The sequence below is a fragment of the Felis catus genome, chromosome C1 (genome assembly GCF_018350175.1).
Source record: "Felis catus isolate Fca126 chromosome C1, F.catus_Fca126_mat1.0, whole genome shotgun sequence".
NCBI classification, from domain to species: Eukaryota; Metazoa; Chordata; class Mammalia; order Carnivora; family Felidae; genus Felis; species Felis catus.
In genome coordinates, this window is record NC_058375.1 from 170972499 (window position 1) to 171044587 (window position 72089).

At 36.9% G+C, this 72089-nt stretch overlaps 1 long non-coding RNA gene across 1 annotated transcript; it reads left to right on the plus strand.

The window, feature by feature from the left end:
• Positions 1-2389: 2389 nt before the first annotated feature.
• Positions 2390-45014, plus strand: LOC123379198. Its single transcript, XR_006583398.1, has 3 exons — positions 2390-2490; positions 29914-30063; positions 44605-45014. It is a non-coding gene; the product is annotated as an uncharacterized LOC123379198 (long non-coding RNA).
• The last annotated feature ends 27075 nt before the right edge of the window (positions 45015-72089 follow it).

Here is a 72089-nt window from a genome sequence, read left to right on the forward strand (position 1 = left end):
ATTTTTCTCTCCTGTATTGTATACCTATATCTGCACATCTATATCTATATTTATATAAATACACACAATAGGAATGTAATGATTGAGTTGTGGTAAATTCATATGATCAGATATGTAGGAAAATGCTAAAATGTTTTCCCACTGATGGCACAAATTTTACTTGTACCTGTTATTTATGAATTCCTCTTGCTCCAATGCTTTTATACTATCAGATTTTTAAAGTTTTTGCCAATATAGTAAGCATAATATTAATTTTACCATAATGGAATTTTTGAGAATATTTTCATATTTTTATTGGCCTGTTTTGTTTCCTCTGTGAAATGCCTATTCATATAGTTTTATTATTGATTATAGAAATCCTTGTATATTCTGTAAATTACTCTTTTCTCATTATGTATTCTGTAAAATTGTCTCCTGGTTTGTGGTTTGTCCCTTTTAGTTTTCCTAAAAAAATTCTATTTTCATGAACAAACATTTTTAATTTTAATGTTTTCAAATTTTTCTTTAAAAAAAATGGATACTTTTAACGTTTTGTTTGGTAACCTTTCCCTTTCCTGACGGCATGAAGATAACCTACTAGATTTTATTCTAAAATTCTGTAAATTCTATCTCTTTATATTTAAATCTTTAGTCCAGCTGTGATAGATTTTTGTTTGTGGTGTGAGATAGGGATTCAGTATTTTTCCCTAAAGGATAACTAATTTTTCCAGTTCCATTTACTGACTGGCTTCTGATTGATCTCCAATGTCATGTCTCTCATATAACAAGTTTCCTTATTTGTATAAGAATAAAAATAGTCTAATATCATTTAACATTCCCTTGAGTTTGAACTCTTGGAAGGCCAGACAGTGTTTTGGCAAAGTGTCTATGGTAAGATAAGAGAAGAAAAATCAATAAAAGGTGATCTTTATTAAGATCATTAAATGATAAATGACAGCATAATACTTTTGCTAAAAAGGTTTTTTTATTATAACCTGTTGTTTACCAAAGTTGATAAATAGTCCCTTAGAGAAAGTTATAAAAAAAGGTTTAGAATGTCATATTATCATTTGCCTGAACATATAGACTATTAAGTTCTGAATCTTTGGAGAATTTAACTCCTGCTAGCACAGATTATTGAAACAAACAGAAAAGCTTGATATTTCTAGAGGATGGAAAACTTGAATAAAATTCAAATTGATTTCACATGAATCTCATAAGTTCAAATAAACATTTATGGTTTTATTTATTTTTTATTATTTTTTAAATGTTTTATTTTTGACACAGAGAGAGACAGAGTACAAGTGGGGGGGGGGAGGGGCAGAGAGAGGGAGACACAGAATCCTGAAACAGGCTTCCGGCTCTGAACTGTGAGCACAGAGCCCGATTTGGGGCTCAAACCCATGGACCTCACAGACCGCGAGATCATGACCTAAGCTGAAGTCGGAGGCCCACCTGACTGAGCCACCCAGGTGCCTCAGAACATTTATGGTTTTAAAAAACAAAAGGTACATCTCTAGGGCACTGTTCATCTCAGCTCAGGTCTCGATCTCTTGGTCATGAGTTCAAGCCCCTCATTGGGCTCTGCACTGGGAGTTAAGCCTACTTAAAAAAAAAGTCTTAATTCTGCAAATTAAAAAAATAAAATAAGCCATCTGGGTGGCTCAGTAGGTTAAACATCCAACTTCGGCTCAGGTTATGATCTCACAGTTGGTGGGTTCAAGCCCTGAGTCGGTCTCTGTGCTGACAGAGCTGTGCTGTCTCCCTTTCTCTCTGCCCATCCCCAACTTGCACTCTGTTTCTTTGTCTCTCAGAAATGAATAAATGTTAAAAAAAATAAGTAAAATAGTACATTTCTCTATAGCAGATTTCTCCTGGTACTGGATAGGAAGAACTGGGGTGGGTGGGGGTGGGAAGGTAGCTGCATAAGATGGAAAGCTTTCATGAAGCTTGTTCCTGAGAGATATTTCACCTGACTACTCAGCCAGAACCTTGGCAAGCTTCGGAGAAGCAGTCAAACTTAATTATACTTTTCTTAGAATGGATTTGTTATTATAAAGTATGTTCCAAATTGACAGTGTATAGAGAAACTACAAATTCTGGGGCAATTCTGCCCTTAGTAGGCAGCAGCTTTGGATTGGGCCTCTTTAGTCTGAAATATCTTAATGCCTCTGGATCAATCATTTCTCTCCCAAACCAAATGAATTTATTTGCTGAGTGATGAAATGCCAGGTTTTGTCTTCCTCCTATTTTGATGAGGTGGGATAGACTTCTGGAAGGTATTTTGTCCTGTTGTTTCTTTTCTGTGTCCCTAGAACCAGCACCTCGTCTGCTAACTCTTTTTTGGGCCCTTCTCTATAGTTCTTTCATTCCAAGGCTCACACAGGCTCCATTGTCTTCTGTCTTGTCTTCCAGAGAGCATTTGGAGGCTTGAGATCTCTCAGACCTGGAAGGACTCTTCCTATAGAAATAATACAGGATGCTCAGTTAAACTAGAACTCTGGATAAACAGTGAGTACTATTTCAGTTTGAGTGTGACCCCAATATTGCAAGGAACATACTTACACTAAAAAAAGTTTTCAGGGGCGCCTGGGTGGCGCAGTCAGTTAAGCGTCCGACTTCAGCCAGGTCACGATCTCGCGGTCCGTGAGTTCGAGCCCCGCATGGGGCTCTGGGCTGATGGCTCAGAGCCTGGAGCCTGTTTCCGATTCTGTGTCTCCCTCTCTCTCTGCCCCTCGCCCGTTCATGCTCTGTCTCTCTCTGTCCCAAAAATAAATAAACGTTGAAAAAAAAATTAAAAAATAAATAAATAAACGTTAAAAAAAAGTTTTCATAGTTTTAAATACTAAATTAAAATTTAGCTGGTATCTTGAATTTTTATTTCCTAAATCTGCCAGTTCTCCCCTTCCCTTCAACCAGAATATCCAAACAAAGACAAAAACGAAAACAAAACCCAAAACACACCACTTAAATCATCTGACCTAGGCATATGCTACTTTCAGCTTTTCTAGTTTTAGAGTCCCTGCACAACCTTTACAAAAGTATCCTGATGGTATCTGTTCATAAATATGGGAATAGGAGGAGAGGGACAACCTCCTTTCTATCTTCTGACTGAAGTGATTGAATCCTAGTAAGGTATAATCCTTTACTGCTCTTTTGCCTGTTGTAGATTTCTCTCATGCATTTGCTCCTTTCCTTGTACTGTGCTTAATTATGTGTCCTTGACCCTCCTGACCTATTGGAAACCTCTTTGGGAAGAAGGCTGAGAGTAAAGCATTGAGTAGGATAGGACAGTAAGCCTATAGAGGGACTGGGTATGAACTGTGAGTATGGAAGTTACGGAGACAGTACCACGCTTTCTTCCTAAAGTCATTTTATTTGGGTGGTGGGCTGGGTTTATATATCTCTTGTAATACAAGAAGTGATAAAATGAAGTAGTGTATTAAGCAGATCTATCTGTAAAATACAGGTGAATTTGAATCTATGTCTGGATTCAAAACAAACACTAGTATTTGGGTAGTAAAAACAGGGTTTTCAGTGGCTGTGAGTCGTTTCTTCATTGGCAAGGGAAATAAATTTGGAGTTTTAAAATACCCAGCTTTGAATAAATGACCATAATAGAGATGTACACAACACAACATCTTTTAAAAAATGTTTAAAGGACAGGAACTTGTGCTTAATAGTGTATCATGAGATTTATACTTCAATCTGTGGAAGCACCCTTCCTTTTTATTTTTCAATACACTCCAATGAAAGATTTCAATAAAAAATCCAGTGGGACTACATGATAGGGTCATTTTGATGTCATTATGTTCTGACATTATCTGGGAAAGTAATTTAAAGTATTTCATTAGACAAATGCCTTGATGAGATTACAAATAGTTTGAAAGGGCGATACATTACATTAAAAAAAATCAGTACAAGGATATTGAGATAGAATTATGATAATGCAAGTTACCTTCACTTGAAAAAAAGTGCTCCTTTCAAGAAAATGCAGTTCTTATTTCACAATTAAATTTATGATAATTGGAATTATAGTATTAAAAGTGATAATATATTTACTTGGCACCAGTCAGCCAACTCTTCAGCATTAAAGTCAAGCAGAAAATGGAATAATTGTCAATGGCCATTTAGACCAAAAAGCTGCCTTTATTTGAGTTAATTATTCAGATCAAATAAAAGAACCAAAGTCAGTCATCACTGGATAGTTTTACAGGAATGCTGTCTGCCCTTTGCAGACCTTCCACAAAAGCCAATGGCTCAATCAGATGCCTAATAAGCTTCAGATAACATCTCAACTTCAGGACCTTATCTAAAGTAGCTGCATTTTTGTCATTTGTCTACCAAGTACCAGCAATTGAACTTGAGTCAACTGAAGAGATACAAAAATAAATAATTTATGAGTGATTTGGCACCCTCAGAACAAGTAGTGCACATTGTTTTATTGTCTCTGGCTCTAACATGAGGCCTAAAGCAGCGTTTTTCAAACTTGAATGTGCTGAACCATCTCCAGGATGCCTGCAGACATCCTTGGGAGATTTCCTCCGAGATCTGCGTTCCTGTTCTAGAATTTTAACTTTTAACAAATATCCTAGATGATTCTGATGCTTATGGTCTAAAGATCTTACTTTGAGAAACACTGACATACTTTCAGTTGTTTGCTACATTTGCCATTCTTCCTTGCCTCTACTTAAGCCCTGAAGAGTATAAGACAGACATAACCTGGGTGTAGGATGTGGGGTCAGAACACATTGCATTTCATTATGATCTCTCCCATTCCATCCAATTCCAAAACTTCAGCAAATATTCATTAGGCCATGGAGTGGGGATAGGGAATATCCTAAGGGGAGAGACCATGTACTTGAACATAAAAATGTGTTTGGCTATTAAGGAATTGGTAAACCTTGCAATTTCTGTATAATAAGGTAACATAAAGAAAGGGAATCTATTTTGTTCTCTCATGTGTCCCAGGCACTTAGCATACTGCCTATCACCTCACACATGCTCAATAAATATTTGCTGAATGTTTAATGAATGAATAACAAAGCAAAGTGAAATTAGATGATGTAAATATGTAAGCAACATTATAGAGGTATATGGAGCAGGGTAAGAGATTAATTATGGGGTTACTGATATTTTCTACAATAGTTTTATCCCTATAATATGCTTCCCTCCAAATGCCACCCCTCATGCCTCTCATGTTACTCATGGAATATGATCTTATCAGCTTATAGAATTTTTAGTGAGAATATTCTGATCTAGGCCTTCAAAACGGGCAGTGTAGAAGAATGGATTGGTCATTAGAGCTGTGGCCTAATCTCAGATTCACCAGCGAGTAACCATGTGGCAAGGAGTCCTAATTTCCCTGGTTGGTGGATTTGGATGGATGATACAACCTGCCTGATTCACAGAAATGGTATATGGTTGTTGAGAACATAGTGAGGGAAGTACTTCAATGCTTGAGAGAAAAATGAGATATAAAATTAGGAGTTCCTAGGTTACCTTCATTATTCAGTACATGCACTTTCCTTAGAGCAAGACTACACAAAGGTTTTTCTAAGGTGAACATGTCGCTCATTTCCCTCCATGATGTTTTCTAGCTGCTCAAGGCCTTCCCATTATGCTACTTCCTCTTTCTTGGGAGTAACTTCCAAATTCCACCCTTTTTAAAAACTCTTAGAACCCATTCTGTTGAAGCAATGTTTTTATCTAGGGTTAAAAAACAAACTATATGAAAATTTTAGTGAGTAATTACACTTTTATAGATCATTCTACTTACCTGCTTTCAATTTTAATAGATATTTTCAATTAGAATTTAATAGAAATGACTCTAATTATAGAAATTTCTGGTACTGTGGAAGATGAAAGGAATACGTTTTTGTAGGTAGACCTCTTTAGTGTTCTCAAATTATCTAATTTATTTATTTATTCATTTAAAAATGTATGTGAGTAACTGTGCCAGGCTCTACTTTAGGAGCTGGCATGTGTCTATGAATAATACAAGTAAATTCTGGCTTTCATGGAGCTTACATTCAATAAATAAGGAAGAAGGTAAGCAAAATATTGGCCAACAACAAGTACTCTGCAGAATTTAAGCAGACTGGTGTAATAGAGAATGATAGGGTGCTTATTTTATGCTCTGTGGTCACAAAATCTCTCAGAAAAGCTGACATTTATACTGAGGAGATACCAGCCAGGTAAAGATCCAACTGTGTGCTTGATGGGCAGGTTGGGGAAATAGTGAAGTTGAAGGGGAGAGTGATATGAGACCAGACTGGATAGGTAATCTTAGTCTAGGTTGTGTAGGGGTTTGTAAACTGCTTGAAATTGTTTGGGTCTTATTTATTTATTTTTAAAAGTTTTTAAAATTTATTTTGAGAGAGAGCACAATCATGGGAGGGGCAGAGAGAGTGGGAGAGAGAGAATCCTAAGCAGGCTCCACACCACCAGCTCAGAGCCAGATGTGGGGCTTGAACTTACGAACTGTGAGATCATGACCTGTGCCGAAACCAAGAGTCAGGAGCTTAACTGACTGAGCCATCCAGGAGCTCTTGTTTGGGTTTTATTTTAAGTGCAATGAAAAGATGTTGGAGTTTTTAAACAGGAGAGTGTGTTATATTTTTAAAAGATCAATCTGGCTTCTGTGAGGAGAATGGCTTGTGAGAGGCCAAGAGAGGAAGCTGGGACATATGCTGGGAGGCTACTACACCATCTGGATAAACGGTGGCTTTAGTGGAATGGAAAAAAGTGGTCAGATTTATTATATATCTATTTGGTGATAGAGTTAATGGAGCTTGTTTATGAGTTAAATGTGGTACTCAAGGAAAAGAGATAACATATACCGTGCCTTCATATGATACTGTTTCTGTCTAGGAACAATTAAGGTAACTTTGGGAAATAATTTAAATTATTTTTGGTGATTTTGGTTACTTTTTGGTTAAGCAAGTTATTTTACCACCTGGGCACTTTATTAGTCTGGGTGGGTTGCTATACACTGGGTGGCTTAACATTTATTTCTTACAGCTCTGGAGGCTGAGAAGTCCAAGATCAAGGTGCTAGCTGATTTGGTTCTTGGTGAGAGCCTTGTCCTTGGCTTGCAGACGCTGCCTTCTATCTCTTTCTCTTCCTTTAAGGGTACTAATCCCACATGAGGGCCCCACTCTTATGACCTCTAATCCTAATTACCTCCCAAAGGCCCCATTTCACAATGCCATCACACTGCCGGTTAGGGCTTCAACATAAGAACTTTCGGGGAATACAATTCACACAGTGGGAACATAAAGATGATCAAAACTGGGTATGTCCTGCTCAAATCAGAACTCCTGGCCAATTATTCTTGGTAGATTGCTAGCAAAGATTATATTAGAATACACGCACAAGATTGTTGTTTATTGTTTTCTGTTGTATGTCTTCTTATCTGATGTTATTTAAATTGGATAGATTATTTCTGAGAACTCTCCAATCTGAGATTCATGATTTCATGAAATTTCTGTCATCACTAGAAATATAAATTATTTTTATAGACTGTTGACAGTCAGATTTAACACCATAAACCTTTTGAACAATTAGAGAAAGAGGAGAAAATGGTCACAGGACACCATTTATGAATTCTGCCTTCACAATTTTGCATACCTCTCCCGGAATTTATGATATGCTGCATGAAATAGCCCTAACTTCTAAAACCTTTTCTAACCTAAAATAGATAGAAACAGTGAAGGTCAGATAAAGACCCTGCAGTCTGATTTCCCCTTCTGTATCTGCCACATCTTCAGCTGATAATAGATGGCTGCACAGAGGCACAGGCTTCTAATGCTTTCCTCTCCTCTGCCATCAGGGAAAAAAAGATTAGCTGAGATCAGTTACCCAGAGCTGAAAGTCAGAGAGAGTGATGAAAAAGATGGGCAGAAAGAAGGGATCAGATTTCAATTGGATATATTCAAAATAGCAGTCAGCTGACAAGCACCCTCTTCTACTTAAGGGCTTTGTAGAAACTGGTAATGATGCCATTAGTAATTTTTAGAACAGAAATCTTAACTTCAACATACTGTATTTATTTATTGAGCTGGATAGTTGAGACTATGTTTAGCGATTCATCAAAAATTCACACATTAGTCATGAATGTCAGTTTCCTACTTCTCTGTTTCTTCAGTAATCAGCTGTTTTCACATATCTCTTCCTTCTCCTGCTCCATCAGGCTTAGCATCCTGCCTGTGAGCCCTGCCCCAGCTCTGTCTGCAGTGGCAAGAAATGGTGCAGAGCGATTCAGAGATCTTCTGTTGGCAATGGTCCCACTTTACCTCTGACCTTATATTGAAGGAGAAAATGACATTTTCTTGTCGCAGCACCTGGAATTGCAATGTACAAATGTTTCATAGAGCTGGGTGTGATGGGAAGACTGGCGGGGAAGAAACCGTTCAGAGGTTTGGTTGGAAAGCTAGGAAAAGGAAATAATCAAAATAGGAAATGGGTCTGGCAGGAAAAACAAAAAGCATGGGGAATGAAGGTAAACACAGAAAAACAAGAAAGTAAGATTCTCCCGTTCCTCTTCCCAGTCTTCCAACTGGAATGGACTGTGTGTGATATACTCAGTGAACACAGTGGCTTAGATACAGCTGATAGAAATGCAAAACCCATGAGGCAGTTGTAGTGGCAAAAAATAGCATGTAAAAGACCCACTCATCTTGTCTTCAGCCACCTCAAGTAGGGCCAAGGAGGGAGAAGAGAGGGATTTGTCAGTTTATGGTACCAAATAGTGATAAAATGTTACATTTTGTGTTTGTTTCAGTTAACCTTATTAAAGTTTTTTAGTCTCAAAAGTACTTAAAAGGTATTTCTGTGGAACATGAATATGATTTGTTTTAATGTAATAGGTATTCCTGGCTATAGTACATGTTAAATGCAGTATTCCCTAAGATTCTTTCTTCAGCCATTTGCTCTATGCATGTTCCCTGGGTGGCAACATTTGCCAGTGATTTCGGTTATTACCTTTTTTTTCCCGTAAAAGTCAAAGATCTTTACTTATTTCTTCAGCTTTATTGAGATGTAACTGACATAAAATTGTAATAAATTGAAAAATATACAATGTGATATATGACAGTGTGAAAGGATTCTACCCATTGAGTTAATTAACACACTAGTCACTTCACCTTTTTTGCAGGGGAGGGAGCATTTAAATTCTTTTCTCTTAGCAAATTTCAATCACATCTTAGAATGTTATCAACTATAGTGACCATGTTATGCATTACATGCTCAGCACTAATTCATCTTATAACTGAAAGTTTTACCAGCCTGTCTCTACTTTCTCTACCCTCTAGACCCAGGCAACCAGCATACCAGCATTCTACTCTGTTTCTATGAGTTTGACCTTTTTTTTTTTTTTTTTGATTCCACGTATATGATACCATGCAGTATGTGTTATTTCTCTGTCTGGCTTTCTTTACTTAGCAAAATATCCTCCAGTTTTCTCCATGTTGTTGCAAATGACAGGATTTCCTTTTTTAAATAGCTAAATAATATTTCATTGTGTATATATATATATCACATTTTCTTGACCCATTCATCCATTGATGGACACTTAGATTGTTTCCATTCCTTGGATATTGTTAACATACAGCAATGAACAGAAGAGAGCAGATACCTTTTCCAGATCCTGATTTCATTCATTTGAATATATACCCAGAAGTGGAATTGCTGGATCATATAGTAGTTTCATTTTTAACTTGTTGAGGAATCTCTTACTGTTTTCCATTTTGAACATTCCCATTTACATTGCCACCAACAGTTAGCATATTATCTCCTGCCTTTTTTGCTAATATTCTTTTTTTTTTAATGTTTATTTATTCTTGAGAGACAGAGAGACAGAGCATGAGTAGGGGAGGAGCAGAGAGAGAGGGAGACACAGAATCTGAAGCAGGCTCCAGGCTCTGAGCTGTCAGCACATAACCAGATTGGGGGGCTTGAACTCATAAACTGAGATCATGACCTGAGCTGAAGTCAGATATTTAAGTGACTGAGCCACCCAGGCGCCCCAGCTAATAGAGATTCTGACAGGTCTGAGGTGGTAGCTCATTGTGGTTTTGATTTGCATTTTCCTAATACTTTGTGATATTGAGGACCTTTGTTTGTGCTTGCTGGCTATTTGCATGTCTTCTTGGAAGATATCTGTCATGTCCTTTGCCTGTTTTTCAACTGGAATTTTTTTTTTTTGCTATTAAGTTGTGTAAGTTCCTTGTATATTTTCATTATTAACCTCTTATCAGATATACAGTTTGCAAATATTCTCTCCCACACAGTAGGTTGTCTTTTTATTTTGTTTATGTTTTCTTTGCTGTGCAGAAGCTGTTTAGTTGGATGCAGTCCCACCTATTTATTTTTCCATTTGTTACCTTTGCTTTAGGTGTCAAATCCAAAAAAAGTCATGGGCAAGACCAAAGTCAAGGAGCTTACCCACGATGTTTCCTTGGAGTTTTATGTTTCAAGCCTGGCATCCAAGTCTTTTATCTGTTTTGAGTTGACTTTTTGTATGGTGTGAGATAGTGGTACAGTTTCATTCTTTTGCATGTGGCTGCCCAGTTTTCCCAACACCACTTATTGAAGAGACTGTTCTTTTCCCATTGTATATTCTTGGCTCCTTTGTCAAAAATTAATTGGGTATATCTGCATGCGATTATTTCTGGGCTTTCTATTCTGTTTTATTGATATATGTATCTGTTTTTATGCCAATATCAGACTGTTTTGATTGCTCGAATTTTGTAATATAGTTTGAAATTAGGAAGTGTGATATCTGTCACTTTGTTCTTCTTTCTAAGATTGCTTTGATTATTTAGATTCTTTTACAGTTACACACAAATTTTAGGATTGTTTTCTATTTATGTGAAAAGTGCCATTGTGATCTTGATTGGAATTGCATTGAATATGTGTATTACTTTGGTAGTATGAGCATTTGAAAAATACAAATTATTCTGATCTATGAAAATGAGATATCTTACCATATATTTGTGTTTTCTTCAGTTCTTTTATCAATGTCTTATAGTTTTCAGATCTTTCACCTCCTTGGTTAAATTTATTCCTAAATTTTTTTATTCTCTTTGATGCTAATATAAGTGGATTGTTTTCTTAATTTCTATTTCTGATGGTTCATTGTTAGTGTATAGAAACACAACTGGTTTTTTTTTTAATTTTATTTTTTAAAATTTACATCCAAATTAGTTAGCATATAGTGCAACAATGATTTCAGGAGTAGATTCCTTAATACCCTTACCCATTTAGCCATTTCCCCCTCCCACAACCCCTCCAGTAACCCTCTGTTTGTTCTCCATATTTAAGAGTCTCTTATGTTTTGTTCCCCTCCCTGTTTTTATCTTATTTTTGTTTCCCTTCCCTTATGTTCATCTGTTTTGTCTCTTAAAGTCCTCATATGAGTGAAGTCATATGATTTTTGTCTTTCTCTGACTAATTTCACTTACCATAATACTCTCTAGTTTCATCCATGTAGTTGCAAATGACAAGATTTCATTCTTTTTGATTACCGAGTAATACTCCATTGTATATATATACCATATATTCTTTATCCATTCATCCATCGATGGACATTTGGGCTCTTTCCATACTTTGGCTATTGTTGATAGTGCTGCTGTAAACATTGGGGTGCATGTGTCCCTTTGAAACAGCACACCTGTATCCCTTGGATAAATACCTAGTAGTGCAATTGCTGAGTCGTAGGGTAGTTCTATTTTTAGTTTTTCGAGGAACCTCCATATTATTTTCCAGAGTGGCTACACCAGCTTGCATTCCCTACAACGATGCAAAAGAGATCCTCTTTCTCCGCATCCTCGCCAACATCTCTTGTTGCCTGAGTTGTTAATGTTAGCCATTCTGACAGGTGTCAGGTGGTATCTCATTGTGGTTTTGATTTGTATTTCCCTGATGATGAGTGATGTTGAGCATTTTGTCATGTGTTGGTTGGCCATCTGGATGTCTTCTTTGGAGAAGTGTCTATTCATGTCTTTTGCCCATTTCTTCACTGGATGATTTGTTTTTTTGGGTGTTGAGTTTGATAAGTTCTTTATAGATTTTGGAAACTAACCCTTTATCTGATATGTCGGTTGCAAATGTCTTCTTCCATTCTGTGGGTTGCCTTTTAGTTTTACTGATTGTTTCCTTCACTGTGCAGAAGCTTTTTATTTTGATGAGGTCCCAGTAGTTCATTTTTGCTTTTGTTTCCCTTGCCTCTGGAGACATGTTGAGTAAGAAGCTGCTGTGGCCAAGATCAAAGAGGTTTTTGCCTGCTTTCTCCTTGTGGATTTTGATGGCTTCCTGTCTTACATTGAGGTCTTTCATCCATTTTTGAGTTTATTTTCGTGTATAGTGTAAGAAAGTGGTCCAGGTTCATTCTTCTGCATGTCACTGTCCAGTTTTCCCAGCTCCACTTGCTGAAGAGACTGTCTTTATTCCATTGGATATTCTTTCCTGCTTTGTCAAAGATTAGTTGGCCATACGTTTGTGGGTCCATTTTTGTGCTCTCTATTCTCTTTCATTGATCTGTCTGTTCTTATGCCAGTACCATACTGTCTTGATGATTGCAGCTTTGTAGTATAGCTTGAAGTCTGGGATTGTGATGCCTCCTGCATTGTTTTTCCTTTTCAAGATTGCTTTGGCTATTCAGGGTCTTTTCTGGTTCCATACAAATTTTAGGATTGTTTGTTCTAGCTGTGTGAAGAATGCTGGTGTTATTTTGACAGGGATTGCATTGAATATGTAGATTGCTTTGGGTAGTATTGACATTTTAACAATGTTTGTTTTTCCTATCAGGAGCATGGAATCTTTTTCCATTTTTTTTGTGTCTTCAATTTCTTTCATAAGCATTCTATAGTTTTCAGTGTATAGATTTTTCACCTCTTTGGTTAGATTTATTGCTAGGTATTTTATGGTTTTTGGTGTAATTGTAAATAGGATCGACTTTTTGATTTCTCTTTCTGTTGCTTCATTGTTGGTGAATAGGAATACAACCAATTTCCGTGCATTGATTTTATATCGTGCAACTTTGCTGAATTCATGAATCAGTTCTAGCACTTTTTTTGTGGAATTTTTTGGGTTTTCCATATAGAGTATCATGTTCTGCGAAGAGTGAAAGTTTGACCTCCTCCTGGCCAATTTGGATGTCTTTTATTTTTTTGCGTTGTCTGATTGCAGAGGCTAAGACTTCCAATACTATGTTGAATAACACTGGCGAGAGTGGACATCCTGTCTTATTCCTGACCTTAGGAGGAAGGCTGTCAGTTTTTCCCCATTGAGGATGATATTAGTGTTGGGTTGTTCGTATATGGCTTTTATGATCTCGAGGTATGATCCTTCTATCCCTACTTTTTTTGAGGGTTTTTATCAAGAAAGTATGCTGTATTTTGTAAAATGCTTTCTCTGCATCTATTGAGAAGATCACATGGCTCTTGTCATTTCTTTTATTGATGTGATGAATCACGTTAATTTTTTCGCGGATATTCTCTGCATCTATTGAGAAGATCATATGGTTCTTGTCCTTTCTTTTATTGATGTGATGAATCACGTTAATTGTTTTGCGGATATTCACATCTGATTTTTTTTTGTTGATTTTTGTATCCTGCAACTTTACTGAATTTGTTAGTTCTAATAGTTTGTGTGTGTGCGTGTGCATACAGTTTTCTATATATAATGTCATGCCATCCATAAACAGACTTTTAGTTCTTCCTTTCTTATTTGGGTGCCTTCTATTTCTTTGTGTTGCCTAATTTCTGTGCCTAAGACTTCTACCTCTATGTTTAACAAAAGTGGCAAGAGAGGGCATCCTTTTTTTCCCCCCAGATCTTGAGGAAAAACTTAAAACTTTTCATCATTGAGTATGATGTTACATGTGGGCCTGTTGTATATGGCATTTATTATGTTGAGGTACATTCTTTCTGTACCCAGTCTGTTGAGTTTTTTTTTTTTTTTATCATGAAAGGATGTTAAATTTTGTCAAATGCTTTTTCTACATCTATTGAGATGATCATATGCCTTTTATTCTTCATTTTGTTATTGTGGTGTATCTTATTAATTGATTTGTAGATGTTAAACCATCCTTGTATCCCTGGAACAAATGCCGCTTGATCATGGTTAATGATCCTTTTTTTAAATGGTTATTTATTTCTGGAGAGAGAGATACAGAGAGTGTGCATGTGAGCCAGAGAGAGGCAGAGAGAGAGGGAGACAGAGAATCCCCTAGCAGGCTCCACGTTCTCAGTGCAGACCCTGACAGGGCTTGAACTCACCAACTGTGAGATCATGACCTGAGCCAAAATCAGGAATCAGATGCTTAATTGGCTGAGCCACTCAGGTGCCCCTGTGATCCTTTTAATGCATTGTTGAATTTGGTTTGCTAATATTTTGTTGAGGATTTTTGCATTTATGTTCATTAAGGATTTTGGCCTATAATTTTTCTTATAGTGTCCTTGTCTGGCTTTAGTATGAGGGTAATGCTGGCCTTGAGATTCTCCCTTAAATGTTTGGTAGAATTCACTAGTGAAGCCATCTGGTCCTGGACTTTGCTTTTGGAGACGATTTTGTTGCTGATTCAATGTCCTTAGTAGTAATTAGTCTGTTTGGATTTTCTTTTTCTTCATGATTCAGTCTGGGTAAGTAGTATCTTTCTAGAAATTTATCCATTTCTTCTAGGTTATCTAATTGGTTGGCATATAGTTTGTTGGCATGTGGTTGTTCATAGTAATTTCTTATAATCCTTACTGTTTTTAAGTTATCAATTGTAATGTCTCATTTTATTTATTTGAGCCTTCTGTTTTTTACTTAGTGTAGCTACAATTTTGCCATTTTTGTTTATGTTTTCAAAATAACAGCTCTTTCTTGATCTTTAAAAAAATTTTTTTTTAGCCTCTATTTCATTTATATCTGCTGTGGTGTTTGTTATTTCCTTTCTTCTACTAACTTTGGGCTTAATTTGACCTTCTTTTTCTATTTCCTTCAGCTGTAAAGTTAGGTTGTTTATTTGAGATCTTTCTTCTTTTTAAAATTTAGGCATTTATCAGTACATATTTCTCTTAGAACTGCTTTGCAGCATCACATACGTTTTGGTATACTATATTTCCATTTTCATTTGTCTCAGGATACAGTTTTATTAATGTTTTGACTTTTTCTTTGACTCACTGGTTGTGCAGGAACATGTTTAATCTCCACATATTTGTAAATTTTCCAAGTTTCTTCTTGCGATTGATTTCTAGTTTCATTCCATTGTGGTCATAAAATATGCTTGATATGATTTCAGTGTTCTTAATTTTTTTTTAAGACTTGTTTTGTGACCTAACATATGCTCTGTTCTGGAGAATGTTCCACGTGTGCTTGAGGAGAATGTGTATTCTGCGGCTTTTGGGCAGAATGTTCTATACATGTATATTAGGTATATCTGATTAGACCTATTATTTACTCCAAAGGATCTGTTAGTGATAATCCAAATTCATGGCAGTCAGTGCCCTTTTTGATGTGAATTTATGGAGCGATAGCTCCCACCTGTCTTCTATCTCTGCTGCCTCAAGTTTGGCTCAACTCACTTCACCATTCTCTCCTTGGTTGTTAGAATTCAAAGAGTGATGGTATCACCTGCTTGGACTGAATAAATGGCCAGGGGTACTTTGTTGATAGCCTTTCAATTCTCCAGACCTATGACTTTGAATAAATGAAGAAATGGGGAGTTTGGGCTTATAGACTGTAAGTCCACCCAGCATCTGAGCATCAGCATCTAAATGCTCTCTCTTCTTTGAATTCATAGTTTAAAGCAATAAAAGCCAGTAAAAGATAAATAATGTGTGAATCTACCATAAGCTGAAATCCATTTCTGCTAACACATGTAGTATTTATGTTATAAAGGATTTTTTGTATGTGTGTACTAGCAATAAGTATCTTACTTAAAATACTTAACTTTAAGAAATCCATCAGCGTGGTCTGAATGGGTAAGGAGTTGATCACATATTAATATCTGAACCTAATATTTTAGCTGTCTGGCCCTGAGCTAAAATAATAGCCTCTTTGGCATTTCTGCTTGGATGTTCCACAGATATTTCACATCACTATATGTGAAAGTGACTTGATCACTGGGTAATGCAGCATTGTGTATCATCTTAGATTTCTATCTCTTACGTATCCCTTAATATCCAGTATCATATCCAATAAATCACTGACTTTAAATGATTTCTTCTTAATAGTTTTTGAATGCTCCTTCACCATTTGCCACCTCAAGCTCTTCAATTTCCATTTTCATTGGCTTAGTTCAATTCTTACTTGTATTACTTCAATAAGCTTCTATTTGGCCTCCTTGTCACCAGTATGATCTTTGTTCCAATGAGATCTGTCTGATAGTTGACAGTATTATATACTAGGAAAGACTGGAATGTTCATGTACATTTTATTTATTTTACTTATACCTACCATGGTTAAAAGCAAATATTTTGGCAATAATTCCTCTAAACATATATATGTGTTTGTATACATGTACATGGGATGTATGGAGTTTATCAGTATAAATGTGAACTTGTATTAAATTTTGGCATATTTGGTATTAAATAAACATTTTATTTTTTTTCGTGAACAAATGCACCAGTGTCTGAAGCTATAATTTTAAGGTAAAAGAAAAATGTGACTATAATTGAATTCTACATGGTACTTGGACATAATTTTGTAATTTTAGTTTCAGTGTACATTATTACTTAAAATAGTGTATGAGTAAGGGTGCCTGGTGGGCTCAATTGGTAGAGCATATAAGTCTTGATCTCTGGGTGGTGAGTTTTAGCCCCATGTTGTATATAGAGATTACTTAAAAATAAAATTGTAAAAAAGTAAAATAGTAAAATAGTATATAAGCAATCTCTCACATTTATGCCATGAGTCTATAATATAGGAAGGATGAGATTTAGTAATTAAAATATTATCATTAATAACACCCATTTCTTTTTTTTTTATTTTAGAGAAGCAGAGAAAGAGAGAGAGAGTGAGTGGGAGAGAAGAGCACAAGGAGAGAGAGAGAGAATCTCACACAGGCTCCATGCTCATCCTGGAGCCCAATGCAGGGCATGATCTATGGCCCTGGGATCATGATCTGAGTCAAAATCAAGAGTCATACACTCAACTGACTAAGCCCCCTAGCACTTATTTCTTAAAAGGATTTCATTTAGTAGAACTTTTAAGTCTTAAAGATTTTCTTTGTCATGGAGACTGTCTTTTAAAATAATTTTCTGAATGGGGTATATAACCTTTGGGCAATCATTCAGTAAATACAGAATTTATATGCAGGATTCTAAGTAGAAGGATTTTTCTACTATACACTGACTGCCTCTCATATGGAAAAACTCAGATAGTTATTTCTCTGTTTCACATATCTTCTATGTACCCCTCCAGTTGTTCTTTTCTCCACCCATTTCCATCCTGGTTTGTTTGTTTTTTTTACCCAGGGGGTGACATGTATAGACTATGGGCTCTGCTGTCTTCTGGCTTCCAAATAGGTCTGGCTACTGGGAGTCCCATCAGGAGATGGGAAGCAGTGACAATGAGGTCAGGGTATTTATCAATTGGTTTCTCTTTGTGAGATTTCCTTTGACTGAAGTTACTGCTCTTCTCATTGAAGATTCCTGCTCTTCTCATGGCTGCTTGCTCCATATCACTCTCTTCTTCTGGGTTCTTTGTTTATTTCATTTTTGTTTGTTTGTTTGTTTATTTATTTATTTATTTATTTATTTATTATTCACTTGTTTATTTTCAGAAGTAGAATTCAGTGATTCATCACTTATATACAACACCCAATGGTCATTGCAACAGGTGCCCTCCCTAATACCCATCACCCATCTAGCCCATCTCCCACCCACCTCCCTCCATCAAGTCTCAATTTGTTCTCTGTCATTAAGCATCTCTTGTGGTTTGTTTCCCTTTATTCTCTTCCCCCACCTCCTCATGTTCATCTATTTTGTTTCTTAAATTCCACATATGAGTGAAATCATATGTTATTTGTCTTTCTTTGAGTGACTTATTTTGCTTAGTATTGTACTCTATAGCTCCATCTATGTTGTTGCAAATGACAAGATTTCATTCTTTTTTATGGCTGAATAATTATAATAATTTCATTTTTTATGGCTGAATAATCATGTATATCACATCTTCTTTATCATTTTAATTATTGATGGCCACTTGGGCTATTTCCATAATTTGGCTAGTATAAATAATGCTACAATAAACATTGGGGTGCATGTATCCCTTTCAATTCATGTTTTTCTATTTTTTGGATAAATACCTGGTAGCGTGATTACTAAATCACAGGGTAGTTCTAATTTTAACTTTTTGAGGAACTTCCATACTGTTTTCCACAGTGGCTGTACCAGTTTGCATTTTTCCTGTTCCTTTTTCTCCACATCTTCACCAGCACTTATTTCCTGTTTTTGATTTCAGCCATTCTGACAGGTACAAGGTGATAGCTCATTGTAGTTTTGATTTGCATTTCCCTAATGATGAGTGATGTTAAGCATCCTTTCATGTGTCTGTTGGCCATCTGGATGTCTTCCTTGGAGAAAAGTCTGTTTATGTCTTCTGCCCATTTTTTAATTGGATTATTTAATTTTTGGGTGTTTTTTTTAATATGAAATTTATTGTCAAATTGGTTTCCATACAACACCCAGTGCTCTTCCCAACAGGTGCCCTCCTCAATACCCATCACCCACCCTCCCCACCCTCCCAACCACCCCATCAACCCTCAGTTTGTTCTCAGTTTTTAAGGGTCTCTTATGTTTTGGCTCCCTCCCTTTCTAACCTCTTTTTTTTTCCTTCCCCTCCCCCGTGGTCTCTCTTAAGTTTCTCAGGATCCACATAAGAGTGAAAACATATGGTATCTGTCTTTCTTTATATGACTTATTTCACTTAGCATAACACTCTCCAGTTCTATCCATGGTGCTACAAAAGGCCATATTTCATTCTTTCTCAATGCCACGTAGTATTCCATTGTGTATATAAACCACAGTTTCTTCATCCATTCATCAGTTGATGGACATTTAGTCTCTTTCCATAATTTGGCTAGTGTTGATGATGCTGCTATAAACATTGGGGTACAAGTGCCCCTATGCACCAGCACTCCTGTATCCCTTGGCTAAATTCCTAGCAGTGCTATTGCTGGGTCATAGGGTAGATCTATTTTTAATTTTCTGAGGAACCTCCACACTGTTTTCCAGAGTGGCTGCACCAGTTTGCATTCCCACCAACAGTGCCAGAGGGTTCCCATTTCTCCACATCTTCGCCAGCATCTATAGTCTCCTGATTTGTTCATTTTGGCCACTCTGACTGGCATGAGGTGGTATCTGAGTGTGGTTTTGATTTGTATTTCCCTGATGAGGAGCGACGTTGAGCATCTTTTCATGTGCCTATTGGCCATCCAGATGTCTTCTTTAGAGAAGTGTCTTTTCATGTTTTCTGCCCATTTCTTCACTGGGTTATTTGTTTTTCGGGTGTGGAGTTTGGTGAGCTCTTTATAGATTTTGGATACTAGCCCTTTGTCCAATATGTCATTTGCAAATATCTTTTCCCATTCTGTTGGTTGCCTTTTAGTTTTATTGATTGTTTCCTTTGCAGTGCAGAAGCTTTTTATCTTCATAAGGTCCCAGTAATTCACTTTTGCTTTTAATTCCCTTACATTTGGAGATGTGTCAAATAAATTGCTGCGGCTAAGGTCAGAGAGGTCTTTTCCTGCTTTCTCCTCTAAGGTTTTGATGGTTTCCTGTCTCACATTCAGGTCCTTTATCCATTTTGAGTTTATTTTTGTGAATGGTGTAAGAAAGTGGTCTAGTTTCAACCTTCTGCATGTTGCTGTCCAGTTCTCCCAGCACCATTTGTTAAAGAGGCTGTCTTTTTTCCATTGGATGTTCTTTCCTGCTTTGTCAAAGATGAGTTGGCCATACGTTTGTGGGTCTAGTTCTGGGGTTTCTATTCTATTCCATTGGTCTATGTGTCTGTTTTTGTGCCAATACCATGCTGTCTTGATGATGACAGCTTTGTAGTAGAGGCTAAAGTCTGGGATTGTGATGCCTCCCGCTTTGGTCTTCTTCTTCAATATAACTTTGGCTATTCGGGGTCTCTTGTGGTTCCATCCAGATTTTAGGATTGCTTGTTCTAGCTTCGAGAAGAATGCTGGTGCAATTTTGATTGGGATTGCATTGAATGTGTAGATAGCTTTGGATGGTATTGACATTTTAACAATATTTATTCTTCTAATCCATGAGCATGGAATGTTTTTCCATTTCTTTATATCTTCTTCAATTTCCTTCATAAGCTTTCTATAGTTTTCAGCATACAGATCTTTTACATCTTTGGTTAGATTTATTCCTAGGTATTTTATGCTTCTTGGTACAATTGTGAATGGGATCAGTTTCTTTATTTGTCTTTCTGTTGCTTCATTGTTAGTGGATAAGAATGCAACTGATTTCTGTACATTGATTTTGTATCCTGCAACTTTGCTTAATTCATGTATCAGTTCTAACAGACTTTTGGTGGATTCTATCAGATTTTCCATGTATAATATCATGTCATCTGCAAAAAGTGAAAGCTTGACTTCATCTTTGCCAATTTTGATGCCTTTGATTTCCTTTTGTTGTCTGATTTCTGATGCTAGCACTTCCAACACTATGTTAAACAACAGCGGTGAGAGTGGGCATCCCTGTCGTGTTTCTGATCTCAGGGGGAAAGCTCTCAGTTTGAGGATGATATTAGCTGTGGGCTTGAGGATGATATTAGCTGTGGGCTTTCATAAGTGGTTTTTATGATGTTTAAGTATGTTCCTTCTATGCTGACTTTCTCGAGGGTTTTTATTTAGAAAGGATGCTGAATTTTGTCAATTCCTTTTTTGCATTGATTGACAGGATCATATGGTTCTTTTTTTTCTTTTATTAATGTGATGTATCACATTGATTGATTTGTGAATGTTGAACCTGCCCTGCAGCCCAGGAATGAATCCCACTTGATCATGGTGAATAATTATTTTTATATACTGTTCAATTTGATTTGCTAGTATCTTATTGAGGATTTTTGCATCCATATTCATCAGGGATATTGGCCTGTAGTTCTCGTTTTTTGCTGGGTCTCTGTCTGGTTTAGGAATAAAAGTAATGCTGGCTTCATAGAATGAGTCTGGATGTTTTCCTTCCCTTTCTATTTTTTGGAAAAGTTTGAGAAGGGTAAGTATTATCTCTGCTTTAAATGTCTGGTAGAATTCCCCAGGGAAGCCATCTGGTCCTGGACTCTTACTTGTTGGAAGATTTTTGATAACTGATTCAATTTCTTTACTGGTCATGGGTCTGTTCAAGTTTTCTATTTCTTACTGTTCGAGTTTTGGAAGTTGATGGGTGCTTATGAATTTGTCCATTTCTTCCAGGTTGTCCAGTTTGTTGGCATATAATTTTTCACAGTATTCCCTGATAATTGCTTGTATTTCTGAGGGATTGATTGTAATAATTCCATTTTCATTCATGGTTTTATCTGTTTGGGTCCTCTCCCTTTTCTTTTTGAGAAGCCTGGCTAGAGGTTTATCAATTTTGTTTATTTTTTCAAAAAACCAACTCTTGGTTTCATTGATCTGCTCTACAGTTTTTTTAGATTCTATATTGTTTATTTCTGCTCTGATCTTTATTGTTTCTCTTCTTCTGCTGGGTTTGGGGTATCTTTGCTGTTCTGCTTCTGTTTCCTTTAGGTGTGCTCTTAGATTTTGTATTTGGGATTTTTCTTGTTTCTTGAGATAGGCCTGGATTGCAATGTATTTTCCTCTCAGGACTGCCTTTGCTGCATCCCAAAACATTTGGATTGTTGTATTTTCATTTTCATTTGTTTCCATATGTTTTTTAATTTCTTCTCTAATTACCTGATTGACCCATTCATTCTTTAGTAGGGTGTTCTTTAACCTCCATGCTTTTGGAGGTTTTCCAGACTTTTTCCTGTGGTTGATTTCACGTTTCATAGCATTGTGGTCTGAACACGTGCATGGTAAGATCTCAGTTCTTTTATTCCTATGAAGGGCTGTTTTGTGACCCAGTATGTGATCTATCTTGGAGAATGTTCCATGTGCACTAGAGAAGAAAGTATATTCTGTTTCTTTGGGATGCAGAGTTCTAAATATATCTGTCAAGTCCATCTGATCCAATGTATCATTCAGGGCCCTTGTTTCTTTATTGGTCCTGTGTCTAGATGATCTATCCATTGTTGTAAGTGGAGTGTTAAAGTGCCCTGCAATTACCACATTCTTATCAATAAGGTTGCTTATGTTTGTGATTAATTGTTTTATACATTTGGGGGCTCCTGTATTTGGCACATAGACGTTTAATTGTTAGCTCTTCCTGATGGATAGTCCATGTAATTATTATATAATGTCCTTCTTCATCTCTTATGATTTCCTGCCATTCCTTTCTGGCCTGCCAAGTTTCGGTAGATAGGTCTGCCACTAGTCTTATGGGTCTCCCTTTGTAGGTTACAACCTGTTTATCCCTAGCTGCTTTCAGAATTTTCTCTTGATCGTTGTAATTTGCCAGTTTCACTATGACATGTCATGCAGAAGATCGATTCACGTTACGTCTGAAGGGAGTTCTCTGTGCCTCTTGGATTTTAATACCTTTTCCTTCCCCAGATCAGGGAAGTTCTCAGCTATTTGTTCAAGTACACCTTCAGCCCCTTTTTCTCTCTCTTCCTCTTCTGGAATTCCTATTATACGGATATTGTTCCATTTGATTGCATCACTTAGTTCTCTAATTCTCCCCTCATACTCCTGAATTTTTTTATCTCTCATTTTCTCAGCTTCCTCTTTTTCCATAGTTTTATCTTCCAATTCACCTATTCTCTCCTCTGCCTCTTCAATTCGTGCTGTCGTCACCTCCATTTTATTTTGCACCTCATTTATAGCATTTTTTAGCTCATGACTATTTCTTAGTCCCTTGATCTCTGTAGGAATAGATTCTCTGCTGTCCTCTATACTTTTTTCAAGCCCAGCGATTTTTTTTTATGACTATTGTTCTAAATTCTTGTTCCGTTTTATTACTTAAATTGTTTTTGATCAATTCATTAGCTGTTGCTACTTCCTGGAGTTTCCTTTGAGGAGAATTCTTCCGTTTCATCATTTTGAGTATTCCCTGGGGTGGCTCCCAACTGCAGGGCACTTCCTCTGTACTGTCTGGAGTAACTTGTGTTGGTGGGCGGGGCCTCAGTCAGACCTGATGTCTGACCCTAGCCCACTGCTGGGGCTACAGTCAGACTGGTGTGTACCTTATTTTCCTCTCTCCCAGGGGCAGGACTCACTGTGGAGTGGTGTGGCCCCTGTCTGGGCTACTTGCACACTGCCAGGCTTGTGGTGCTGCTTTGATGGGATCTGGCATATTAGCTGGGGTGGATCTGCAAGGTGTACAGGGGTGGGAGGGACAGGCTCTGCTTGCTTTGCCATAGGTGATCCCCTGAGGGAGGGGCCCTGCAGCACTGGGAGGGAGGCAGACCCCTTGGAGGGAATGGATTGACAGAAGCACAGTGTTGGGTGTTTGTGTGGTGCAAGCAAGTTTGGTGATGGGAACTGGTTCCCTTTAGGATTTTGGCTGAGGGATGGGAGAGGGAGATGGCACTGGCCAGTGCCTTTGTTCCCCACTGAGCTGAGTTGTGTCTTCTGAGGCTCAACAACTCTGCCTCCCAGTGTCCTCTTGCCCTCCCCAGTCTCCGTTCTCCGAGTGCAGAGCTGTTCACTTTTAACATTCTAGATGTTAAGTCCCGCTGGCTGTCAGAACTCATGCAGTCTGGCCCCTCCACTTTTGCAAGCCAGACTCAGGGGCTCTGCCTTGCCGGGCAGGCTGGCTGCCCCTCCACTGCCCCGGCTCCCTCCCACCAGTCTGTGTAGTGTACATTGCCTCTCCGCCATTCCTACCCACTTTTGTGGGCCTCTTGTCTATGCTTGGCTCTGGAGAGTCCATTCTGCTAGACTTCTGGTCATTTTCTGGGTTATTTAGGCAGATGTGGGTGGAATCTAAGCGATCAGCAGGACACGGTGAGCCCAGTGTCCTCCTATGCCGCCATCTTCTCTCTAAAGATTTCAGCTTAGATTATTTTGAACTGCCTGGGCAAGAAGACTGTAACTCCTCTCACAAAGGTGGGAGGCAGTACTTTGTGGGGACCAGCACTGGCCCTGAAGTCAGAGACCTAGCTTCCAGCTGTGTTCCCTTGGGCAAACTTTGTAATCTCTCTGAGCTGGTTTTCATTTCAATCACTGCAGGATGGGTGGCGCATCTGGCACATTGGACCCCAGGAGTTCTGGAAGCTGGGAAGTCCAAGATCAAGGCATTAGTGTGGTCAGATGAGGACCTTCTTTCTGCCTCATAGCTGATACCTTCTTGCTGTCTCCACACAGGGTTTTGGGTGATCAGTTGTATATGTTCTTTATATATTTTGGATACTCACCTTTTATCAGATATATCATTTGCAAATATCTTTTCCTATCCCATAGTTTGGCTTTTAGCTTTGTTGATTATTTCCTTCTCTGTGCAGAAGGTTTTTGATATACTCCTAATAGTTTATTTTTGCTTTGCTTTTATTTCCCTTGCCTCAGGAGACATATCCATAAAAATGGATTCCTCTCTTTATCTCATCTCCAGACACACAATCCATTGGTAAGTCCTGTGTGCTCTGCTGCCAAAATACATATATCCCCAGTCTATTTCTTTTTTTAAAAAAAAATTTTAACGTTTATTTATTTATTTATTTATTTATTTATTTTTTGAGAGAGAGAGAGTGAGCAAGTGAGCGGGAGAGGGGCAGAGAGAGAGGGAGATACAGAATCTGAAGCAGGCTCTAGGCTCTGAGCTGTCAGCACAGAGCTCAATGAGGAGCTTGAACTCATGAATCTTGAGATCATGACCTGAGCCGAAGTTGGACACTTAATCGACTGAGCCATCCAGGTGAACCCCCAATCTATTTTTGATGATCTTTTCAATTCTACCCTGGATCACGGTTCCATCATTGCTCTCCTGGGTTGCTATACTCACTCTGTAACTGGTTACCCCATTTCTGCTTTTGTACCCAAATGATTTAACATCCACATGACAGCCTAAAAGATCTTTAAAAAATATCAATTGGATATTTCTTTCCTACTTAAAACCATCGATGGCTTCCCATTGTGCTTAGAATTACTGGCCCAGTCTGAAGCAGCATCACCCCACTTTGACCACTCACTGTCATAGTACCTCTTCAGCTTGCTCATTGCACCAAACGCTAACTGAAATTGTTTTTAATATATTTGTTTATTAGTTGATCTTTTGTCTTTTAGGATAATTTGTGTTTTTATTACAGCAGATAGTTTTTCTCTTTGGTTCATTTTGATATTCCCAGTAACTGAAACAGTACTTGGCACAGAGTTCAGCAGAACTCAGTAAATATTTGTAGAAAGAAATAATAAATTATAAAGGAAAATGATCTAGGGCCTGTTTGCTAGCCTTAATGCTCTATTCTTGGTTTTCTTTTATTTTGTGCTTCTAATTTTCTTTCAAATTTATACCTACAAAATTAAAATCTACCACAGTTAGACTCTAGGCCCTAGGAAAGATTTAATGCAACATCACATTAGCCAGAAAGAAAATAAATGAAGTGAAAACACTTGTTGTATCATTTTTCCAAGAAAGCTTATAAGACTGCAGAGTCACCACATGAAGCTATTTTTGTGTCAATTACTCCTACAAAAAATGAAAAGTTTTATTGTAGTCTGTGAATATACTTAAAGTGGCCAAGAATTCCAAATTTATTAAGGATTCTGTTCTACGGAGTCAGCTTAAATACCCACACTATCTTTGAGAAACTTTCAGTCGTGAGGAGACAGTTTTATTGGGTTGTTTGTTATCACAATGGAGCTAAAAACTAGGGTGGGGAAGCCTTGTGATAGTGCTGAGGCATAATGGAAAACCCCTAGACACTGTATCTGGGTATTCCAAGCCTAGTGGCTCACTTTTATCCAAGGAATAACTCAAATAATCTCCCAGAATGCTAGTCATTGACTAAAGAACTGCTTCTCTTAGTTAAGAATTTTTCAGGTACCAAACAGGAAAGCCTGCTAAACTATTTACAGCCTTGTGGACAGTTTATTGTAAGTTTCTTTTCATTTCCTTTCATGGTTGTTTTTTCAATATGTATTCTTCCTTGTATCATCCATACTAGATATAATTAAGGAATTTTTCTCATTTTGATATGCATAAATTAAATTTTACGATATTTTTATATACCTGAGAATAAATTGTCTTCTCTTGAAGTTCTCTGTTGAGATGTGAAGCATGATTATTTTACTCTCTATGCCTTAATATAGTAGGTGCCTTCTGGCTTTCCGTGTTAAACTCTGCATATGCCATATATTGGGTAGATTTTAAGGATAGATATTGCTCACTGGGTCCAATTACTCATGTTCTATTTCCAATAAACTATAGAAACAGCTATTTATCTTGAGGTATGAACCAGTAGGGAACCAAATGCTTTAGAATGTAAATATGTTGTTATTACCCAAAGAATCTATATTTACAAGCTCTCTTAGGGTTCTTTAGGTTAAATGGCGTGTTTTATGTTAAGGATTAAAACTGAGGAGCAATTTTCCCATACCCCTACTCAAAAGGTAAATAGAATCATTAGAATTTAGTCACAATAATTAATTTAGTAACTGCTAAGTATAGATGTCTTATGATCCTTGCCATAAGATGCTAACAATTTAGAAAAAAGCAGATAAATTACACACACACACACACACACACACACACACACACACACACACATTCTATACTGTATTTGAATTATACAAATACTAAGGAGGTGGCTTAAGGGAATAAGAGAATCAACAAAACATACATGACATTTGTAGATGACATATACTTAAGTCTTAAGTCCCTTAATCTTTGCTGTACTCCCCCAACATGAAGGGAGTCATACATTGGGTGTGAGTTTACAAATGAAACTTTCAGAAAAATTACTCTGAATATTCTCTAAGATCTTGTTTTGGTGGGTAAATGTATACTGATCATTTGAACTTTCTTTTCCTAGGAAGAAATTAATGGAAATTATTTATTTATTTATTTATTTATTTATTTATTTATTTATTTTGAGAGAGAGAGAGGGAGAAGGGCAGAGGGACAGAGAGAGAGAGAGAGAGAGAGAGAGAGAGAGAGAGAGAGAGAGAGAGAAAATACCAGGCCAGCTCTACACTTAGTGTGGAGCCTGATGCGGGGTTCGATCTCACCACCATGAGATCATGACCTGAGTGGAAATCAAGAGTTGGATGCTTAATTGACTGAGCCACCCAGGCGCCCCAAGAAATTAATGGCAAGTATTTTACAAGAAAAATAAGGTAAATGAAAACATTTTCCTAAAGCTTTCATTATTTGAAAAGACATATCCCAAACTAGTACAATATTAAAATCTCATTTTTTGGAGCAGTTGAAAATTTTGAAAATTGTGGTATGTTTTATTTCTATCCATTTCCATCATCAAGATCATTTATAGTTACTCAGTAAAATTTTAATTTTGGAAATACTTAGAATGTGGGTATTGAGATGGGATTATCATATTTGATTAAACCATTAAGTTCTGAGTTTCTTATGAGCAATATCTATTCTTTATAGGACTTATTGTATCATAACTTTCACCTAGGAAAAAGAAGGAAAAACTAAATGTGTTTCTCATGAAATTCTCTGTAAAATGGAATCCATAAATTATGAAAGGAGACATTGCAATTGGAGGTTAAAAATTTTTTTTGTTGTAAAATATGACTAGATCTAGCCACACTGAAATCCTGGACAGTTGAGAGGTCATTAAAATGCCTTCTTCACTGGAGATTCTCTATTAAATGTAGAAACACATCTAAACAGTCTGCTTGTCATCTGCATTTGAATACCTGTCCTACCTAGCATCTCAGATTCATTGTCTTCAAAATTCTATATGAAATGGCACATAGTAGGTGCTCAAGAATGGTTATTGCATAAATAAATGAATGAATGCATCATCCCCAAACCTTCTCCTGAATTTCTTGTTATGCAACTGCTATTAAAGTCTCAAAATCTTAATCACCTCATCCTTTCCCTTCTGTTGTTAATCAGTTTCATAGGTCTGCCAACATTACTTCTACTGTATCTCTTAACTCTGCTTCATTCACTTAACAAATATTTATTGGGTGTGTACTGTTTGCAACAAAGAAGGCAATATGGTTCATGCCACCACCATGGAGCCACCACCATGGAGCTTGTTTTTTGCAAGCCCATATCAGTTCTCTTGGCACTAATCTAGACCTGCATTCCTCTCATCTGGACTATTGTAATGCACTAGCTCATGTCTTAACATCCAGTATCTCTCCACTCCATTTTATTAGATTAATCTTAAGAGGATAACATTTATGACCTGTTTGTGCAATACCTTAAACAACTGCCATTGTTACCAACTAATGTGGAAATCCTTTAGTTTGCTGTGTCCTAGCCTGGCCCAACCAGCTTTGTTCGTTAACTTTCCTCTTGCACCTTATTTTATGGAAAACATAGTCTTCTCACTGTTCCTCCAGAATTTTACCACTCTGTACCACTTACTGTCTTCTGTCCCTGGAATGTTCTTTTCTCCTGTGTCTACTAGTTAAAATCCTACCCATTTTTCAAGCACAGTACTACTACTGTTTCCTGAACCTTCAAATGGAAATATTTTCTCTCTTTTTTGAATACCCATGGACATTTATTTGTGCCTTATGTTGCACATACCAGTTTTAACATTGTGTTGTAACTTTTGCGTTTATGCCTTACTTGCTTGAGGAAATCCTACACATTGCTCCATTATTCACAGCAACTAGCATAATATCTTGCATACAAGCTGAATAAATGAAGGATGGTCCTGGCTGATTAGTTGGCAATGTAGCCTATGTTACATGGGGGGAACTATGATCTAATCCAAAGTAATCTAATCGTGTCATAACACATCTGAACTATGAGTTTTGATTGAGTCATTTGCATAAATACCATCAAAGGTTTTTTTCATAAAAATTACATGTAAAGAAGGCAAATATTCTTGGAAAGTGATTAAATTGTGGGCAAGTCACTTAGTTTCTTGTTCACTAAGGCAATGTATTAATACTTTTTTAGGCTTACTAAAAATCAACTAAGCTAAAATAAATGTGGTAATTTAATGTCAAATCAGAGGGTCAAATTGGAATATTTTCTTCTGATGGAGAATTCCCTTGATGACATTTTGCTATTTCTATAAACATTCCTCCAAACTTAAAGCACTCATAATTGTTCAGGCTTAAAGTATCTCCTGGTAGTTTGGTAATTCCAAAGCTTCTCTCAAGTCTGCCCTTTCCCCCTTTACAGTTATTCTTAATTTAACAACCCCAAACTATTAGATACTATAAATGCTTTGACAAGAAGTATCTAAGGGGATCGTGTTGAGGGATGTCAAATCAGTTAATTTCCAGGCTTTTACAGAATTCATATGATTTTGAGAGGATGGGGATAGTACTGTGTCTAGCTGTGGAAAGAAGATCTGGAAAAAGAAAAGTACTCCAGAGGAAAAATGAACTGTTAGGCAGGTCTATCCCTGGGAGCAAGTATAGTATATGCCATGGGACATATCTATAATTGTAATTGCTTTCCCATAAAACTCTATCAATTCCATCATTTGGTGGACTCTTCCCTGTGGAAACACACATATGATTTTTATAACAGACATTTGTAACAAATGATTCACTTGCCTTTATAAACTGTTTGGCTTAACATAGCTATACCATAAAGTGAGGGATACCACATTGCTTGATGAGATACATTTCTTATTACATGTTGTAAGTTTAATAACAATTCATTTCACAGAATGATCCCTTGGTTCCCATAGAAACAATACTGAAACTAATGTTTATGTCATTGCCAGAATGCTTTCCTGCCCCTTGAGACTGAATAATTCGTTGCTGCGAATTTTCTTCCACACATTGAGGGAAGGAATGATTGAAGCTAACTCCTCAAACAGACTTCTGCCCAGATGCACAGTACGTGTTGCCAAAGCCACATGGTCATCCCATGGGTAAGCACATTTGTATCGAAACAATCACATTGTTCTCATTCTTTATTAATTTATTCATTGCCATGTTCCCTTATCAAGGCAACCAAAAGGAACATTAAAAAAAGAAGCAAATGGATTGAAATCTTGTAGGAGGAGGCCTTTGCACTTATTTCAAAAACACTAAAATGAGTTGGTTAAATGAATGGTTGTCTGAAGAAATACTTTTCGTCTGGGGAAATGATTAGAAGGCTTTTATATGGAGGAAATCTTGGAGAATATGAAAATCTTTGGATCCAGGGTCTGGGTTTCTACAAGGCAAGGGAATATTCCTGAGCTGTTTGGTTTTTTAGACACTCCCAAGAATCTACATTGATAGAGATGCTTCAGGTATTCTTATGTCTAGGAGGTAAGTGCCCATAACACTTCTGTGTGCTGTTCCTAGATGTTTCAAGTTGCTCTCTGAATGGGATTAGGTGCAGATTAATAGAACATTCTAATAACTCTGGAGTCTTAGTTAGCTTTTGACATTTTTTATTCCTAAAGATCTACACATGTAAGTCTGAGGAAATTAAGTTCAAAAGATCCAGGATTGGGAGAAAAATCCATATAGGGTCATTGATGAAAGACAGGATAATTTTTCAATTTTTGTTGGTTGGCTCAGTAAGTATTCTAAAGTACAAAACTGGTAAATAATTTTGTTTTCAGTGCTTCTTTTGTCTGTAGTGGTTTCCTGGAGTGTCGTTTTGAGAAGGAGGTGAGGAGTGCATTGATCAATTAGTGATGTCTGTCACAGGCAAGGTTGAGAGGAATAGGAACAATTCCCATTTAATGACTTGGTATAGTTCTTTTGAATGTTCTATTATTCTTTGTAATGGAGTGAGAAATATGATTCACAATGGCTTTGTTTTTTAATGTCATGCAATACCCATAGTGAATCTCTGAAAAACCATCCAAAATCTGTGTTTAACTCAATGAAAATCTTTGTTCAGCCCATAGAAAATCTGTAAGTTAACAACCAGGATCAAATAATGGAAGTCCTATATTATTTATCATTTATATATCCAAATTGGGGGACCTATGAAGAGTTTAGATGCATATTTTCAAAGTAATAATCTATTCCAAGGCAACATTTAAAAATCTTTCTATGACATAGAAAGTAGTAGTGCATTAGGTAATTTCTAATTTTAAACTCTTAATGTCTATAATCATGAATAAATTACATAGAACATGCAGAATACATTTCTCTCTTCATGCCTGTCTCAAACTTGAATTTAAGATAAATATATATCTCCATCAAGTTGGAGCCATCAAAAGAGACAGTTTAAATGGTAGTAAGAAGTTGGAGAGGAGGGGAAAAAAATCACTGCATGGATGAACACACTTGCTTATAGGGTAATTATACTTTCAGTAATTTAAAATGTTGTCAAATTGGATTTCTTATATTCAGAGAAAAATGTTGAAATATGCATTTATGCAAGTGTTTTGTGATCAGGTCCAGAAATTATGTTAAACAAAATATCGTCATTATAGAGAAATTTTCAGAGAAAGGTATAATAGGTATTTGTTTATTTTTGCCTTACTTAACTTCATTCCTTTTCCTGTTAATGCACCCTGAGTTTTCTACTCATGCTCTCAGTCCATGTGGTCCAGGTGTGGGTAAGTGACCAAGGTGCAAGTAACCTGGGTCCCAGAGATTGTTTCAGAGATATATGACTTAATTTGGGCCTGTAAAGAGCAGCCATGAGGCTTCCCTATAACTACTGGGAAAGGGACAATCTCATTCTATTGTGGTTTCTAAATCTAATTTGCTTGGGTCCATCTTATGGGGAGAGAAGGTAACTTAGAAAAAAGAGGAAGTGAGAGGTGGAGACAGAAAATAATGACATTGTTTGAGTAACTGGCTTGCATAGTTCTTGAGTCAGTTCTATCCTTATACTTTTCATCTCTGTCCACAGATTTCTTTTTACTTAAGCTAGCTTGAGTTGCCTTTCTGTCACTTACAACCAAAAAAGTGTCTGGAGCTCTATAATTCTATAAAGGATTGTTATAGAACTCAGCTGAGTAATTCAAACTCACAGAGATCCTAGATTTCCAGGTATTCTTACTGTCATAGTCGTATATTTTGAAGATACAAAATATTTCTGCACATACATGACATATTTGTATGTTTAAAATGAGAACTACCATTTAATATCTCTAGATTGGTTTTATATATTAAAATATTGTGCTATTTATAATGATTTTTAGTTATGGCTATTTTGATCACATGAAAGTAGCTGAGGAGACTATTGTGATACAGATTGGATCTTGGCACTATTATATAATGTAGCTGGAGATTCTGTAGTGTCCAAAATATTTCCTACTAATTATCTGCCTTCCCCTCAGTGTTTAAAGTGGAACTATGCATAACAAAACTGGTCATCAAATGCAAGTTTATTGTTATCTATATCAAGAACTCTTAAATATGCACTTGAAGGGCCCTCTGGTACACTTGGAGCATGTGGCTAGAGGCACTCCCTCCATAAGTCTAATTTGGTACACTAAAGCAAATTTGTGAGGGAAAAAAGAAAAAAAAGGTCTAGGTATTCAGAGATGGCCTTTACATAACTGATGGCATGGTTGGAGTTGTAGATCCAATTACTTAAGCTACTAGAAAACCATGGTTCAATGGATGTCTGGGCTCTGACTTATCAGATTTTGGCTCCACCATCATTGGGAGGGGCTGTAATTAGCAGGAAATTGGTCAGGTCAGAAGTTGGTCTGAGGTAAGAAGGGGGAAGTGACGATTCCCTTTCCATTATGATACAGAGCCAAAAGTAGTTTGTACACTAGATGCAGGAAAGTAATTATTTGAAGAATCAGTTGCTTATGGATCTTTACTAGAGTTGGGTTTCTGGCTTTGGTCCAAGGGTTATCCTTTACTGAAAACCATTCATAGTGCTGGACTCCATGCTGCTACTATTTCCCAGGGAAGTGTCCTTGTTTCTCTACATATTAGTTACTCTCTATGCTTGTGACTATAACACATTATGTCATCAAAAAGCAACTACTTGAAAATCATTTTACCATTTAGTTTTCAAATTCCACCAGTATAGTAGAGTTGCAGCCAACTAATCAGAATTTGATCACTAGGAAGCTCTGGGATACTATGGGTGTTTCAAAGTGGTTTGTAATTTAGCCTACTTGTAGTTATGTGGAGTTCTTAAATCTGGAGTAATGTCTTTGTCATCAGTGGAAAATTCTTGGTCATTATCTTTTCAAATATTTCTCTTTTCCCACTGTTTCTGTCCTTTTCTTCTGGTTTGAGATCATTTTCTTATCTCTCACTTGTCTCTAACAATATTTACTAGATTTTCATCTAGGAAAATAAATTGGTCAGTCTTCCAGTTCACCAGTCATGTTTTCTAACCCATTGTTAACCCATCTATTGAGTTCTTAATATCAGATGTATTGTTTTATTCCAGACTTCCCATGTTTTTTTTTTTAATAGATTTCAATTTTGTTGTGAAAATCTCCATTTTAGTATAGTTTCTTCATCTTTTCCTCTTTCCATCAACCTATTAACTATAGTTCCTTTAAAGCTCTTGTCTGCTAAACCAGTATCTGCATCACTTGTGTGTCTATTTTTATTGCTTTTTTCCTCTTGGACGTTATTCTTATGGCACTATCTCTTGCCATGCCCACTGATTTTGATTTCATATTAAACATTGTTTATAAAAACCGTGACTTATCCAGATGATGTCTTCTACCAGAGAGTGTTCATCTTTTTTTCTGCTAGGCAGACAGAGTAGAAATTGACTACATTGATCCAGTTGGCAACTGAGCTGTGCTAAGGCTGAATTGCAGTTATTTATTATTTAGTTTTTAAGGCTGTAGTCTACCTTTTATTTTATCTTATTCCTAGGGTATGTCTACAAGGTTTTGAACTAAGAGCCTGGTGTATTCATTGGTAACCCTTGCCCTGCTGGGTCCTTAACTCTAATTTGTGGTGTTCAAAGCTTTGAAAGAATCTAGAAAGCATTCTTTTCAGAGGTTTTCTGCAGCCCTATGTGCCTTCAAAATTTGGCAAATGTCTTGAGGGGACATCAAGACATGGTTGTTTCGAGCCATCTTAAGTCTCCAGTTTTGTCACACTAACTCCATGGCACTCTGCCTGGAGTCAAGCCTGGATTCTCAGCCTTTTGCCTGAGGCCGGAGCCAACAAGTACCCCCAGGAAAAAAAAGCAGCTTCAGATCATAGCTCACCTTTCTGAGGTTTTTCCTTTAGAATTTTTATTTCAGAGTTTGAACTGCTTCCTCAGATCTCTGATGATTATAAACATCGTTTTATCTAGTTTTTCTAGTTTGTGTATGTGTGTGTGTGAACTTTAGTTTTCCACAAATTACTTTAGCCTACTCAAATTGGAAGTCTTTTTAAGTTTTTGACAGTCTTTCAAGCAGCATTAGATTTGACTTAAGTGAAATAAATCACGTGCAAACCAGTTTTGTGCTTCATAAGCAAAGTAAACATTTTACAAGTGATTTATAAATCTGACTTGGTTATTATGGCCAGAATGGGAAAAATTACAATCCAGAGTCCAGCTGAAACCACCAGTAGAAAGGCCTTCATAAAATTTACAAAAAAAAAAAAAAATGTCCAAATGTAGGGAGCGAGGAAAAAAGGAACATCTTTGCATTTTGGTAGGGAAAAGAATTCAGGGTTAGCAAAGATGTTTGGTAGCTATTCAGGCAGGTCTTTGCAACAATAGATAGCAAGGATGGGGGTAGGGGAGAACCCAGTTATAAGGCCCAGATCTAGAAACAGGATTTTATCTTCTAGGATGTTTGCAGTGGAAGGCAGGAAGCTAAGTCTTGGGAAATCGGAGTAAGAGAGGGATCATCCTTTGAAGAAAGGCAAAGAGTTCTTGCCTGAGAAAAAAGGCAAAATCCCATAGTTGATTCAGCCATGAAAAGGCTGACTTGAACCAGTGATTTCCTGAAGCTCATGCTCCTTCTATTTCTGCTGAGTGCCTGATTGACTTCAGTATAGGGCAGGCCTGAATTGCTCTATCTAGGATCCCTTCTCTTTTCCATCCCTGTCTACCTAACAAAATTATATTTCAAATTTTCCTCTTCCTTGGAGCCTTTATTGACTCACTTATCATCAACTTTCCCTGACTGAATTGACTACTCTTTCTTTGCTTCACCATTGAAATATACTTTTGTATAGATTCCTTCACACTTTTTTCATTTTCTTTATATGGGTTCTGGTGATTTATCAATATACAAAGTAATAAAAAGCTGAGAGTTAGTTGGATCATCTTAATGACTAGAGACATAAAGCTATGATTTCTTGATGTCTTAATCTCCATTCCTGAGATGGACTTGCCAATGAGACAGGTTTATCATCCAGGAAGAACTGGGGAGTGATAAGCAAAGGATGTCCAGAAGCAGAGACGTTTTGGTTTAATGCTGGCCACCTAAAATCACCCAATATTGGGTTGGATCCCTGAGATGCAAAAGCAAGTGCTTTAAAACAAGGCACTATTTTGGCATATCATTATTCTTTTCCTTTTTAAAACCTATTTGTTAACCACATTTGAGATTTTCAGTGTTAAACCTGATGAAGTGCCACTCGGTGCAGTTGAAAACACTGAGCGTGTTTAGACTAGAAAAGACTTCGATAGACCTAAGAGCTGCCTTGAACTACCATGGCCTCTCTCCTTTGGCAGTAGATTTGACAAGAGGCACGATTAGGACTGTTTGGAAGAATTTAGAGAACAAGAGGTTTTATCTCATGACAAATGTAGCAGATGAATTATTAAAAATTTAATTATGCAGAGCCACCTATGGAGATATTAACTATCTTGTTCATGCTTAAACAAATGAAAGTATTTTCACCTCTTTTTTTTCTCCCAAAGTAGTCCGAACTTTCTTTGAAATCCAAGTTTTTCTTACTCTCAAGGAAAAATTAATAAGTCAAAGCTCTGGGAAACAAACAGGGTCAATTATCCATGAGAGGATCCAGGCTGCACTTAGACTTAGAGACACCATTGGATCCTTGGACTACTGGAAAAAGAGGGGCTGGTATATTTTCTGCTGAACTTGGTTTCTGGAGCCCCCATGAATGCATCAGCTCTGAGATGGTGGGATCTCAGGGCTTGTGGTTGGTGAGAGGTAGTGAAGGACTTGGTGCTAAGTGTTTGGGTCTCAGGGAGAATTTGCTATGGTCAGTTAACCTGTCAACCCACAATGAATCATAAGTGATTGTATCCTCTTCACCTAACGCCATGGCACTAGCAGAGGGTAGAGGGTAGAGAAGGAATGGCAACATAGCTGAGAGATCATATTTTATTTTTACTTCAAAATAAATTGTGTGTGTGTGTGTGTGTGTATGTGTGTTTTCTCCTGGCATGACTAATAGTGCCTTTCCTGCCAATGTTAGTGAATTTGTTTTAATTTGATTTCCCTGATTTCAGAAATATGACATTATTTGTGCCCTCAATATTCAGAAACAGCTCGTACCTATCTCAAATGGAATTTTAAAACAATTTTATCAGTCCAAAAATTGAATTAGATGCCTGGGAAATGACTAAATTTCCTGTTGCTGAATCTAATTAAAGAAACTAGCTTTCAGGGACATTTTAAGAAAGAATCCTACATTGGTTGGGAGGTTAAAATGTTTTCTTATTCATATTTGTACTGCAGTGTCTAGGAAAGTACCAGGGACATAACAAGCATGGTGTAAATATATCTTGAAAAATAGAGGAATGGGTAGATGTATTAGAGTGCCCCCAAGTATGGATATTAGATGAATATATGGATGAGCCAAACAGTTATTAGAATATAAAATAGCATATAATTTATATGGGTGCTGTATCAAGCACATTATATATTTCTAGGGAAGATTTAAAGAAATCAATGCTTAAACCTATTCATTTCACTTGCAATAACAGTTCTTATTGATGTTACAAAACTTAATCTAATTTTTAGTGCACCCTCAGACAGGAGCCTGCTTACCCAGAACTCATTTGGAACATGGAGCTCCTCTAATTTTGCTCCTTATCTAGCATTCATTTGCTGACCGCTTGCCTTTTTTGTTCATTTCCCACCATGCCATTGTCATCTGGGTCAAGTGGTTCTGTTTCTTACCCAAATAGTTAAATGCGGGCTTTTCCTCCCAAAGATGACCATCATGCTAGCAAGAGCCTAAGGCCGAAACATTTCCTCATGGTGTTTTTTATGTGCCCTTTAAAAAACAAAACAAAAGCCCAAGTATACAAAAAAGATGAACATTTTTCAATCATTGCTCCTTCAGAGAGAATATTCAGGGATGGTTGATCATGCCATTAGTGAATACTCCTTGTCTGCCTTCACATTTCTAGCTGTTCTGTCTACTGACAGAAGTGTTGTTCATCTTTCTCTATGCTCTTTGTAGCACAATTACTTTAAGGGGTATTCTATTTATATTGAGCAATGTATAGTATAAAAAACACTTGTCTGGAAATTCTGGATGGAGTTATGTTACTTGTACTTCAGTTTTTACCAGATAGATCATACTATCTTAAACATTGTCTTAAACATTCTATGATGTCACCATACATTTGACACATGGTATTTCTAATTTTAGACAAACAATTTAAAAACAAACTTGGGTATAATGTATTTTGAACTAGAAAATAGTTTTCCAACACCCACGGGATTTTTCTTTTGCTGTATATATTTAGATTTTAAAAGTCTGGTTCAAATTTGTACATGTTAGACCTTGTACATTGCAGCTTTACAAAATATTATTTCTTCTTTCTAAATTCCATCATTTTTCCTGTTTTGAGTGAACAACTCTATTTTAGAAAATATTTTCCCAAATATTTTCTATTTGTTTTAACGTAAGTGTGCCATCTTTTGAATTTCTCTGAATAATAGCAGGGAGTGATATTTGTTCCAGGAGTTATTAATTTTTTTTTCATAACTGGAGTCTGGCTGGTGAGTGCAAGGTGGGTAGAGTTGTATATACTAATGCTTACAACTAGAGAAGAAGATAGCCATGGGATATATATATTTTTTTGACAAAACACTATAGAAAAATTCATCTTACCCTATTCTGAAATTACTCCAGCAATGTTCTTGAAATGTAGTCATCTAAGTTTGATTGAACATATTCAGTGAAAAAAAGTTTACTGTGTTTTAAGACCCTATTTTCATTTTAGAATGCTCTGATTGTAAGAAAATCTTCCTTTCCTCTATGCTGAGATGAAAACTGCCTGTCTTGAACTTAAATACTTTGTTTTTAGTACTAGAATTTGGAGCTTTCCAGAATAAATTTAACCTCAGCTTCTGTAAGACAGTGCTTCAGCAGTCATAAGGTCTTTGGTGCTTCCTCTTTCTTTCTTTTTCAAGATTAAATATATCTGGTTTCTTACCATTTTTAAAGTCACCTTCTGGAAGCACTTCAGTTTGTCCATATCTTTTAACTTTTTATTATGAAATAATGACAGATTCACAGGAAGTTGCAAAGAAATGTGTAGGGAGATCTTGTGCACACTTCACTCATCCTCCCCCAATATTAACATCTTGCATAACTGTAGTACAGTAGCAAACCCAGGACACTGACATTGGTACAAATCATAGAGTTTATTTAGATTTCACTTGTTACATATGCATGTATGTGGCTGTGTAGCTCTGTGCAATTGTATCACATATGTAGCTTTGTGTAATCACCACCACAATTAAGATACTTAAACTTGTGGTATCATCACCACAGGACTCTGTGCTCTCCCTTGATAGCCGAACTTGCCTTCTTCCCCCATCATTAACCCCTGGGGTAATCTATTCTCCCATCTAATCTAATCTAATCTAATCTAATCTAATCTAATCTAATCTAATCTAATCTAGTGTAATCTAATGTGATCTCATATCCATCTCAACAATTTTGTTACTTTACAAATGTTATAAAAAATGTCCATATCTTTTAAAAACTGACAAGAATTAAGAACTGTCTCTTAATCATGGCACTATGTAGGCAGTTCTTGACTTACAAATATTTGATTTATATGACTTTGTATGAATAGTGGGGAATCCCTGATTTCTCAGGAGGCAGTGTTCTCAGGTTCAAAGTTCTAGGAAAAGACTTTTAGGCCCCTTCCCAAATCAGAGCGGACTCTGTTTTCTAGACTAAACCTTTGGTTTCTAATAGCTAAAAAACAAAGCAAAACAAAGAAAACAAACAAAAACCAATAAGGCAGAAATTTCAGAACCTTCCAAAGACAAAGAGGTTTATCAATCTCTGCTTGTGAAATCTTTTAAAATTTCATGTCTGGCCCACTCTGACTTCCTAGCCTTTTGGGATGCAGACAGAGCTCTCTTTTCCAGAGCTAAGTGGTATCTGCTCTCGCACTGTTCTGGGCCTTCGATAACCTTGTCTGGGAGCAGATAGCATTCGTGTGCCAATGCCAAATTAAAACTCTTCAAATTAGGAAGATAAGCAGCAATTAACAGAAAGCTGGCAAAATTTTAGGCAAAGATTTCTCTTATGAACTTTGTAATCGTTGAATATTGATGTTTTTGCTGACCAAGACAGCCTTAGCATTCCCCTGAGTTTGGCTAAACTTCAGATAGGTTTCTTCTGGACCAAAGGTCTCTGACCTCCCTTCTCTTAGAGCATTTACTTTAGAAAACCTGCAGTTGTAAATTCTTTCTCTGTCTTTTTTTCTTGGAGATGTAAATCTTGTACAATTCAGGAATGTCTTTCTTCAGGAACTGGGAGCCATCCTTTTGAAATGGGTCATCCAGGAAGATAGTTCCTATTCTCCTGGTCTCTTCTGAAGGACAGGAGCCTAACTTTGATAAGCAGCAATTAGCAAACATGAATGACATAATCAGAGTGACCCACCTCCTCCATAGCTTCCTCTAGTATTTTTATGCTTGCTCACCATAGTGCCTAAAATCTCTCCCACCTTTTGTTTCAGCACGGTTGAGTTCAGTCTTTCCCCACTATTGTAGTAGTCTGAATGAAATCTTGCCTGTTTAACTCCATTTGGTACAGGTTTTTTGGACATTTCAATCAAATATTTCTTTTTTTAAAAAATCTTTTTAATTGTTAAGTTTTTTTATTTGAGAGAGAGAGAGAGAGAGAGAGAGAGAGAGAGAGAGAGAGCAAGCATGTGAGCAGGGGAGGGGCGGAGGGGCAGAGGGAGAGAGAAAGACAATCTTAAGCAGGCTCCATGCTCAGCACAGAGCCCAATGCGGGACTCAATCCCACAACCCTGGGATCATGACCTGAACTGAAATCAAGAGTTGGATGCTCAACTGACTGAGCCATCCAGGCGCCCCTGCAATCAAATATTTCTTTCTGAGAATGTTGCACAATCATCTAGCATGATTAACTTGAAAATAACAGTTAATAGCCATAGTCTGTTATTTCTATATTTTTTCTGCCAAAGAAGAAAAATTTAAATGTGTAGTGATGTCAGAGGGCCTCAGGCTCATAAAGGGGGATTTGACCAAAGAACTCCCGGAACATAAATCCAGGGAGAAGAGATGTAGATAATTGCTTCCTCACATGCAGGTAAGTTAATACATTCACTGGTAGCAGGGACTCTCAGTGCTTTCTACCTCTGAGTGGCTGACATGCTGCTATTGGAACCAGGCTTGATTGTCCTGTTGAAATGCTTTATAAGTAGAGCTGGTTTTGGTCGCAGATGAAATTAAAATGGGATTAAGACATGATTTGGCATATATAGCACACTTGGGGAATTGGAGCTACCAGATGCCTCTTTGAGGACTGAGGGTCACTGTGAGGAAATGTATGTTGAGGGACAGAATAGTCCTATTTGATGAATTTGCCTATTCTCTTTTATGGGGCCTCCTTCATTCGATCACATCTCATTCTGTTCTCCACTCCTGCCCTCGTCCAAGCTACCACCATCTCTCTGTGGAGTATGGAAGTGGCCTCTTAACTAACCTTCCTCCCTTGTGCCCTTGCATTTTTTCCCCTCCTGACATCCACAGTGATCTTTTGGGAATGTCCTTTTAAAATGTCACTCTTCCACTCAAAATTCTCTAGTGATTTCTCAACACGTTTCAAATAAGAGCCAAAGTAATCTCCAGAGTAATCTTGCAAGGCCTTACTGACCAGGCCCTTCTTGGACATCATTTCCAACTCTTGGCCTCTTCCTTATGTTTCTTTAGCTGCTGGACTTTCTTGCATTTCCTTGAAACTTCTTCTTCTTCTTTTTTTTTTTTTCTTTTCTTCCTTGAAACTTTTAAACTCAGTCCAGGTAAGGGCCTTTGCACCACTGTTACCTCTGATTGGAATGCTTCTCCCCAAGTATTTATTTTGCTTACACCTACACTTTAAGTCTCTGCTCGTATGTCACCTTCTCAGAAAGGCTGCCTCTTAAAGTGCATCCAATTATTCTTCTCCTCCTTTCCTCTTTTTAAATCAAGCACTTTTTCATATCTGAGGTTATGAAGTATTTATCTGTTTATTATTTATTTTCCCCACTAGTCTATAAACATGTCTTGTCCTTGTATCTAGAATAGTGCCTGGCAGTTAACAGCAGGAAATGTATGTCATATTCATGTGTTGAACAAATAAATGATTTTAGACTCACAGGCTAATAAATTATACAAATAGACACTAATTGTGTACATCGGTAGGTGTGGTACTGTATGTTAGGTAGGTTGCAACATGGATTGCAGTGGTTTATGTATGATAGATAGAAGCACTAAATTCAATACATAACTTCCTATGGAAAATACATCTGGGTTCCAAATAAGTGGCTTTACATATGGCTTTTTGGAACACAATATATTTAACTTGGCCGTAGTCTGGCCTTCCATAGCCCAAGATTTCAATAGTGCAATTTGTAATAATAAATGTTGTTACTAAGATTATGCTGTTTCTGGAGAAATGTTATCTTTTCTGGTAATCATGGAACTCAATAGGTGAGCAAGATAGGAGGTTCTTGACAGCAGTTTCACTCAGAGTTTTCAGGTAACGTGTTCGTTTGGAGTAGGACTCCAGCCATTCTTTAAGGATGTGAGGGGGAGGGGTGAATTTCTCTGCCTCCTTAGAAAAATAGTTGGCAAGAGGGAGGATCAGTGTCAGTTGTAGGACACAAATGGTGCTCCATTTTCACCCAAGAAAGCATACTCAGTTGGAACAGAAGCAGAAAGTCCCATGGTGATAACTGGAACCGGGTGAAAGCTACAGCGTGGTGGGTTTGTAGAGGCCCAGGATTTAGCCAGGCATTTTTGATATCAACTCTATGGCATTCATAATTGCAAATCCCATCTGCAAGAGAGGTTCTGTTTCCTAACATCTAGTCTGGCCCTGGTCAGCAATAGCGCAGGCCTTGCAGAAGGGGTGTGGAGGAAGGAACTAGCCTGTTGAGCACTGACTGTGCGGACGCTGCTTCTGTGCATATACATTGTTCCATTTAAGCTTCCAGCGACTCTGTGAAGTGGGTGCTTCTATTATCTCCATTTCATAGATGAGGTGGCTGAGGCTTGAAATGGATATGCAGCACGATAAGAATACTGTGCTGGAATACTAATCCAGGGCTGTCTGACTCAGAAGTCAATCCTGTTTTGTGTGACATTCTGTGATTATAGCTGCCTACGACTAGGGAATAAACGATCAATGGCATGGACTCTGAGGGCAGCATTTCAGAAGGTTGTCAATATTCTTGTATTTTTCTCGAAAGCTTTTAAAGTCATTGTTAGGGATTTAGGGCCAGATTGGAAGGAATTACAAGACAAGAATAAAGTATACATTCATTCTTAGGTTTTGCAGTTTCTATGTAACATTTTTTTTGGTCAGCTTGTATCCCTCTAAAGAGCATCTACACTAAAAAGAACATTTGAAATGACTGGTTCCTATGACTGTCCATACACATGAATTCACAGCCAGTCACAGAGCATCATCTCTGCCCTGCCGGAGTTTGAAGGTTCTTATCAGCTTGAAATGTTTTTATTTGTTTTATTAAATAATGCATAGGTTCTGCAATGAATCCAACAGAGAAAAAGAGAGCAAGAAAGTGGGCAAATGAGTGCTACATGTAAATACTATAATAATTAAAAAGTTATTTGCAACCCTCAAACCACAAACTAATTTGGAGCAACTATTTCTGAGGCCAGAGGTCTGTGGGTCCTTGTGGAAATGGGAGTGAGGAAATTCTGCTTTGGGGCCTAAAAGCATACGGGGAATAGCTTTGCCTGCTCTCTTTTTTCTGAGAAACCTGACTTGAAGCTTTTGATTTCAGATATGGAGGCCTCAGACTCTGAACTTTGCCTTGCTCCTAGAATCTTGCATTGTTTGCTTTAAGTCATTTAAGGTTAAAAACAATCTGTTTGTAGACATATTTGCCTTTCTGCCCGCAAGAAGACTTCACGTGGGCGCATGTTGTGATTTGCTCGCACCCAAACTTCTAGTCCCTTATAGCAATAGGAACTCAGGAATTCCCATAGAAGCTTTCTGTGAAGCTCCTCAAGAGCACCTTGGTGATGAAAAAAAATGGGGGGGAATGCCCACAGTGGTCAGAAGTGTCCCGAAAGCTTAAATAAGTATTTGATTAATTGATAAGCAGCAACAAATCTCTTGGTTCCCTATGTAGTTCTACCAAATTTATGCCCATGTAGTAAAGAGATCTGCCATCTAATGAAGGTACAGATGCAAATATATGGTTGTCATTTAATAGAAGTCATTTCTAGATACATTTTGGTAAGGGTTGCAGGTTTTAAAAGTGTCTAATTTTGTATTTAGAATTGGTATGTGATTTTAAATTATTACACAAGAAAACTTCCATGAATTCTGATTTGCAAATGATTTTATACAAGCACACAACAAATGTATCATTTACAATGAGTGCTACAAAATAGAGGAGTGATAGGTCAGTATAGTTGCCCTGAATCTCTGTAGTGTGCCTGGTTGTTAAGTCTTCACATGGACAAGTAGCCAGCACTGACTGGTGCTTGTACACCTTTTAGCTGGCCTGGGCTGAGTGAGGAAATAGGCAAAGATTATGGGGTTTCCATTTTGCTGTTAAGTCCCTCTGTACTGCTTTCTTCCCTTATCAAAACTTACTTTCACGATACTAAAAGAACTGAAAATTTAAGTGATCGTCCTGAGTCTTAGTGTTGAAAGTAACATGCAATGAAGAAGGAATTCTAATGCTAGGAGTTTGTACTCTAAGGAGGGAGGAAGGTCTTTCCACTGCCTTCTTCAGTGTGCTGTTCTATATTATATTCCTTAAATCAACTCAGTCATTTGGTGATTTGTAAGCCATTAATGTGCCCAAAATCATCAAAATATTTTCTCCATTAAGCTTTTTTTTTTTCTTTTAAGGAACCATAATTGCTAGCCTTTACATTGATTAACAAGTATTTCCCACCCGTCTGGTTGACAGTTTGTCCTGTTTTTTAAGGGTAAGGTCCTGTAGAAATACAATTTGGGTTTATAATTACAAAGAAGGAGAGATGAAGCGAAGCAGGATTGAGTGCTTTTCCATCAGGCTTACTTTAACTTATATATATTTAAATTGTGTTTGTAATACTCATCAAATATTTAATATTTATTTTCAGATGTGAAAGGTCCTGTGGTCTTCATGCTATGGATACTTATGAAAAGACAGCAAATGTGTATCAAATGGTGAAAAATATGTAATAGGCAATATGCATTTATTCCACAAACCCAATTCTCGAGGAAAACATTCTTTGGCAAGCAGTCAAACAATTTTAATGTAAAATTTAATGCAATAGGGGTGACATATTTTAGAACAAATTAATTAGATTAGTGAAGTGAAATGGCCTGAGTCAGAACAAATAAAATGAGCTGCATAACATGAGGCACTTTGCAATAATTCTTAGGCTATCAATTCTGTTACTTAGCAATTTGAATTCTATTCAGATCATCGAAAATTATATAAAACCAATTCCTGTTTCTTCTGGTTGATTACATAAAAATACAACAATTTCCATTTATCTGGAAAATGAACAGAACATTTCTTTCTTCAATAAAAAGTTTCTGATTTGTAAAATACCTTTAATTGTTTCTTTAATTTTCCTTGCTTGTTTTTGCACTGTGGTCCTCTGAAAAAGTTCCACTTATTTTGGGCTAATTAATTTTATTTTACTTTGTTAATTTATTTACACCTCAACTTATTCTGCAAGTAACTGGTGGTTTATTATAACAATTAAAAGAAAAAAAAAGTTGGTATACGTGAATATAATAACCATGACCAGAAAAAAGTAGAAAGGCAGGTGGGAAAACGTGACCTTTAATATTTATTTATTTGTTTGTTTGTTTGTTTGTTTATTTATTTATTTATTTAGATAACCTTTAAAATGGGAGAAGATATTTGTAAATCATGTATCTGGTAAAGGGTTAGTATCCAAAATATATAAAGAACTTATAAAACTCAACACCCAAAAAATAAATAATCCAGTGAAGAAATGGACAGAAGATATGAATAGACATTTTTCCAAAGGAGACACAAAGATGGCTAACAGATACCCAAAAAGATGCTCAACATCACTTATCATCAGGGAAGTACAAATCAAAGCTACAGTCACCTTTCACTTCCTACCTGTCAGAATGACTAAACTTTATAACATAGGCAACAATAGATGCTGGTGAGGGTAGAGAAATGGGAATCCTCTTATACTGTTGGTGGGAAGCAAAGTGGTACCACCGCTCTGGAAAACAGTATGGAGGTTCCTCAAAAAGTTAAAAAATAGAACTATCCTATGATCCAGTTATTGCATTCCTAGGTATTTACCTAAAGGATACAAAAATACTGATTCGAAGGGATACATACATCCTGATGTATATGGCAGCATTATCAACAATAGCCAAATTATGGAAAGAGCTCAAATGTCCATCCACTGATGAATGGATAAAGAAGTTGTACTATATTAATATATACAATAGAATATTAGTCAACCATAAAAAGAATGAAATCTTGCTATTTTCAACTAAGTGGATGGAGCTAGAGTATATTATGCTAAGCAAAATAATTCAATTATTTTGATTGAAATATGATTTCAATGATTTCATTGATTTCACCCCATATGATTTCCCTCCTATGTGGAATTTAAGAAATGAAACATGAACATATGAGGCAAAAAAGAGGGAGAGGCCGACCATGAAATAGACTTTTAATTATAGAGAACAAACTGAGGGTTGATGGAGGGAGGTGGGCAGGGGATTGGGTTAAATGAGTGATGGTTATGAAGGAGGGCACTTATTCTGATGAGCACTGGGTGTTGAGTGTAAATGATGATTCACTAAATTCTCCTGAAACTAATATTACACTATGTGTTAACTAACTGGAATTTAAATAAAAATTTGAAACGAAAAAAATCCTAAAACAACAACAACTACTACTACTACTATAACAGCAATAACACTTGACCTTTTAAAAATGAGGCAAAAAAACATAGGCCATGGCTTATGTAATTTTTGTGAGTGAATTCAAATTTGACTCTAAATTCCTGGCAGCAAAAGGTGAAACATGTTAGTTATACAGTGGTCTTAATTATGTTAATTGTGTGTTAGAGTATTTTTTTTTAATTTTTTTTAACGTTTATTTATTTTTGAGACAGAGAGAGACAGAGCATGAACGGGGAAGGGGCAGAGAGAGAGGGAGACACAGAATCTGAAACAGGCTCCAGGCTCTGAGCAGTCAGCACAGAGTCCGACGTGGGGCTCGAACTCACACACCGCAAGATCGTGACCTGTGCCAAAGTCGGACGCTCAACCAACTGAGCCACCCAGGCGCCCCAAGAGTATTTTAAGTCATGTCATTATCAATGATTTGACTCAACCGAACTCAAACTGGCCCTCAAGAAACTGAAAATATCTGTAGGTAGGGATCTGGTTTGGTTTAACCAGGCTTGATTTGATTGGCTGAGGTATTCATGGCATTTTTATCCTTTTGTATTGATTTCATCCCAGTCTCATTACAAGATGGTGGCAGCAGTACTAGGCCTCATATCCATATACAACTATATATATATATAGGTTGTGTTTTCTGCCTCTCTGTCAAAATAGGGAAACTTCCTTTCCATTTTGTCCAGTAAATTTCCACTCACATTGTACTGGCCTAATTATTTAATCAATAATCTGCAACCAAAGGAATGCTACGGGCTGATTGGGTTAGACCTAGTCTCCTGAGCCAGTCATGGCAAGGAAACTTGATTATATTGTACCACACAGGGCCATCTATGATATTGTGGATGTGATCAATTTCCCTTCAATTTTATGAGCTGTGTGTTCTAGGAGTGGGTACTTGAACAGATACTAGAAACTGGAAAGGGAAAACAGATGTAACCAACGTCCTCTGAACAAGTTACTTGAGGGAAATTAAATCTTTTTATTACTTAGGAATTTAGCATTCTGGTTCATTTATTAATTACAAAAGACTGTTTTGAATTTGCATTCAGAGACAGTCATGATATTTGACAGATTTTAATGTTAAGTAAAAATAAATTAGAAAACGATGCCATAGTAACTGTAAAGTCTTCTGAAGATAGCTGTCTTCATAAACATTTAACATGATGGACAGGCTGATGGGGTTGAATATTTCCAATTTAAACTATGTAGTTTTGTCCAAGTCTTTTTCTACTTTCTACTACATTCTCATTATATTTGTCTAAATAGAGGTAAAAACCATTGACTATCAACCAAAATATGTTGATTTGCAAAACTTTTCTCAATATAAGAAGAAACCACTATTGACTTTTTGGTGGGCAGAGTGAAGGTGGGAGCAAATTGGAACAAGAGGGTAGTCACTGGAGTGCTAGTGCTACAGGTTTTGGATTTAAAGTATGTCCTGAGGTCACAGGTGCTGTTACTTGGGTGGTTAAGATCTTAGATAATCATGTGCCTGTCTCTTGTTTTCACACACACACACACACACACACACACACACACACACCCCAGTAATTTGAATGGTGATCTTGAAGAGACTTATTTCTAAAAGTTATTTTTCTCTCCAGAGAATCTATGGGATTTTAAATGATGTGAATGCTATTGCCTAGAGATGCAGGGGTAAAATCAACACTGAAAAAATATTTTAAAATAAAAATGGATCTATTGATGATGATAATTATTCATCCTGCTTCTCTGAATTTTACTATACTACCTTTTCTTTCTTTCTCCCACTCTTTGAGGACAGTGTCTACATTTAGACAACAGCTCCTAATTTTCTGGCTCTGGCTTGCTTCAAGATAATTCTTTTCTTTATAGACAGTGGCCATGGCAGGTAAATCAATTCCCGTAAGTACAGTCTCCTGAAATGAAGGCAGGTTCATTGTCCTCTCTGGGGGCAGCACCAGCTAGTATTTTATTATCTTTTCCAAATCATGACACTCAATGAAGTGTGGAACTGATAAAAGATGAATTTACTTTAAGGTCCAAGAGAGAAAACATAACAGAAAATGAGAAGTTTCATCATAAATGCATCAATGAAGTTGCCCAGGGAGACTTGGTGATGGTGAAACTATCTCATAGCCACAGAAATTGCATCTCACCTTATTCACGACTGACACTCTAATGGAATCTCAGACTGTCTCAGCATACTGTCTGGACCCGCTTCATTTTCTCTTTCAGGTGCAAAGCAGTGTTTGTGGTTTGACCCATTGTCCCAAGATAGGCAGAGAGTTTCTTTGGCATTGGCCCAAAGGACAATAGGGAAGCGATCTAGCTAAAATTACATATTGATCTCCCCTTCAACCAGCATCCTTTCCAGTTAAATTACCTTGCTTCTTCCTGAAGGGATGACTATGAGTTTTCAAAACACGCTCACCCAGCTTCTTAGGTGATAATTTTCCCCCTTACAGTCTTCTGATTTAGATTTAGTTATATTTAAATAACTGTTATTTTCACAAAAAAAAAGAATACCAATTTAGAGTGTTGTAAGCACAGACATCTGGTATAAAAAACAATACTACAAGTAGGGCGAATTAAATATTTGCTGATGTGAAGCTTTGGGAAAAAATTCATTACTATGGGAAACTTGAATATTCTTCCTTTTTATTCCTCATATCTAGCACATTTCCCTGCAATCAATTTCTCATACTGCTGAACAATTCTCCTTCTTTACGAATTTTTACTAATTTTTAAACCTCTTGGAGCTGTAAACCATGCTTATGCTTGTATTCTTTTTTTTTTAAACTTCAGATGCACAGATTTGAATTAACCATACTCGTTGGTTGCTGGCACACTTTCATTACTTCATGAAAGGTCCTTCCCTGATTTGATACAGTAGGTGTTCAACAAATAGTGTTCTCCACTTTAATAAAATCTTACCACTTCAGAAACTTCTCCAACATAGGACATGGATAGGAGGATTGAAAATTGATCAGAGCTATTTCCTTTACCATATACATTAGAAGTCGTTCACAGTTCCTTAGTGAGTCAAAATTAGAGTCTGACATTAGAACTATTGTGTATTCCTTATATTTTATTGCATATGAATATGAATGTTAAAGGGCATATCATTGGGGGGCGCCTGGGGTAGCTCAGTTGGTTAAGCATCTGACTCTTGATTTTGGCTCAGTTCATGATCTTGTGGTTGTGAGATTGAGCGCCACATTAGGCTCCATGCTGACTCCAAGCATGGAGCCTGCTTGGGATTCTTTCTCTCCCCGCCTCCCCGACCTCCCCTTGTGTGTACTCTCTCTCTCTCTGTCTCCCTCTCTCAAAAATAAACTTAAAAGAATTAAAGGGCATATCAGTGAATGTGATTCAACTTTTTCAGGTCTATAGTAAATGAACTAACTACTTTGAGTATTATTATAGTTAAACGCCTGATCTGATGAACCTTATCCTCTGATTCTAGTCAAGATTCAGATGTTTGGAATATGTACCATCAGGAACCCTTTATAGAATTCTGTCTTAAGGCTTAATCCTATCTGTATTCTACAAGTTTACTAGTCCTTTACTAACTCTTACTTGATGGTGTACTTGATGTTTCACCGTTCACTGAGTGGCCAGGCTGTGCAGCCAAGGTTAGTAGGCAGTTAAGTGCCACCCAGGAAAGAAACAAGTGCATGACTTGAGGTTGCTGAAAACAGACAACATGCATACTGGGCTCAAGTTTTACAACACGTAATTACTTAGAGTAAGAAGAGAGAAAGCGCTAAAAAGATCTAGCCCTTTGCAATGTGTGGGTCCCTCACGGCCAGTGGATGTACTCTGCAGCCAGCCAATGCAGGCAATGTAGCCTGCACACCCCACTTGCTGCTGCAGTAGAAGTGCCTTGACCCTCCCCTGTGGGGTCTGAAATACAGAAAGCAAGGACATGCCAAAGGGCATCAACACATGCACTTAAGCAGAACAAAGGAGTACACATGGAGTCTGAACAGGGGGAGATAATCCCACAGTTGGTGATAAGCCTAGCACAGGCGATGAGGACTCTATCTCTTGGTAAGGAAGTGTGTCAGGCCCAAGGCTCATTCTTCAGTGGCCCTTGGATGTTGAAAGACTGCACATACAAGACTGTATTTTCCAACACTTGATGATGATGAGGAGGAAACCTATTTCTATCACAAACATATTCAACCATAGACACTTTGGAAAAAATGTTCCCTTGGCAGCGTCCTTGAATTTTTTTTAAGCATATAATTTCTAGAACAGTGTTTCTCTTCTGTTTTTGACTTTGACAATAACTAAGAAATGCACTTTCCATATTGGCCCTTGACATGGCTGTGTATGACTAAAAAATTTCAGAAGCAACACTTTCCATTATTATGTGTGATGGACTCTTAACATTTTTTGGTTTGATTCTATTCTATCATGTTAAAAAAATTGATCCACTTAATTGATTTCACTAATGAGTCTAAACTACTGTTAGAAAAACACTATTCTAGGAAATGGGCCATACAGAAACTGTAAAGTTTGTAAGAACTTTCAGTGTTTTGAAAAACAAAAGGGAGGGGTGAGAAAAAGGAGCGAAAACTGCAGAGCAGAGAGTAATTTCATTAGTGTGGATGTTACATAAATCACATCTATCTTCCCCGCTACAATAAACATGTGGCTGAAAAACATTTGGAAGGTGCAACCTAAATCTTAAGCATGAAGAGACACATAGATTCTCATAGTTTGCTTATATAATTATTCTGGTAGAGAAAAGATCTATTATTTTGGCAATCCATAAGAAGAATTGGTAAAATTAACTTAAAATTATATTATTATAGGTATAATATATAGGAATATATAATTATGTTACTGTATGTATACCATATGTAGGAATAAATATAAAATAACTTTTTTGATAAAATATCCTTTTATTTTTATTAAAAATTTTTTTTATGTTTATTTATTTCTGAGACAGAGAGAGAGGATGAGTGGGGGAGGGGCAGAGAGAGAGGGAGACACAGAACCCGAAGCAGGCTCCAGGCTCTGAGCTTGTTGGCACAGAGCCCGACACGGGGCTCGAACTCACAAGCCAAGAGATCATGACCTGAGCTGAAGTCGGACGCTCAACTGACTGAGCCACCCAGGCACCCCAATAAAATATTTTAAAGTTATATTACATATATATGAATTTTATATGTATGCACACATAACTGTAAAGTTACGTACATAATAAATATTTTAATCACACATGCACATCAAGCGTTAAACAGCTTACATTACCATAATCAGGCATTAAACAATTTGTATTTTCCCTGAGTTCTGGGTTCTACCTGGCTTTCTTTTTCTGTCAAGGGCAAAAACAATGGCACAGGGCATGTTGTTTGCTCTACTCAGGATGTTCTCTTCCATCCCTTTCTCTTGCTTTTCTCTCTCCATATTTTACTTTTCATTTTCTTTAAATCTCATCACAGCTGTTATATTCCCAAGTTTATCTTTGCTTTCCCAAGACTAAATCAAGTCCACTTCTACTAAGTTTTTACAGCATATTTTTCCTTAGAGCCTTTACAACATCATGCTCATTTTAGCCCATCAGTTTTTCTCAAGTGCCCTATGAAGTTCCTGATATATAGCAGGCACTTGAATGTTTGTTGCATGACTAAATGCTTTCTAATAATTAAAATAGCAATTACTTTAAAAAAAGGGGGCGTGAGTAAGCAGTCACAAAGTACTGAATGTGTTCCAGATCTCATAAGTTTCTTTTGGATCATTGTTTTTGAATACATTTATTCCTCTTTCGTATTCTTATCCATCAAATTTGGTACTGACTTGCATGTGGTAAATGCTAAATAAGTATTTGCTGAATTGATTGTTTTCGGTAAAGCACATAGGTATATGTTATTCATGTAATGAGTCCTATGGAGAGAGGTACACATTTCATATTAGATCAGATTTACATAATCATTATGATTGTGTTTATTGATTTCCATCTTTTAGAATCAATCTAATGAGAAACAGAAAAAATATGTTTCAGTGTTAATATGCTTATGTTACTACATGTGTTCAAGTCCTGTAATGTAATGAGAAGTATGTGTTTAGTATGTTATTTATAGCTAATGGGTAACCAATACAAAAGCTAAAAATAACAGTATAAAAATCCAACACTGGGAAGAGAAGGGGAGGAGAAAGCAAAATAAATGAACTCAATTCTCACGTTTCTCATGATGGCAGTCAATATTGTCTAAAGTTAATAAGTCAAGATAATGAAAAAGGAAAAAAACAAACTTCTTATTTAGACTTACAGAGATAACCACCAAAACCCATAGAAACAGAAAAAGTTAAGAGATATTATCCTTGAAGAGTGTCTGTGGGAGGGGAGGAATTGGATGAGAGATTGTTGCTTTTCATCATAGATCTTTGGTACTAACAAGACAAAAATCCAGGAGAAAATGTTATACAGAATTCTCCTTAAAGTTATTTTTGAGGCGCATGCATTTTCCTTGCCTCTGGGTGTTACTTAATACCTTACTATGAATTGATTATATAGATTTTTTTTAAAGCAAGTTTTGAATTGCCATGATGGAAAATATTGAGGCCCTCACACTAAAACACTGTTATGGGTAGAAATCTAGATCCCTGTACAATTGCCATTTACATACTATACTAGAGTTTAGAATTTCTATGAACAGAAAAGCATTACTACTCCCTAAACTTTCTTAAACACAGCAGCATTACTAAACCTATTTAGTAGTTTATTATATATTTAAATGATGTAAGTAAACTGAGGAAAAAGAAAGCACAAAAATTGAGCAGTATATATAGAGATTTTCCATTTACCCTGTTTCCCTCAACATATACAGTCTCCCCTCTTGTCAACATTGCTCACCAGAGTGGTACATTTGTTACAACTGATGAACCTACATTAATGCATCATTATCACCCAAAGTCCATAGTTTACATTAGGGTTCACTTTTTGTGTGTATATTCTATGGGCTTGAATTAATTCTATGGGTGTATATTCTATGGGTTGGAATTAACTTATAATGGCATGTACTCATCATTATAATACCATACAGAGTAGTTTCACTGCACTAAAACCCTCTATACTCAGCTATTCATTCTTTCCTTCTTTCCTAACCCTTGGAAACCACTATTTTTCTTTTTTTTCCTGTCTTCATAGTTTTGCCTTTTCCAGAATGTCATATAGTTGGAATCCTACGGTATGTAGTCATTTCAGAATGGCTTCTTTCACTTGGTAATATACATCTAAGGTTCTTCCATATCTTTTCAAGGGTTTATAGCTCATTTTTTTTTTAGTGCTGAATACTATTGCATTGTCTGGTTGTACTATAGTTTATGTATACATTCACTTTCTGCAGTAAATCTCAGCCACCTCCAAGTTTTGATAATTTTTAATAAAGCTGCTATAAATAGTCATAGTGTGGATGTAAGTTTTCATTTCCTTTGGGTAATACCAAAGAGTGCGATTGCTGGGTGGTATTGTAAGAGTATATTTAGTTTTGTAAGAAACCTCCAACCTGTCTTCCAAATTGGCCATACCATTTTCCATTCCTACAACCAATGATTGAAAGCTCCCAGTGTTCCATATCCTTGCCAGAAGTTCATATTGTCCGTGCTGCGGATTTTGACCATTCCAATAGATGTGTATTGGCATATAATGCTGTTTTGCTTTGCATTCCCCTGCTAATATATGATATGCAGCATCTTTTCATGTGGTTACTTGCCATATGTATATCTTCTTTGGTGAGGGGCCCATGAAGGTCTTTGGTCCATTTTTTAATTGGGTTGTTTGATCTCTTATTGTTGAGTTTTTAAAGTTCTTTGTATATTCTGAGTAACAGTTCTTTACCAGATATGTCTTTTGCAGATGTTTTCTCCCAGTCTGGGTGTGTTTTCATTCTCTTGATAGTGTCTTTGACAGAGCAACAGTTTTTAATTTTGATGAAGTTCAGTTTATCAGTTATTTCCTTCATGGATTTTGTCTTTGGTGTTGTATCTAAAAAGGCATTACCACTGTACCCAAGGTCATCTAGGTTTTCTCCTATATTATCTTATAGGGGTTTTATGGTTTTAAATTTTATATTTAGGCCTGTGGTCCATTTTGGATTAATTTTTGTGAATGTTGTAAGATATGCATAGAGATTCATGTTTTTTTGCATGTGCATATCCAATTGTTCCAGTACTATTTAGTGGCCTCTTTTTAGTGTTAAATTCTGACTGATTTAAATTTTTTTAATGTTTATTTATTTTTTGAGAGAGAGAGAGAGAGAGAGAGAGAGAGAGAGAGACAGAGAGAGAGAGAGAGAGAGAGACAGAGAGACAGAGCACGAGCAGGGGAGGGGCAGAGAGAGACACACACAAGAATCTGAAACAGGCCCCAGGCTCTGAGCTGTCAACACAGAGCCCCATGTGGGGCTGGAACTCACGAACCATGAGATCATGACCTGAGCCAAAGTCGGACGCTTAACTGACTGAGCCACCCAGGCACCCCTAATTCTGACTTATTTTAAAGAAAATTGTAGAAAAGAACACTAGGCCAAATATAAGGAATTAGTTTTGGCTGGTTTAACAAGTTAAGAATTTATTTTTCCTCATATAAAAGAATTCCAGAGGTAAGCAATCCAGTGTCCAGTACCCTGTCTTACCAGGCTCCTTTAGTCTTTCTGCTCCCCCTTCTTTAATACCTGGTTCCTATCCTTGGATTCTGTCTTCATTGGCTTCTCGTTTTATGATTATAGAATTGCTAGTTTGTTCCAGGTAGGAAGAAGGAGAAAGAGAATAAGGGCATCTGCCAGATGAGTAATCACTTTCAGAGAACTTTCCCAGTAGCTCTACCTTAAGACTTTAACTTACATCTCATTTGGTACCCTTTCCAAGTAGCTTGGAAATTTATGTTTTTAGCTGGAAACATTGCTTCCCCAATCACATAAGAGCATAGAAGACGGGGAGACAGAATTTTTATAGGCAACTTGCTATCTCTTTCAAAGCTTCGTCTATGCCAGACAGTCTGCTTTAAGCTGTTTACCCTGTGGAGAAGAGGAACAAATATGGGTCTGCAAGATACCACAGATTTGTTCTAATAAATTATCTTAATTGTCTAGACAATAGGTCTAGAATTTTTCTAAGCAATACCCATGACATTATATACTATAAAAGTTATTACAGGGTCATAAAAGGGGAATTGTAAAGAGGGAAATGTATCCCTAGAGTATCTACTCAACTGATTATCTCTAGCACCCAGCAGAGCTCTTGCTATTTTGGTGATAGTATTAGCTTTCTATTGTTGCTGTAACCAATTACCTCAAACACAGTATCGTAAACCAACCCAAATTACTATCTTACAGTTCTAGAGGTTAGAAGTCTACACTGGCCTCACTGGGCTAACGTCAAGGTGTTGGCAGGGCTGCATTCCTTTCTGGACACTGTAGGGGACAATCTTTGCCCTTCCCTTTTCCACCTTCAAGATGCCACATTTCTTGGCTCGTGGCCCTCTCATTTATTTTCAAAGCCAGCAAAACTGAATTTCTATGGCTACTCTTCTACAGTCACATCTCCCTCTGACTGTATCTCTCCTCCCTCCCTTCTCCATCTTTAAAAATGTTTTTTATTACTACTATTAATTTTTTTGACAGAGAGAGAGAGAGAGAGAGAGAGAGCAAGCGAGCAGGGGAGGGGCAGAGAGAGAGGGACACAGAGAATCTGAAGCAGGCTCCACACTGTCAGTCTAGAGCCCAATGAGGGGCTCGAACTCCCGAAATGCGAGATGATGAGCTGAGCTGAAGCCAGACGCTTAATCAAATGAGCCACCCAGGTTTCCAACTCTCTTCTCCATTTTTAAGGATGCTTGTGATTACACTGAGTCCACTTGGAGAATCTGGGATAACCTTCATATTTTAAGGTCAGCTGATTGTCAACTTTAATTCCACCTGTAACTTTAATTCCCCTTTGTCATGTAAGGTGATGTATTTATGAGTTCGGGGGATTAGGGAGGACATCTTTGTGGGGGGCATTATTTTGTCTACCACAGTGATGCTGGATAAAATTTATATTAACAATTAAGAATTATAAGCAGTTAACACACTGTGCTTCATTTTATCTTTCAACAACTCTAATAAGTGAGGAAACTGTTGTTTAGAAGCTTGGATTAATTTGCACAAAATCACATGACATGAGAACCCATCTTGTAAACACTGTGCTACACTCTACCTACCACTAAGCGAATCATCCAAGTATGTGGCAAACCTGATTCTATGTCAAGGTACCATGGTTTTGCATGAAGACTAGTGCTAAATCAAGCTAAATATATTTTAGAGTCTAAGTCTAGGCTGGTCACCTTTTAATGTAGGTTTGTGACATGAAATAAAAAATTTATCTTGTTTTATGGTTTAGAATTTTTCTCACCATTTGCAGTCTGTGAAGCCCCAAACTTGCATAGAACCTGGTAACAAGAATTATTGGCATTTTCATCTCTGCTTAGTCATACATATGTTATATTTTAATTAATAATGTTTTTTCCCTTGCTTTTTCTTTTTTAAGCATTGTTTATTCTATGAACCAGAGGAAGCTCAGATATTTTCAGCATTGGACTATATTGGGATACCTTTAAGACCGTAAATAAACCATACTAACCAGGAATGGTATGAGGATTTCTGAATATATTTTCACTCACCTCATCCTTACTTAATTTAGCATTCACATAATGCAAACCATTATGCTCAATGTGGGTTGAAAATATTCAAGGCTGTGAAAACCTGTGCAAGTTTATTACTGTAATTGAATACTAAAGTACAATATTGGGGAAGTTCATCTTATTTTCAGTCTTTTTTCATGACACATTGCATTTTGAGCTGCTACCATGTAACAAAAAATATTTATTTTTATGGGTATCCAGGTAGAAAGCATATTTTGTTTGAATATGGAAGTCTAATAAAATGATTAAAATTTGAATTTAGCAATATTGAGAAATGAACTTATAAAAAATGGAAATTGTCCCACTATAGGCATGGCCTTTAGCAACAAAGCTTTTTGTGGTGTTGGGTTCAGATTCTTCACTGATACGGTAAATAGTTTTATACAATAATTGAAATGGCCTTCTATGAAAGAGTGTAACCAATATTTGTTTAAGTAATGTTTTATTTCGGTTTTGTTGAAATAATTCTTCTAGATATTGGTTTTATTTCAGCCTCAAATTCTCCTTTCTTAAAAAATGTTTAGAATGCTTCCTTATTTGTTATAACAAATTCTATAAAGAATGTGTGAGTTAGGAAGATCTTCTAATCAAACTAATTTAATATAATGATCATCTTTCTACATGATGACATTCTATAAATAAATAGTATGGTTTTGAAGCTCATTTGTTTTACAGATGGAAGAGAAAAACCTGAGTATAATTAAGTTAGATTTGTTTTCTTCATGATTCTAGGAAATCTGGAAATGTATATCTTGAACTTCAATATTTATAGTCTATATATACAAGAAAATTGTAGGCTTCAGTTTGATTCTCATTGCTTTGCATATGGTGATACATAAATGTGGGATAAGAAGGATAGAAAAAGAAGACAAATGGAAGAGGGTTTATTATTAAACATTTTCCATTCAAGGATTCTCAGAAAAGTTACCATATAGTGGCAGTGTTTACCAACATTCTCCCTATTAAGAATCATTTCTTTGTGCCATTTGGCTAGAATTCTCTAGTGGTATTAACACAGTAGTTTCAAGATACACTTAACAATCAGTTTTTGAAATATAATAATTATTAGTACATTTCAACTATGGTCCTCATAGGCAGGGCTATGTCTTATTTATCTTTTTATCCCCCAACACTTATCCTAGTGCCTGAGACAAAATTGGGAGTACTCAATAATGTTTGTTGAATAAAGGAAGGAGTGAATTAAATTCTTTTTTCTTCTAGTAACATAATTTTTTTAAGTGTTTATATTTAAGAGAGAGAGAGAGAGAGACAAAGCGTGAGTAGGGGCAGAGAGAGAGGGAGACACAGAATTCGAATCAGGCTCCAGGCTCTGAGCTGTCAGCACAGAAACCCATACAGGGCTCGAACTCAGGAACCACAAGATCATGACATGAGCTGAAGTTGGACGCTTAACCAACTGAGCCACACAGGCACCCCTATTCTAGAAACATAAAATGTTTTATTTAATCTTGTTGAGCTGTGTTGCCTAATTTATCAGTTGGAGACTTGGATTAGATTGTGTCTAACATCCCTCTAGCATCAACATTTTGTGTCTCTATGATGTTTTTCTTCATTTGGTTGTGGTAGATAATGGAGTCTTACTTCTTTCTCCCTCAGTTGTTACCTCTGCCTGGATGTCAGAGAAGATAGATACTTCTGTCTAATAAGGTTTCTTCAGCCTAGCAGGTTACTTGCTGATCCTATTGGCTGAAGATAGCAGCGGGAGGTGGATTTTGGTGGATGGTAAAGGCTTGCAGCAGCTTCCACTCTCCAAATTTCATGGTGATTGGATTGCTCAATACAACAATCTGAGCACTTTTTCTCTTCTGCTGAGCCTTCTAGAGGCAGTAGAATGCTGAATGGCTCTTTCAATAGGCAGCTTTGCCAGGGGATTTATTCTAAACTACCTAGAGTTGCTTCAGAATTACAACAGGTTCCTGTTTTGCCCTGAGGCTTCAGGTTCAATGACTTTTTGTAGGGTTGTCATTGGCTCCAGTTTGCCTGGGACAGTTCCAACTAATACATACTGCCTGGTATAATTCTTTTTTTTTTTTTTAATTTTTAATGTTTATTTATTTTTGAGAGAGAGAGAGAGAGAGAGAGCAAGAGCGAGCATGAGTTGGGGGGGGGCAGAGAGAGGGGGAGACACAGAATCTGAAGCAGGCTCCAGGCTCTGAGCTGTCAGCACAGAGCCTGATGTGGGGCTCGAAATCACAAACTGTGAGATCATGACCTGAGCTGAAGTCGGACACTTAACCTGCTGAGCCACCCAGGTGCTCTTGCCGGGTGTAATTCTTAATGCTGTCTCTTTCATTCTCAAAGTTACCTGGTTTAGACAGTACATACAGAGTTACCTACTACCCTGGCTTTTTTACTACTAAAGGGTTTTCTCTCCTTGTAATGAGGTGTACTCATTCCAGGCAGTGCTGAATCTTAGGTATTGGCAACAGTCCTACATTCCTCCTTCTATATCTCTTGTGAGACCTCTTGCATAGAGGCAAACTGGGTCTATTCACTTTTCTGTTTCTTGAAAAAAAAAGAGTCAATTGAATTTTTCTGGTTAAATATGACCCTTTTTCCCCCTCCAAGAGCTACTAGTACAGAGCAAAATAACAACAACAACAATCATGTAGGTTTTTTTTTTTTTTTAATTTAAATTTTGGAAAAAACCCACTAGGTTCTAAATTTGAAAGGGCACCAGTGTGATACAAATGAGGGCATTATAAGATATTTGACACCCTTTTTTATCTTTTTGGAACCATCTTTTTCATGCATTTCCAAGTGTCTTTCCTTCATGGTTGTAGATTCTACAGCCCTCCAGCTCAGGGCCATTATACTCTGTGTTCTTCTGGGATGCAGAGATAAAAAAGAATCTCAGGTCTGTTATGGAAAGTATATCGAGTGAACACATAATACATTTGAAAAGGAAAGAGGACAAGGAACATGTCAGACAAAGGAAACAAGCTAAGTGTTTTCAGATTTGGAATTAGAGCTAGGCACTGAAGAATCGGTAGTGTTTCTGTAGGTAGAAAGGGGGGAGAATGTTGGGAGGTGTGTTGTCTTATAGTGGGCTGCCCATTTTAAGCAAGAAGAGAGAAAAGTGAGAGATAAGATGTCTGGGTCAGAAAGAGAATTTGAGATTCTAGATGTGAAGTAGTTTGAACCTTCATGTTTTTTTCTTTCTATGACATGCACTTTTATTGGGGTTTGAATATTACCCCAAAATCTTTATTTCTGTAGAGAAGTTTTACCCTAAAGACAGGCATGAATAGAGCTGAAAGTAAAAAGCAGTTTAATGGTTCTTCAAGTAGCTTTATTACTGTCTCTTCTCCTTTTACCTCTTTGGCATATAGAATGCAAGGGAGTAAAGGAGAAAAAGTAAAGTATATGATTTAATTGCCACTGGCTTGCTTGTACTGTGTGTCCACTAGCAAACTGTAGGCTTCATTTTGACAGGAGTGAGGTGTCAGCTTTGGGTACACAGCTCTAGGTTTCTATTTTGGAAGATGAGTATTCTGCTGGGACATTCCCTATAGCCCATGGTGGGGGTTAGGGGGGAGGGGGTGGAAGATGTCCCTTAGTTTGCTCATTTTTAGACTGTTGGAAGTTTTTATTCTTTCAACTGAACGTAGCCTGGAGGCATTAATGCCAGAATATTGGACCATCAATATTCCCAGCAGACATGCCCAGTCCCAGCAGACATGCCCTTCACCTAAGGCAGAGATCCTGTTTTCTGTTTTCTCTCTCTCCTCCCATGTGCCTTTTGTGGACTCTTAGTTCTGTAAGCTCTACGGGTAATTTTCCTCTGGGTGTTCTTTCAGAACGTAATTTACTTTTTGATGTCAGAGGATTTTTAGCATTTGTCCTCTCTGTCCATCCTGGGTGGCTTTACAGACATGAATTTATGTTTATATCATATCTGGACTAGTGAAAATCATCCATTTATTCACTCAGCAAATGTTTATGGAGCTTCTACTTATTTGGCCATCACTGTTCTAAGTGCTATGATGATGCATTGAACAAAAAAGATAGCCTCATGGAGCATATATTCATGGGAGTGGGGGAGAGAGCAGTGTGGACTCAAGCAATAAGCAATAAAAAACCAAATAAGTATATTAAATAGTGTGTTAGAAATGGATAAATGCTATAGTAAAAGGACAGATTAGATGAGGGTAAGGGGTACTGGGAAAGCAGGGGAAAGGGGACAGTTGCAGTCATATTAAGAGTGATCAGGAGAAGCCTCAATAACAAGATGACATTTGAGTAAAGACAGAAAGGAGACAGGAGAACTGGCCAAGCAGTTATCTGGAATAAGAATGGTCAGCAGAAGAGCTGGGGCATGCCTGGCAGGTTCAAAGAGCAGCACAGAGGCCAGGAACTCTGAGTGAAGTAACTACTAACAAATGCCACTTATTAAGTGATTTATTGATACCTTAACTGGAATTATAATTGAATTTCGTTGACATACTTATTGAAAGCTATTTTGGGTTCTTTAGATATACATGTTTATCATTCAGTGTTAACTGTCTTTAGGGGCATTTTCTTAGATGTGAAAGCCAATGCTTTTCATATTTATCAGTAAAAAAAAAAAAGGTAAAAATGTAATATGGCTTCATCTACTTGTAGGTGTCATCCTTTGTTGGGTGTTAAAAAAGCACTGAGTGTTACTTTGCAAGCAAATATGGAATTGCAATCATTTTCCCAACCATGAATATGTGCTTCATTAATATTAAATGTATGCCCTGTCGCATGGATTCCCTTTCTGCATATATAATGACATTTCGTTTTAATGGTGGATCATAGTTTAATCTTTTTGAAGATATTTTAAAAACACCTGAAGTCTACAAATGTAGTATAAACAATGCACATAACTCAGTTGAAGAGATGAAAATATGAAGAATTATGACTGAGTTTTCTGCAGACTTGGGAAACTATTACAGCTGCCCCCTGGCCTAAAGCAATTATAGGATGTCATTCATTGTTGGAAACATTCTGATATCTCAGTTTTTAAAATATGGTAAATATGAATCTTAGAATCAGTGAAATATGGAGTAGGTATTCCATAAATGTTTAACTGCTTACAGTGTGGCTCCCCACGCCCCATGCTCCACATATGTGTCCCTGGCTCTAGGCTGAACCGCATTTCACCTGTACGTGCATTGCAAGTCGGGCTGCCGTCTCTGATGCATTACTTCTACCCCTTCCTGTATGGAACTATCCCTCCCACCTATACTGTGTTGCTGTATTTGGCTGGGCTTGATTTCAACCACTGCTCTCCCCAAAATAAGGTCAGGGGAAGAACATGTAATTACCCCATCAGAACCTATTTTGTCAGGCCACAGGGACTGGTTTAGGGATGGTCACATGAGCCAGGCCAGACCCTAACTTTTGTCAAAGCTATCAGGAAACAAGCTTTTTTTTTTTCTTTGGATTATGATCTCTTAGGGCCTTGAAAGCCAGCAGCGTCTGGTTGCCTCCTTGTTATTGCAGGGACTGTCTACCCAGAGATAAAGCCTACACAGAGGAAAGTGGAATTGAGATGGAGAGAAAGTTCTATGGTAACCTGTGATCTGTCTCTGATCATCTCTATCTAGCCATAACTGAAGCTAGATTTATTCTTGGAATTTTTAGTTGTATGTTATGTATATATATGTATATGTATATATATATATGTATATGTATATATATACATACACATACATACATTTCTTTGGTTTAAAACTTAAAATGTATTTACTAATATAGAAACATTTTGCTATCTTCTGCTCCACACCCTTTTCACAGTAAAAATCCCCTGTGGAGTATGGGCTGATATTCAGTTGCTATCTTCACTCCTTATGGCTCCAGGACTTGGAATTCTTACTCTCACCCTTGACCCACTTCTTTCTGAATTATTCCATTAATGTAAATTGATTTTATAGTTAGTTGTCAAAACCAGGTATAAGTTAGTATCTTTACTTCGAGGCCAGTTTCAGCTCAGTCTTAGAGTTATTGAATGGTAGACAGCAGCTTCTTGCTCTCAGATGCTTTTGACACATTCAGACTTTGCTTTTGATAGAAGTCAACTCCTACTCTTTTTTTCAAAACCTAAATATGTCTTTGTGCCTCCCACAAAGCTCTGGCCTCTTTTGGTGATGAATACCTCAGGTTCCCAGCTTACTTACACAGCCCAGAGGCCTGTGATGCCCCTAAACTTACTTGAAGGTTAAAACTTTTCTAGGTCAGGTTATCAACTTCACTACTTTGCAAAATTCTCTTTGGTGAATCAGACATCCCCAGTGCAGAGATGCAAATCTTGCCCAGTTTTCCTAATTAGACTATTATACTGTGTAAAGCAATATTAGTGGGGATAAGGATACATTTTGAAACTAGAGAGACCTGAGTTTAAATCCTTGCTCTGGTAGTTTTAGTTTTATAGCCCTAGGTAAACTATTTTTACTTGCCATGCCTTAATATGTAGGATGGGGATAGACAAAATTGTTCCTAACTCAAATAATTGTTGTGAGTTTGTATGTATGTATGTATGTATGTATGTATGTATGTATGTATGTATGTATGTAGGTTTCACGCCCAGTGTGGGACCAATGTAGGGCTTGAACTCGACCGTGAGATCAAGACCTGAGCAGAGATCAAAAGTTGAACACCTAACCAACTGAGCCACCCAGGTGACCCAATTGATGTGAAGTTTAAACATATCTATATATTCATCTATACTCTATTAATCTTTCTGACACTTAGTTTTCATAAGGGGTAGTTATCATTAGAAACTTCTATATGAGATTATTTCTGAGTGGTTTAGTGTCTGACTTGTGTTTTACATTGAATTTCATATCACATATGCTTAATTGTTCTTATTATTTTTCTCATTCTTTCACATATGCACGATGCCAGAGCAGTCACACTTAACCTAAGGCAGCAAACTTTGGATCCTTGTAAACCAAAAATCCTTTTAATATTGCAGACAAATCCACATATCTTGCCCTAAAATAAAAATAGAGAAAACAGAGAGCAGAGTCAGAATGGTAGTAGAATTTATTACCTAAAAGACAGAACTTGGCCAGGTTCTGCCATCTCTTATAGGTTCAATATGTCTCTACAGAATTCTTAGCTGCAGATAAAGTAATCCTGTTTGATTTATATGACCCCAGCTTAAGAAATCTACAGAAAGAAGGGACTATACCAATTCTTTATCTTAGGCACTTTGTTGGCAGTGGCATTGTGTCCAAACAGATATGGCATAAGAGTATATATAGGACCGTTCTTTCTATGCAATTTTCATTTGCTCATTTCCTTTCTCAATATGTAGTGATATTTGCTGAGCTATATTAATTAGGGATTAAAAACAAAAGTTTTCCTAGGACTTGAGAAAGATGCCAGATTGATGCCAGAAAATTTGTGTCCTCTTCATGTATCATTATTAACTAAATCCTCTTTATTGCCTACTTCTTAAAACTATCAGAATTATACAGGCTTAGGAAGAACTGCCATTAAACATGGAAAAGCAATTCTTGCATTCCTTAATACTATGGAAGAAAAAAAAGGTGATTAAAGATTTAGACCTATGGTAAAATTATTAGAATTATTTATTATAGAGCATGGTTCTTAACCTTTATGGGTCATATACCCTTTAGAGAAATTTATGAAAGCTGTGGGCACTCTCTCCACAAAAATGCAAAAATAGATATAGGGAAAAATTCTGCACCTAATTCTCAAGATATTATGAATCATTTTGAAGCTCGTCCAGATTTTAAGAATTTCAATGTGAGGTCTTAAAATCATAGACTCTTAGAATAGTACAGGATGTTCGAATCCATTTAGATCAGTGTCCAATTTAACTTGGGGTGGTTCATACTGAGCATTATGAACATATAGACCAGATATCTGTGTCGTGTGGGTCTGTTCCATGTACTGTGGGATACTTAGCAGCATCACTTTACTCACTAGATGCCAGAGTGTGTGTGGGGGCAGCCATGATAATAAAAAATGTCCCTTAGGGTACAAAAATCAGTTGAGAGCCACAGGTGTAACTTAAAAATCCCTTCCATTTTGAGAGCAAGGGATCATCTGGTCCCTAAGTGCATGTTCATTAACTCCAAGTTGCCACATTATCTATTTTGGGTCCGCAGAAAGTAGAATCTGAGATAAGTCCTTGAGGGCAGGTAGTTGATTTGGGATGTGATCCTCAGAAGGACAAATGAGAGTGGAAAAAGGTGAGACATTTAACAGGACAAGGTCAGTATAGTTTGCATTAATGAGGATTCTCTGATGGACAGTGTAGAACCTACCTAAGAATTGTTTCATCAAGGGGAGGAAGCTGAGGTGTTTATTCCGTGTCCTAGCCCTCATTGGTTGAGATTGCTTTAGGTAGAATTTAATCCCCAGCACACCCAGGCTGCCCTGCAGGTGTGCTGTGCTAGCTCCTCTGATGCTCGACAAAGCCCTCAGGCAGAGAAGAGTAGAGGGCATTTAAAATGGACAGCTGTCAGTTTACAGAGGAACATCTATGAAACTCAGAGGTGGGCCAAGGGATATGGGAAATTTTATCACATTTTATCAATAGCATCTGTACAATATTCCATTTTGTGTTTAATTATTAAAATAATGTGGTTTTTTTTTTTAGCTAATATTTGCTTTCTTATCAGTAGGATCCAACATCTGAGGTTGCTGTCCATAGCAGAGGTTGACATACTTGGCATGTGGGCTAAATTTGGTCTACTGCCTCTTTTGTGTGGCTGGTGAAGTAAGAATGCTTTTCACAATTGAAAATTATTGATACAAATAGAAAGAAGAATATTTGTGATAGTGAAAATTATATGAAATTCAAATTTGAGGGTTCATAAGCATGGTTTTATTGAACATATCCATGCAGCATGGATTTATGTGTATCTGATTGTTTTCCTTTTCCAGTGGTAAAATTGAGCAGTTGCAACAGACTACAAGGCCTAAAATATTTACTTTCTAGCTGGTGTATCACAGAAAAAGTTGGCCCACCTTTGGCCCTACATATGACCAACTCTTGCTCTAAAGCAACATTGAATAGATCTATTTCCTTGGAATGGCAGCCTGAAAATATTTCAAGACATTTATCATGTTTCCCTTCCTTTCTCTTTCTTGCCTTTTTCTTTTCCAAGATAAACTTTCTAGATTTTTTTTTTTTACATGTTTATCACATAGCATTATTCAAACACCAAAGTCAAAGATCCTTCATTCTCTTGGTCATATTTCTCTAGTTGCATTCCATTTTATCAGTGTTTCTCTTAAAATGTGACTCTTAAATTGAACATATTTTATAATATGTGATTTGAACAGTCAAAAGAAGAGTGATGGTGTCCCCTGTATTGGGTATTCTACTTTCTAAATGCAGTTTGACTCCCATTAGGTTTTTGAAAGGCTCATTATAATGTCATTATAAGGGCTCATGATGAGCCCTGAATCACCTAAAATCCACTTTCACATAAATTGGTGTTCAGTATAGGTACATGATTTCTTGACATTAAGTGCTCCTCATTTTTAACTATTAGATTTATTTTCTTTGAATAAAGTTTTAACTATTAGCAATCATTTTAAGGATCTTATTTATTGATTTTAAGTATTCGTTAAAATTCAGTATTCATTGTTATAAATGAAAATCTTTGTGTTTATATTCAGGTGACCCCGATTTTGAGTCTAATTCTTTCATAGAAAATAGTCTCAACCTGGAAACACTAGAGGTCAAACTTAAATTTCTATACATTATATTAAAAAAAAGTGGGCCCTTTTGGCAGATTAAACAATTGACCTGAATGCATTACTCTTCTGTAGCATTATGCATTCACATTCTTGTCATGGTCTCATGGTGGGTGTACAGTAATGTACTTCTCTGAGTTTTGAGTTAGAACTTGGCCATATGACTTGCTTTGACAAATGGGAGAGTAGTAGAGGCCAAATGAGCTTGCATGGCTAGGTTTGCCCTCTGGGAGATTCTGATAACCACCATTAAAAAAAAAAAATAAAAAGTGCCACTTCTGCTCCAGGAAGGCATTGATTTACTTCCTGAGCCAGAGTCTAATCAAGGAAAATTCCTTTACTCTAAGAGAGAGAGCAACATTTGCCCAGTATAATTTCAAAATTTCTGGAGACCAGTTGTTCTCATGTGACTACTATTCTTTCCTTTTTTGAATGGAAGTGTTTATTGCAGTTTTTCTGTACCTCAATCGTTGTGGAACTTGTTTTTTTTATTTCTTAGATCTAAAGATCAAGAGTGGCTACATTTGGACCTGATGTTGTCAGGACTTTAGCTTGATACTTTGTTTGGGTGAATATTTGGGTATCTTGGGGCTGGGGTGAATATATTTTGCTCATGATAGGGATATGAATATTATAACCAAGAAGATGAACTGTAGAAGATTAATTTATTTGCCTGCTGTTTTTACTTCCCCATAGTAACATTGTCATGGCCTAATGAAGTTGTGGGAAAACTATGGCCTATGGGGCAAGTCCAGCTGCAGCTGGTTTTTGCAAGGTCCTCAACTAATAATGGCTTCTACATTTTTAAAGAGTTAAAAAGGGGCACCTGGGTGGCTCAGTCAATTGAGCATCCCACTTTGGCTCAGGTCATGATTCATGGTTCGTGAGGTTGAGCCCCGCATTGGGCTCTGTGCAGATAGCTCAGACACTGGAGCCTACTTCAGATTCTGTGTTTCCCTCTCTCTCTGTCTTCTGCTGCTTACGAATTCAAAAATCAACACACATTAAAAAAACAAGAAGAAGAAGAAGATTTTGCAAAAGAGATGTATGTGACCTACAAAATCTAAAATATTTTTATCTGGTCCCTTACAGACAGAAAAAGTTGGCCAATCTTTGGCCTAATGAAAGATGTGAAGTGCATGGTCCCTCCCTGGACTTTGGGCTATGGCATTTGACTTGCGTTGGCCAATGGCAGTGTTAGCAGATATGATGTGAACAAAGGCTAGAACTGTATAGGGGTTTGGATTTTACCCCTGGGGCTGTCCCTCACCCTGATTTTTAAAACTTTGAAGTGTGAGATATAACACATACGCAGAAAATGTACAAAATAAAAATGCATAGCTTGATGATTTATTACGAAGCAGACAGCTATATGGCTATTATCCAGGTCAAGAAAGGAATATTGTCACAATTTTAGAAGACTGTTGTGCCTCCTCTCTACCCCCAAAGATGGTATCCAATCCAATTGTATCATTGACTTTCCAAAGTCAAATATTAATCACTATTTTCCCCTTCTTCCTGGGCATGTAAGGACCTTAGAATTCTTTCATTCGATGTGCCTCTGGACTCATGCCATTTTTGTTTGTTGTATATATATTTTAAACTTGAGACATTATTATGTTTTACATTTAACATTCATTTGAATTCATCTGCATACTTATAATTTTTATTGATTTTTATTTCTTTCCTTATCTCTGAGCTTCTTTCTAGTTTCATTTTTCTTTTGATATTAAGAGCACTTATTGGGGCGCCTGGGTGGCGCAGTCGGTTAAGCGTCCGACTTCAGCCAGGTCACGATCTCGCAGTCCATGAGTTCGAGCCCCGCGTCAGGCTCTGGGCTGATGGCTCGGAGCCTGGAGCCTGTTTCCGATTCTGTGTCTCCCTCTCTCTCTGCCCCTCCCCCGTTCATGCTCTGTCTCTCTCTGTCCCAAAAATAAATAAATAAACGTTGAAAAAAAAAAGAGTACTTATTAATATAGGTCTGCTGCTGCTGAATTCTTAGTCTGTATCTGAAAATATTTTTATTTTTCCTAAATTTCTGATGAGCATTTTCACTGAGTCCTAGGTTAGCAATGATTTATTCATTGTTTTTGACTTCCTTCGTTTCTATCATGAGGGCAGCAGTAGGTTTTTCTTTAAACAAAATTGTATTGAGATAAAATTGATAATCAATAAAATGTACATGTCTAAAATGTGCAGCTTGGTAAGTTTTGACAGACTTATATACTTCCATGAAATTATGATCACAATCAAGATAATGAACATAGCTGTTAGCCCTCACAGTTTCCTAATACCTCTTTATTCTCTTTTCTTCTTCTCTGTTCTCTTCTGTATTCAGGCAAAAGGGATCTGTTTTCTTTTTTATAGATTAGTTTGCATTTTACAAAATTTTATGTAAATAGTATCATACATTGTGTACTCTTTTCTGTGTGTGTGTGTCTGGTGTGGTTTCTTCCACTCATGTTATTTTGGAGCTCATCTATATTTTGGTAATATCAAAAGTTTTATTCCTTTGTATTACATTGTGCATGGATATAGCACAATATGTTTATCCACTTACCTATTGTTGACATTTGGATTGTTCCCAGTTTTTGATTTTTACAAATAATGGTGCTATGAACATGTGTGTATAAGTATTCATATGAACATTTGTTTTCTTGTCTCATGGGTAAATTCCCAGGAATGGAATGGCTATATCTCATGGTAGTCGTATATTTAATTCTTTAAGGAACTGCCAGGCTGTTTTCCAAAGTAGTTGTAACATTATACATTTCCACCATCAGTGCATGAAAGTTCTATTTCCTCCATATTCTTCCCAACACTTGATATTGTTAGTCTTTTTAATTTTAACCACTCCCATAGGATTTAGTGGTATCTTAAAAAAAATTTTTTTTCAATGTTTTTTATTTATTTTTGGGACAGAGAGAGACAGAGCATGAATGGGGGAGGGGCAGAGAGAGAGGGAGACACAGAAGTGGAAACAGGCTCCAGGCTCCGAGCCATCAACCCAGAGCCTGACGCGGGGCTCGAACTCACGGACTGCGAGATCCTGACCTGGCTGAAGTCGGACGCTTAACCGACTGCGCCAACCAGGCGCCCCGGATTTAGTGGTATCTTAACCAGTTTTAATTTTCATTTCCCTAATGACAAATGATGTTGAACATCTTTTTATGAGTTTATTTGTTGTGTGTTTATTTCCTTTGGTGAAATGTCTATTCTAATCAAGTTCAATTCAACGATTTGTTCTTTTATGAATTGTGCGTTTCTTGTTATCATTGAGAAAACTTTGTAATGACCAAGGTTGAAATGCTTTCTCTCATGTTTTCTTCTATAATTTTAATTAATTTTGGTTTTACATTTATGTCTATGATGGATTTGAGTCAATTTTGCAAGTAGTGCAAGGTATGAATCAAAGTTTATTTTTTTTCATGTGGGTATCCAGTATTTCCAGCATCATTTGTTAAAAATATTTATTTTTTAATTACTTTGTATTTTTGTTGCCCATGTGCATGAGGCTGTATTTCTGGACTATTCCCCAGATCTATTCATTTATTTTTGTGTAAAAACCACACTGTCATGATTATTGTAATTTTAAATAAGTCTTGAAATTGGTAGTATAAATTCTTTAAATGTATTTTTTATTTTGCTGGGTAGTTTGGCTATTCTAGGTCCTTTGTTTTTTTCATATGAATTTTATAATGAATTCGAAACTTTCACAAAAATATTTATAAAAATGTGATTTTATTTGAAAATACATTGAATATATAGATTAATGTAGGGGGAATTGGCATCTTAAAAATATTGGGTCTTTTTCTTTTGGTATGTTGGCATATTTATTCATTTATTTGGTCTTTAATTTCTTTCAACATTTTAAAAATTTTCAGTATACTGATCTTGTGCATCATTTGTCAGGTTTGTTTATTCCTATTTCTTGTTTTATGTGAGTATAATTGGGATTGTCTTTTATGTCACTTTTTGGTTGTTTCTAGTATATAGATACACAATTGATTTGTGCACATTAATATTACATTAACTTATTTATTCTATTATTGTAAATAGTGCTTCATTTTCTCAAGTCAGGGAGTCTGATGGGCTTGCCCAGGTTCCCTATCCTTGTTCTGCAACCTGAGAACACACTCAAGGCCTCAAGGCAATTGTATGGCTCAGCTTGTTTGAATTTTTATCTAGCAGGCATTGGTATTGATGTCCAGTGTCTTGAAAACATTGTTTCACATATTTTGTCCATTTTGGGGGTTATTTCAAGCATATTGGTAAATACAGTCCTGGATACTCCATTTTATCTGGAAGAGGAAAGTTCTGGGAGTTATTCATATCGACCCTGAGGTGCTCTAGATAGTCAGTGCTCTTCCAGCCTGGGCCCCAACAAGAGATATATGGAGTAGGACCACCTCAGCCAATTTGTTGATACACCACCTGTAGTGGAGCCACCTCTACTGACCTGCAGTCCTGTGAATGTGTGACATAGAATGAGTTAATAAAAATTATCTTCCTAGCTCAGCCACAGAAGTTCAGATTTGTTTGGTCAGATGGTTCTGAAATCATTAACTGGTACTGAAAATTGACAGGAGTGCCTGGGTGGCCTAGTCAGTTGAGTGTCTGACTCTTGGTTTTGGCTCAGGTCATGATCTCATGGTTCGTGGGATCGAACCCCATGTTGGCTCTGTGCTGACAGCATGGAGCCTGCTTGGGATTCTCTTTCTCCCTCTCTTTCTGCCCCTCCCCCACTCATCTCTCCATCTCTCTCTCTCTCTGTCAAAATAAATGAATAGAATAAAAAAAAAAGAAAAACAAACACAAGAACAAACAAAAAATGAAGGAACAAAAATTTCCTTGGTGATTTTAATATGTTCTAGGCTCTGTGATGAAACACTATTCAAAGAGAGTAAAGCAGATGTGGTTCTTACAAAGTTATAGGCGGAATGCAGACTATCAGCAGATATGCCAATTCCTTTGAGAAAGGTGTAATGAAGAAGGAATACCAAGGAGAGTTTGCTTGCCCAGGCCTGAGAGTCCTGTATGATGAGTTCTCTGCATGAGTCTAGATGAGTTCAGCTCTTTACCTTTCTGAAAACTTGATTGGTTCAAACTGGGGAGGATTTTTTTTTTTTTTTAAAGCTTCTGGTAGTTTATTTTTCTAGTTGCTCTACAGGTAAAGTTAGAATTCCACATTTGGGAACAGATTGCTTCAGGTTTATATTTATTTCTTCCCCCAAGAAGAAAAGCACTTTAGCGGGACTTTTGGCGATGCAA